General features: G+C 47.2%; 3 protein-coding genes and 1 long non-coding RNA gene across 6 annotated transcripts; all 4 read left to right on the forward strand.

Moving 5' to 3' along the window:
• Nucleotides 1-923: 923 nt before the first annotated feature.
• Nucleotides 924-6680, forward strand: LOC308237929. Of its 2 annotated transcripts, none has more exons than XR_013959499.1 (4): nucleotides 924-1040; nucleotides 2281-2347; nucleotides 2592-2726; nucleotides 3829-6680. It is a non-coding gene; the product is annotated as an uncharacterized lncRNA (long non-coding RNA). The 2 variants fall into 2 exon arrangements; XR_013959500.1 differs by having other exon boundaries at nucleotides 930-1040; nucleotides 2264-2347; nucleotides 3829-6679.
• Nucleotides 6681-6945: 265 nt separating this feature from the next.
• ZSCAN16 (zinc finger and SCAN domain containing 16) lies at nucleotides 6946-13056 on the forward strand. Of its 2 annotated transcripts, XM_080649308.1 has the most exons (4): nucleotides 6946-7895; nucleotides 8976-9099; nucleotides 9487-9531; nucleotides 12133-12794. In XM_080649308.1, exons 1-4 carry the CDS (start codon nucleotides 7485-7487, stop codon nucleotides 12651-12653), a joined length of 1101 nt encoding a protein of 366 aa, XP_080505434.1. In that variant the 5' UTR covers nucleotides 6946-7484; the 3' UTR covers nucleotides 12654-12794. The 2 variants fall into 2 exon arrangements, with proteins under 2 accessions (XP_080505434.1, XP_080505435.1); XM_080649309.1 differs by lacking the exon at nucleotides 9487-9531 and having other exon boundaries at nucleotides 7001-7895; nucleotides 12133-13056.
• A 4371-nt stretch (nucleotides 13057-17427) lies between these two features.
• ZKSCAN8 (zinc finger with KRAB and SCAN domains 8) lies at nucleotides 17428-27909 on the forward strand. The gene is made up of 6 exons (XM_080648245.1): nucleotides 17428-17565; nucleotides 20928-21437; nucleotides 22029-22170; nucleotides 23865-23953; nucleotides 24238-24361; nucleotides 25027-27909. The coding sequence occupies exons 2-6, from the start codon at nucleotides 21021-21023 to the stop codon at nucleotides 25986-25988; spliced, it is 1734 nt and encodes a 577-aa protein (XP_080504371.1). The 5' UTR covers nucleotides 17428-17565; nucleotides 20928-21020; the 3' UTR covers nucleotides 25989-27909.
• Nucleotides 27910-37981: 10072 nt separating this feature from the next.
• Nucleotides 37982-42991, forward strand: LOC308237418 (NKAP-like protein). Its single transcript, XM_080648088.1, has one exon. It carries the CDS (start codon nucleotides 38345-38347, stop codon nucleotides 39509-39511), a length of 1167 nt encoding a protein of 388 aa, XP_080504214.1. The 5' UTR covers nucleotides 37982-38344; the 3' UTR covers nucleotides 39512-42991.
• The last annotated feature ends 26838 nt before the right edge of the window (nucleotides 42992-69829 follow it).

Here is a 69829-nt window from a genome sequence, read left to right on the forward strand (position 1 = left end):
TTTCTCCGGGCCCAATATACATAAGCACTTCCGCCGGATCGGATTCTTGGGTGCACTTCCGCCGGACTCAATGTCCGTGAGCACTTCCGCCGGGCCGGATTATTTGATGCACTTCCGCCGGACAGGATTTACGTGAACACTTCCGCCGGACATCTTGGGTGCACTTCCGCCGGACAGGATTCTTGGGTGCACTTCCTCCAGGCACTTCCGCCGGACAGGATTCTTGGGTGCACTTCCTCCAGGCACTTCCGCCGGACTCTATTTACGTGAACACTTCCTCCGGACAGGATTTTTTTTTTTTTTTTTTTAATATATTTTATTGGTATTTTACAGAGAGGAAGGGAGAGGCCTCCTGCACACCTCCCACTGGGGATGTACCCGCAACCAAGGTACATGCCTTTGACCGGAATCGAACCCGGGACCCTTCAGTCCGCAGGCCGACGCCCTATCCACTGAGCCAAACCGGTTTCGGCAGGACCGGATTCTTGAATGTACTTCCGCCGGACCCAATGTACGTGTTACGTGAGCACTTCCGCCGGACTGGATTCTTGGGTGCACTTCCGCCGGACAGGATTTACATGAACACTTTCTTGGGTGCACTTCCGCCGGACAGGATTTACATGAACACTTCCGCCGGACAGCATTCTTGGATGCACTTCCGCCGGATGCACTTCCGCCGGACAGGATTCTTGGGTGCACTTCCGCCGGACAGCATTCTTTGATGTACTTCCGCCGGACTCTATTTAAATGAACACTTGCCGGACCGGATTCTTGGGTGCACTTCCGCCGGACAGCATTCTTGGATGCACTTCTGCCGGATGCACTTCCGCCGGACAGGATTCTTGGGTGCACTTCCGCCGGACTCTATTTAAATGAACACTTGCCGGACCGGATTCTTGGGTGCACTTCCACTGTGCACTTCCGCCGGACCCAATGTACGTGAGCACTTCCTCTGGACCGGATTCTTGAATGTATTTCCTTCAGACGGGGTTTATATGAGCACTTCCTCGGGGTTGGGATAATCAGTGCACTTTTTCCAGGTTAGGTTTAGGTTATGCTTTTGGGGCGGGTTTCAGGGGTTGCACTTCAGCTAGGCTGGTTGGCATTCTCACTTCCTTCTCCTTGGGTTCGCTGACGCAGTTTCTCGCGGGGCTGGCGTGGGGAGGAGCTGGTTAGGGTCCATCCGTTGCCTCAGTCGCATGGAAGAGCGGGGCGCGGTGGCCCGGACTCCAGTTCGGCGAATACGTGAGCCCCCTCCTTGTTCAGTCCGCGCTGGATGTGCCGCGCCATCTCCCGCACACTTTGTGGTCTGTCAGGTCCGTGTGGCTTACAGGACACAGACGGCCAAATCTTCCTGAATCCGGGACTACTGGTGGTTCTGTTCGATGATGTGCCAGTTCGGTTTGCATTCCGGGTAAATGGGGAAGGTGTTATAGTCTGACTGGTTAACTCACTATGTTTTATTACTTGGAAGATATAAACTAGTGGAAGGCAGCATTTGGAAGCGGCTTCATGTTCTTTATCTTGACTTATTCCTCTAGGATCACACTTGAGCTGGGGCCCGTCCTCCGCGTGGAGCACTTGGTCCCCCGCTGTCCTCTGTTGCCAAGTGGCCACGGTTGCGCGGTTTGTCCTTTGGTCTGCAGAGATAAGCTTTTAGATTAACTTTAGTTCTTATCTATCACTCTTTGTATTTGGAGCTGAGCATGAACTCACTCCATCCGACTAGAAGGGCACTATTTTCCCAATATTTTTTTAGTAGGTTAGAAATTGAGTTTATGTTCTGTGCTTTTTTGTAATAATCCATAAATCTGCTTCTCATGCTGATGGTGGTTTAGTTCTGTTAGCGACGCTCTTTGGATCCCATCTATAGGAGTCATTTGTTATTTGCTCATGGTTCTAAAAGACTAGCTCTTGCACACATGTGTATCTTTGTGTAATTTGCCTTAATCTGCACTCGGACATATGTAAGGTAGCTCAAACATAAATTGAAGTTTAAAGTGCCCTGAAGCCTTATACAACCAGTAAACATGAGGCTTTTTATCCAGTGTGGCAAGCTGGTTTGGTGAGGAAATTATTGCAGGACCTGTCCCTAAAGGAGCCCTAAGGAAAGCTCATCTCCTCTTTGTTTGGTTTTGTTAATCCCCACCCAAGGATATGTTTCCATTGATTTTTGAGAGAGTAGAAGGGGATATATATAGAGAGAAACATTGATGTGAGAGACACACCGATTGATTGCCTCCCGAATGTACCTGCAACCCAGGTATGTGCCTTTGACAGGAAGTGAACCCAGGACCCTGTGGTGAGTGGCCCAATTCTCTAACCACTGAGTACACCGACAGAGCAAGCTCATCTCCTTTTTTTTTTGTTGTTTTTTTAATATATTTTATTGACATTTTACAGAGAGGAAGGGAGAGGGACAGAGAGCCAGAAACATCGATGAGAGAGAAACACCGATCAGCTGCCTCCCGCACACCTCCCACTGGGGATGTGCCCGCAACCAAGGTACATGCCCCTGACCGGAATCGAACCCGGGACCCTTCAGTCCGCAGGCCGACGCTCTATCCACTGATCCAAACCGGTCTCGGCAGCTCATCTCCTTTTGACAACGTTTCTTCTTGGCCTGGGGTCTGTGCCCTTTATGGATAGCAGCCCAAGACCCAGGTGGCCTGTGATTGTGTCTTTCATGACACTCTCCAGTTTGAGTCCCTGGCTCCTATGCCTAGGTAAGTTCTGACTCTGCTGTGCCCTCCTCATTCTTCAGTCATCCCTCTGGTTGTCTTTTCCTTTTTCCTTTTCTTTTAATGTCTCTGCTTGACACAAAGCATACCACTTTTCCCTGTATTATTCCTACATGCTTAAAAATTCTGCCTTTTACTCTTGGTCCTAAAATGAGATTCCTTCAGGAGAAATATCCTTGAGTGGAGCAATTTCACTTTTTTCAGAAATTACTGACCATTGAGGAAGTGGCCACATGTCCTACCCTAGGTTGTTGGGACTCTGCCCAGAGGACCCTCTAGGAAACACAGGCATAGGAATTCTGGGGTCAGGACAGATGGGAGTGTCAGGTCTGGTGAAGGGCCTGCTCTGGGAAGTCGTCAGTGAACCACAGTGTAGCTTCATGCTTGACAGGTTCCCAGTGTCACCTTTGCAAGAATAGTGATGTCCGTCTGTCCCCATGAGGTAGCAGCTGTTTTATGGTTCAAGCTTGGTCCTTACACTGTCACTTCCCTCTTCCCACAGTTCTGTCCTTCATTCCTCTCCACTCAATGTCTGGCCTTCCTGATGAGCCCATTCTCAGGTCTTTATTCTGTTCGTTGCTATGCTTGTTCTTCATGTCACTCTTGTTCATGACATTTCTCCACCTTTCTCTGGAATCACACCACCCAGTCCTGTCATTTGCCATCTTCTAATTTTCTCTTCAAACATTGTCAAACCATTTTGTTGGTATATGTAAGCCATGTATTTCTAGTATATGTATTCTATATATATAAAAGGCTAATATGCAAAGTGTCCCCTCGGGAGTTCAGCTGAGAGAACCGGAATTGGATTGCTGGCTAGGATGCGCACTCACCTCCAGGGGGTGGCACAGAACATGGCAGGCGACCAGCTGCAGTTGCGGGGCGCTGAGGGAGCTAGGGAAAGGGAGCTAGGGAAGAAGGAGTCAGGGGAACCTGATGGGCCCTGATCACCGGCCAGGCCTAGGGACCCTACCTGTGCATGGGCCTCTAGTTATACTATAATATAATATAGTATAATATAACATAATAGTACAATAATGTTCCTGTATATTCCAGTTACATTTGAATGCTATGCTTTTTGTTTCAGATGATGGGCTCAGAAATAAGAAAGAATTGATTCAAAAGCAAGATCTTACTGTTGATATGGAATCCCAAGAAAAGTTATCTGGCCCAACCAATGGAGAGGGTCCTGAATGTGGAGACACCCAAGAACCAGAGCATGGACAGAAAGACATCAGAGAAACACTTCAAGTCAGAGAAGGTATAAGTGTGATGTACATGAGAAAAGATTCACTCGGAACTCAAGCCTCATTAGACAAAAGAGAATTCACACTGGAGAGAGACACTGTTCATGTAATGTCTGTGGCAAGTTTAATTCAGAAGTTCACAACGTATTGACATTCAGAGAATACATAGCCTGTTTTATAGGTTAAAACTGTATCAGTGTGAGGAGTGCAGAAAGCCTTTATCACAATTCACACCTTGTTCAGCATCCATGGACCTGCACTGGTGAAATGCCTTTCCATAATGATGAGTGTGGCAAAGCTTTTCACGACAGCTCAGCCTCATCCGACACCAGAGGACCTGGACAGCGATCAAGGCACACCAGACCATCAACTGAGGGAAATGCTTCAGCCTGAGCTCAGGCCCTATGAGTGTGAGGAGGGTGGGAAGAGCTTCCGTTACAGCTCACATCTGGGACCCAGAAGAATCCACACGGGAGAGGACCCCTGGAGACAACACGTGTGAGGAGCTACGCCTGGCACTCGTTCCCGAGGACACCAAGATGCACGCTGGAGAGGGTATTCCCCTAACAGTGCTGGGCTCTGCACTCCCTGCCACTCATTCCAGAGTCACGTGAACAGAGCTTTCAAGCAACATAGGATGCTCTGCCCACTGAGCACATCACCTGCTGAGCTGGGGTGCTGGATGGGCCCATTTTGTTGTCAAAGTCTTCTCAGAAGTAAGTTGCTCAGGAAATCTTAGTGTTTACATTCCTCTTCCCCTTCTCTCCTCCCTATTTTCTGAACTACTTTGAAAAAAAAACAAAAAAAGCCAACACCTGAATATTTGGTTAACTTGATCAAATACATTAACCTATCAGTTATGTACACTAACAACATGGTGAAACACAAAAACTATTTTGTGATCCTGGAATGGATTATGCTCTGCAGGGCCAGAACGGGTCAAGGCTAATGGATCAATTAACCTGCTGATCCACAGGGACCTTTCACGTCTTTAACCAGAGGGGGTAGACAAGGCCCACATAGCTTTTGTTTTTAGTTTTTTGTAATATAAAATTATAGCAACTATTTAAGAGTCTTCATATTTCACATAGAATCTGACTTTTCAGATTTTCTTATAAAAATACTGTGCACCGATTTTGTATGTTAATATTTGTATCCTATAAATGCCTATTTAAATTCTTTGCCGATTTTTCTATTGGCTTGTTCATATTTTTCTTACTTTTTTGTAAGAGGTTTTTGCATATTAGAAAAATTGTCCCTGTGTCGTTTAGATGTGGCATATTTTACTCTGAGTTTATATTCTAACTTTCATTCTCTTCATTCAAAAATTCTAAATTTTTCAGTTACCAGTTCTATTTATCTTTTCCTTTATGGCTTTTCAGTTATGTTTTTAGGGTTTTATGTCATGCTTAGGAAGGTCCTTCCCACTGCAAGGTAGCAGTAGCCTCCTAGCCTGTCTCCCCACTTCTGCCATCACTCACAAGTTTATTTTAACACTGCAGCCACAAAAACCTTTCAGTACCTAGGTCTGATCGTGTTCTCCTCTGCTTAGAAATTCCAAATGGCTTCTCATCTTGGAGTAAAAAACAGTTACCTTTGCACTCACCCACAGTCCTCATATCTCTCCCTCTTGTACTCCCAGCACCCGTGCTACTGCATCCTTCACGTTCCTATAATATTTCAAACACTCCACTCCAGGCCTTTGCATTTGCTGTTTTTCTCCCTGAAACATCTTCACCCCAAATGCCTCATGTCCCTCAGTCTTAGCTCACGCGTCAGTGCTAGTGAGGTCCTCAGTGTCCACCCTGTTAAAATGGCAAACTCTATATTTCCTTTATTTTCTCCTTAGCACTGACATCCACCATCTAATAAACTATATTTTTCTTCTATATTGCCTGCCTCCCCATCTGTCTATTACATATGTGCGCACACACACACACACACACACACACACACACACATAAATTCCATGAAGGCAGGGCATTGTTTTGCTTTAACCTATTGTTCCAGCTTCCAGAACAGTGCCTTGCCTAGTAGGTGAGTAATCAATATTTGTGTAAGAAAGGTGAAGAGGGAGGAAAAAACACCTAGGTATGACTTAACCCATCAGATTGGCAAAGATCAAAATATTTATAACGTGTTGACAAGTGTATAGGTAGCCTTGTAGTGTGTTCTACGATTGGTAATTTGGTACCAAAAGCGCAGATGCTGGTACTCTGCTCTATAAATCTGTTTCTAGGAATGTATGCAATGGGTCTGCCCTTGCACATGAGAAAAATGTTCACCGTAATTTACTGGAGCTGCATCTGAAAAAAAGGAAAGATTGGAACAACCTACATGAACATTAGTGGAGTAATTATCAATAACTTGTGGCAATTGAATATTATATATTAGTTTGTTTTTCTTAAGAGCAAGACCTAGGAAGTAATCTCCCAAATCAATCGGTAGGAGGTAAAAAGGTCTAATAGAAATGCTGTCTGCCCTGACCAGTGCGGCTCAGTGGATAGAGCGTCGGCCTGCGAACTGAAGGGTCCCGGGTTCGATTCTGGTCAAGGGCATGTACCTTGGTTGCGGGCACATCCCCAGTGGGGGGTGTGCAGGAGGCAGCTGATTGATGTTTTTCTCTCATCGATGTTTCTAACTCTCTATCCCTCTCCCTTCCTCTCTGTAAAAAATCAATAAAATATATTTTAAAAAGAAATGCTGTCATTTGTGTAGAAGAAAGGGTGATACAGGTTATGAAAGACATGAGTAAAAACGACATGCTGGAGGACACTAAAAATGTGAATGCATTCCTTGTTTATATTGCTTTTTAAATAATTAAGCCGGAAAAATCTTGAGGGAGAAAAAGCTTTTTTTAAAGCTGTGCTCACTGGCCCCGAGCTCCCTCCGATCCGTCAAAGGACCGCAGCCGGGTCCTCCACGGGCGGGGCTGCCACCGAGACGGGCTTTCTAGAGAGGCCGGAAGCGCCGGGCGCTGATTGGTCGTTAAAGGACGCCTTTGTTCCCGCCGCGGGAGGACGCTCTGTCGGCGCGGTTCTAGCCCGGGCGAGCTGTGCGGGAGGTGGTGAGTCCCGCTCGGGGACGAGAGGCCGGCGCAGCTGTCAGCGGCCACCCCTCCCACCTTCCCTGCGGCCTGGGGCAGGGGCCGCAGCTGCGAGCGGGCCTGGGTCCTGCACGAACCGCACCGCTGCGGAGCCTGGCGTCGGGTTCACCGCTCCTCCTGCCCCGCTCTGCGCCGACTGTGCGCTCCCGGCCGCGACCCCGCACGCGTCTCCCCCGTGAGCATCGGGAGAATAACCGACGGGACCAGATGAGGGATTCGCACTGAGTTAGACGCGGAGCCGCGTCAGCCCCTGCGAGGCCTCTGCCTCCGTTAGTGCATTTGCGTTCCCAGCAGCTCGTTATTTCTCTGTGGCCACAACTTTGCGAGACAAGACTCTAAGGTTCTCCTTGAATCAGTTCCAAAGAGGGTTAATCTGGAAATCGGCCCGGAATGGCCACAGCCCTGGCCCCCGAGGGACAGCGAGGACCTGCACTCGTGAAGGCGGAAGAGCGCAGCTGGGGCTGGCGCTGCGCGGCACGGACGCCCGCGCTGCACCGGCGGGAGCTCTGCAGGCACCTCTTCCGGAAGCTCTGCTACCAGGACGCGCCCGGGCCCCGGGAAGCCCTGACCCGGCTCCGCGAGCTCTGCCGGCTGTGGCTGCGGCCAGAGCACCACACGAAGGAGCAGATTTTAGACCTGCTGGTGCTGGAGCAGTTCCTGAGCATCCTGCCCGGGGACCTGCGAGTGTGGGTGCAGGGGCACCATCCCGAGACTGGGGAGCAGGCGGTGACTGTGCTGGAGGATCTGGAGAGGGAGCTCGATGAACCTCCAGAGCCGGTGGCAAGGGAGTGGCCGTCAGAGGTCAGAGCAGCCAAGCCAAGGGCCTTTGAAAGAACACCCGGGTTATTTAATGTGTGATTCTCGGGGAGAACAGACTTAGGGAGGGCGCAGTCAGAGACACCAGATTGAATCTGTGTGGGTGTGGACGGCTGGGGTCAGTGAGAAGCTACAGGAAGGCGAATGGGTACCAGAAGAAAACAATTTTCTAACGTCCAGAGCTACATATAGGATTGGCTATTTTGTAATGAAAAAATACCACCATCCTTTTCACTGGCGTACTCAACTTGGGGTTGGTAGATACCAGGGGCGTTACAGAACTGCGTCATCAAACAAATATAATGTGAGCCACGTTCAAATAAAAAGTGAAATTGCCCTAACCGGTTTTGCTCAGTGGATAGAGCATTGGCCTGGGGACTGAAGGGTCTCAGGTTCCATTCCGGTCAAGGGCGTGTACCTTGGTTGCGGGCACATCCCCAGTAGGGGGGCGTGCAGGAGGCAGCTGATCGATGTTTCTAACTCTCTCTCCCTCTCCATTCCTCTCTGCAAAAAGTCAATAAAATATATTTAAAAAACAAAAAGTGAAATTAAGTGGTACATTTTATTCATCACAGAATATGTAGTCAAGATAACTGAGCTGTTTTATCTTGTGTTTTTTCTTCTTTTTTTTTTTTTGTATTGTGTTCAAAATTTGTTGTTTCTTATACACTTTGCAGATTTCAGTTCTTACTAGCCCTGTTCTGTAAATACATTTTGCTCGTGGCTGTAACACTGGACAAGTGATAGGAGAAACGCCCCATTGGTTGGGAGTTGGGCTTTATGGGTTTTAAGGTGCATTCCGTGTTGTAGGACTGAAACCCTGGGCTTCAGCCTGTCGCTGTGAGAGGAGACACTGAAAGTCACTGTGCAGAGAACAGTAGAGATTCGCCCCGATAGTTCTCTTATTTTTTAGTCATTATTGCCATTTGCAGCTTAACAAGAATTTGTCCCTTTTTCTATATCCCTGGTTCTTGGCAGATGCTATTTTTGATCTTTTCTCTGAAGTTCTTCTAGTTCTTTCACAAAATTTACCTTACAAGTTCAATCATTCTACATTGTTTCTAGGTCCCAGCCAAGTCAGAAAGACAGGACACACTTCTGGACAAGTTGGCCCCCTTGGAACAGCCACATGAGCCCCTGGCTGTCCAGCTCTACCCTGAGAAGATTCAGCAGGAGCCCCAAAGGAATGGTAAGGAGCAAGTTTTCTGTGTGAGGGAGGAGGTGCCTCCTTAGAGGCGCTTTCTCACTGTCACGTCCTTTCCAGCTGTTCCTCCTGTGGGAGATTTTATCCACCTTCCTACCCTAACCCTATCCTGGGAAGAATTATATTTTAGCTTTTCATTAGACTTAAAAGCTGTTATTTGCCCTAACAGATTGAGGATGAGACTTAAATATTCAACTTAATACCTAATACTTTTATCTGTTATCTGAGGATTCTAGCTTTAAATTACCTTAAATTTCCATTTTGAGTAGGGGATTTTGCATGACACCCTGTATTAGTCTGCTAGGCCTGCCAGAATGGAATTCCGCAGACTGGGGGCTTAAGCAACAGAAATGTGTTTTCTCACGGTTCTAGAAGCTGCAAAGTCCAAGACCAAGGTGCCACCAGGGCTGCTTTCGGGTGAGGCCTGTCCTGTGTCCTCATGCTGCTGGTGTCCTCCCTCTTCTTGTACCTTTTGGGTCAGGGCCCCTTCCTTATGACCTCATTTATCCTTAAATGCCTGTTTAAAGGCCCTTTTTCTAAATACAATCCAAGTGGGGATTAGAGCTACAGCATAAGAATTGGGGCCGGACAATTTAGTCTGTAATACACGCCCATGCTAGAAGGAATGGGAAAGAGAGCAGAAGTCATCCTAGCAGGCGTTTTGTGTCTCTGCGTGTAAGGTTGACAGGACTGTGGTTGTGGTTTGCTGCCCATCCCATAATCACATCACTAATCAAAGCCAGGTGGGTAGTGTACCCTCAGGTTACACTGAAAAGCAGACAGATTTTACCTTCTTTCTCCAAACTCTACTTCGAGTGCCCTGTCCCTTCTGTGCAGGTGCTGAAGTCCATGACGCCTCCCTGAGTCCATCCTTATTACCTTAAATTTCACCAGTGTGGTTCTCTCATTGTCTAGGGTCCCTGCCAGATGGTTTGTCAAATCTAAGAAGTTATTTTAAGTAAGATATTTCTGCCTGGTATCTGGAAGGCACAGCATTCACCTAAATGTAATTTAAAGGAGCCTATTGGTGCTTTGAAGTGGAGTGTTGGTTATTGGTTGGCTTTAGAGGTGAGATTGAGACCCCTGTTCTCTTCACTCCTTGGTCATTGAACATTTGTTGAGTAGCAGCTCTATGCCAGGTACCATGAGGTAAGGAATAAAAGTTAAGACACTTGAATTCTTCCGGAAGCTCTCTACATGGCAGGTCTGCGAGGCACCAGTTTGTTTGCATGAGCTGAGATGGGGAACATTCTAGGCTGAGAAAACAATGCGGGGGAAGAAGCATAAGAGCATCACATATCCTAAGAGCAGCTGCTCTGAGTCTGACTGTGACAGGGAGAATTTTGTGGGAGGAACATCAAGGCCAGTGGTGAAGATTCCTGAACACCATACTAGAAAAACCCGAACTTCATCCCATCAGTTGGGGGGCTCTCAGAGAATTATAAGTAGAGAAGTGGGTGACACAGAAATCATTGTCCATGATTTCATTTATTAAAAATCACATAGAAAAAGATTGGAAGGATTACCTGTAAATGTAGACAAGGGTTATTTTTAGATAATGAAATCATAGGTTATGTATTTTATAAAAACTGTAAGTGAAATAACAGCTATAACAGAGAGGAAAGATGTTTACACCAGGGGGTTGGGGGAGACCACTCTCAAATATAGAGGCTGGTCAACTAGAGCAGGAATAAGGCTGGAGAGAGAAAAGGAGAAAATCAAAGAGATATTTACTGTAGAATGAACAGATCTGATTGGTTGTGTGGGGAGCGTATCAGATAATGGTGTCAATGACAGGAAAATCAGAAGGGGATGTACAGGCAGACCTTGCTTATTGCGCTTAGCTTTATTGCGTCTCACAGATGTTTTCTGTGAATGGAAGGCACAACCCTCCACCATCAAAAAGGTTACAACTTGCTTTATTGCAATCATCACTTTATGGTGGTAGTCTGGAACCTAAACTCAGTATCTCTGATGTCTGCCTGTATCTATGTGAAGCGGAGCTGGCGTGAGTTCAGTTTTTATACTTGTGAATTTTCGTTGCTTGTGAAACATCCAAGTGGCTAAAACCCAGCAGGCAGTGCAGTTTAAAATGTTCTCTGTCTGGGAGAAAGGTGTTGGAGGAGGTGGAGATGTGGGAGTCGTCCTGGGTAGATGACAGAAGACATGGGTGTAGGCAAGGTTGACCAGGAAGAACATACAAAGAGAACCCCATGCCCCGCCGGTGTGGCTCAGTGGTTGTGTGTTGACCTAGGAACCAGGAGGTAACAGTTCGATTCCCAGTCAGGGCACGTGCCAGGTTGTGGTCTCGATTCCCAGTGAGGGGTGTGCATGAGAGAGCCGATCAATGATTCTCATCATTGATGTTTCTTTCTCTGTCTTCGTCTCTGAAATCAATAAGAAAATAAACACACACACATGTAATTTTTTAATTAAAGCAAAAGAAACCCAGTTAAGTTTCAGTGGAGGAGGAGGATTCTGTAAAGGACTATAGGAGATGTAAGAGAAGCAGAAAGGGGGTGTCACTGAAACCCAGGGAAGAGTCCACCAGACGTAGTTAATTCTCCTAACAGGACACACAGTAAGGACTGATAGATTCAACCCAGCACATGAACCAGGCCACCCACTGTCCCCTCCTGCCTTTTCCTCCCCCTTTGGTGGTTTTTGCTCACCACATTCCTCTCAGATCCCTGTTGATTATCCTCAGAATGTTTATAGTCCCCATTCACATTCACCATTACCCCTCTAGCTTTGCACAGGTTTGCCAGGTAACCCCTTGATCCACATCTTTTCCTTTTCTTCTCTTTTAAATCTGTTCCCAGGCGTCATGTCTTGCTGCTGTCTTCCTCCCAGGCCTCTTACTGTCTTCCCTGTCAGCATGTTTGGATGGTGCTAAATACCTAACTTGTACATTGTGTGTGGCTTTCCATTGTTTTGTAACACATTTGTAACATTTGCATGTTGTGTCTTCCATAGGCTTTTGCTTCTCAAACCTAAAACAGGCCCTGTTTGTTCCAGGTGATGAAACCAGGACGGAGAATGAAGAGTTGTCCCAAAAGGAGGGTATGACAAAGGACATGGAATTCCTCGGGAAGGTAAATAACAGACTGAACAAAGTCCTTCCTCAACATCCTGAATCCAAAAATGCGACTGAAAGAGAGGGTAGGTTAGAGATGTGGCCGAGGGAAAGAAGACCCTATAAGTGTGATGACTGTGGGAAGAGTTTTAGTCACAGCTCAGCCCTTAGTAAGCACAGGAGAACTCACACTGGAGAAAAACCCTATAAATGTAACGAATGTGGAAAAGCCTTCAATCAACGCTCACATCTCATCGGACATCACAGAGTGCATACTGGAGTGAAACCCTATAAATGTGAAGAATGTGGGAAAAATTTTAGTGGACGCTCAGGTCTTATTCAGCATCAGAGAATCCACACAGGTGAAAAACCCTATGAATGTTATGAGTGCGGGAGGCCTTTTCGGGTAAGTTCAGCCCTTATTCGACATCAAAGAATTCATGCAGCAAAAAAGCTCTACTAATAAGGGGTCAGTAACAACAGTTCCTTAGCTGTTCAGGCCTAATTAGGGACCTTATGAGTATCCTGAATGTGGGCAAAGCTTCCATCATCATTAAAAATTTCTCTGGTACCACAGAATCTGAATAAAATTTGCTTTTATTTCTAAAGTAGTTCAGTTTCTTACCTCAGAGCCTGGCTGGTGTGGCTCCGTTGGGCGTTGACCCATGCACCAAAAGGTTGCCGGTTTAATTCCCTGTCAGGGCAAATGCCCAGGTTGCGGGTTTGATCCCTAGCAGGGAAGTATGCAGAGGCAGCTGATCAATGTTTCACTCTCACATCAATATTTCCCTCCCTTTCTTACTCTCCCTTCTCTCTCTCTCTAAAAAAAAATTAATAAAAGTGTTATTTTTTTTTAAAGTTACTTCAGAAAGCCTTGACCATTAACAGCAGTGCTTATTCCAGTCCAAGATAACTGTTTCCTGGTTGAAAGACAATGAATTCCAACTCTCAACACCTTTTTATTGACCATTCAGTGTATGACTTTAGGCAAAGGTATTCAGGTCTCTGCCTTCATTTCCGTTCTGTGAATTGCCAATGCTGGGACAGGCCCACCAGATGTGGAGTAAGTTGAAATAGATGAAAATTGCTTTTGAAATTAAGAACTAAGCCCTGGCTGTTGTGACTCGGTTGGTTGAGCGTCTTGTATTGAAAGGTCACAGATTTGATCCCTGGCCTGTGTGCATGCGAGGCAGCAATGTTTCTCTCTCCCTCTTTCTCTCTCTAAAGTCAATGAAAACTTTTTATTTTTAAATCCTCACCAGAGGATATTTTTTGTATTGATTTCTAGAGGGAGTGGAAGGGAAGCAGGAGAGGGAAAGAAAGAGAGAAACATGGACGTGAGAGACATGTCAATTGTTGCCTCCCGCACATGCCTCTACGTGGGCTGGGGAACCTGCAATCAAGGTATGAGTCTTTGACCTGGAATCCAATTGGCAACACTAGCCACTGAGAAAAACCAGTCAGGGTAATGAAAACTTTTTAAAATATATTTTAATTGATTTCAGAGAGGGAGAGAGAGAGAGAAACATCATGATGACACATAACCGTGGATTGGCTGCCTCGAGCCCACGACCCAGGCATGTGCCATGACCGGGAATCAAATTGGGTCCTTCTGGTTCATAGGCTGATGCTCAACCACCAAGCCACGCTAGCCAGGTGAAAACATTTATTTTTTCTATAAAGAAATAAGAGTACTATTTTTTCCCATCATTATAGATATAATGGCCTAAATATTTATTGCTCTTTTTTATTTTCAACTAGGGTATATATTCATTTTTTGCAATTTTTTTCTTTAGCACTGATAGAAAGGAGGCAACTGAAAAGTCAGCAGACTAAAGAAGACCAAATGGGAAGGAAAGCAGAGTTAGGAGTCGGAGCTGCCAGTACAGGGGGGTAATGAGTGTATTCGGGATCCTTAACTTCAGATAAGTCACTTCTCTTCTGAGTCCCCATTCCCTGTAAATGAGCAATTTTCAACCAGTGTGCTGCAGGAATTTTTAAAGCATGCAGTACCTGACTATGTAGTCAGGGGCACTGACTGACCTCTTCTCCCTTGATTGTCGAATAAAAAAATGACAGCAGCCAACACAATAGCCATTTAGTATGAATTAACCAATGTTATACCCCTTTTTATTGTCAGATCGGCAAAAATATAGATACATTGGTGTGCCACAGAGTTTTAGTACTTAGTTTATGTGTGCCATGCAATGAAAAAGGTTGAAAATTGCTGCTGTAAACTGAGGCAGAGGTTGGTCCGATGTAGCCAGTATCCACAAGTGGCCATATACATCTAAACAACACACGTAGGATGGGAAGTTCAGTTCCTGGTGACATGACCACATGTCAGTGTTCTTAGTCACGTGTGTCGAGCAGCTATTGTATTGGACAACACAGAAGTGGACCATTTTTATTGCTGCAAAAAGTTGTAAAGGATTGCTGTCCCAATCAAACACAGGTAAGGTACTGTCTGGCTTTGATATTGTGTGATTCTGAGTTCAGGGAAGTAGCAAAAGAGACACCTGAGGAGGCTGCAATAGCAGCAGGAAATAAAATGGATACACTCCAGAAGAAAACACTTTAGTAATAATGTTACCTTTTCAGCCTTAAAAAAATGGGTGTATTCTAATTGAAGGAAAATTATTATTAAAGTATATATAACCTAACTAGAGTCCCAGTGCACCAATTCATACACCAGTGGGGTCCCTTGGCCTGGCTTGTTGAATCGGGCTGAAACCGATTCTCCAACATCCCCTGAGGGGACCTGGATTGCGAGAGGGTGCAGGCCAGTCCAAGGGACCCCACTGGTGTATGATTGGGGCCAGGAAGGGACCATGGGAGGGCTCCAGGGTGTATCTGGCCCGCCTCGCTCAGTCCCGATGGGCCGGTGTTCAGTGCATGTCCTAGCAAGCTATTGAGCAGCCTTAGCATATCATTAGCATATTATGCTTTGATTGGTTGAACGGATGACTGGACACTTAGCATATTAGGCTTTTATTATATAGGATTATTTGAATTAAAAGCTTAGGTTACTATCGCATCTCTATAAAAAGATTGTGGCTGTCCCCAACTGGTTTGGCTTAGTGGATATAGCATCGGCCCAAGGACTGAACAGTCCTGGGTTCATTTCTGGTCAAGGGCTTGTAATCCTCATCTGAGGATATTTCTCTTTCCCTTCCTGTCTGTAAAATCAATAAAGTATATGAACTAATAAAAAGAGTGTGGCTGTTGTTGTTGGACCCTGCAACTCTAGGAAGTTTAAAATGTGTCCTCTGAGCCTTGGTGTGGCTAATTCCAGCAGTGGTTAGAAGAGTTAAATGCTTATTTTCCATAGAAGGAAGTCAATAGATAACATATATTATCTGTACATAGAAAATCCAGAAATGGCAGTGTTGGCATGTTATTTGCAAATAAACATGAAGTTGAGTTAAAGGGAAGCAGTTAAAGTGGTCATCTTGGGAGGAGTGCAGCCTGATGTTTTTCACATCATAATTCTGAAAGTACTATTTTACTTTTTTGAAATTTATTTTTATTAGCTTTGGCTAGTGTGGCTCAGTTGGTTGAGCATTATCCTGTGTACCAGAAGGTTACCAGTTTGATTCCTGGTCAGGACATATGCCCAGGTTGTGTATTCCATTCCCAGTCGGGGTGTATGCAGGAGGCAGCCAATCGAAATTTCTCTCACACATCAATGTCTTTCCCTCTCTCTCCCTCTCCCTCCAAAAAAAACAAACAATAAAAACATTTTTTTAAATGTGCACATTTTTAAAAAACTCATTTTCATTAGTAAAATGCACAAATCAGGTGTGCTATTTTACTTTTGAACTACAACTTTGTGTTGTAAAGTTATATTTTTAATGTAAAAAAACAACACTGAGAGCAGAGTTCTAGTCTGTTGCCAGTTACTTCCAGCTGTGAGTCAATAGCTATGAAATAAAGAGCAAAGATGAGTGTTTTGAAAGACTTTAGAAGCACTGAAACTTCTCCACGTGTACTATTTGTTTTGTTGTGATTATATGTTAGAACCCTTAAGAACAAATGAAAACTAGTGTTTGGACAGGATATTTCTGGGTTAGGAGTGGGCATTGAACAGAAACATTGGCTGTGCCCATCTGCAGGATCAGAAAGGGGAAATGAAGGTGAAGATTGGAGAGGCAGCTGAAAACATTTAATGGGTGGTTAGGAAAGGTGCTGATGTAATAAAAATGTGGGATCAAAACAACAAAAGCAAAAGACATTTTTTACAACCTCCACCCTGAGATCCTTTTTGGTCTGTAAAGTTAAGACCAAAACCACGGGCATGTAAAGAATGAATATAGATGTGCTTCCGGAACTCTGGAGTAATAGAACCCAGATCAGCTACTGAAGCTTACCCATAGTTAAAAAGGCGAAGCTGCAAATGCAGGTTTTATAAGCGAGTGCAATTCATGGAGATAGAAAAGGGGTGGAAGATGGGTTAAAGATTCCAAAAAAATTTATATTCAATGAATTGTGATTTTTGTTCCTTAGTCCTCACCTGAGAATATTTCCATTGATTTTTAGGGAGAGCGGAAGGAAGAGAGAGAGAGACATCCACGTGAGGAAGACACATCAATTGGTTGCCTTCCCACAGGATCTAGCCTGCAACCGGTGACATGCCCTTGACCTGAACCGAACCCAAGACCCTTGAGTCCGCAGGCCGATGTTCTTTCCATTGAGCCATTATTTTTCTTTTGTTAATTGTCACTGAAATGTCAGAGAGAAACATCCATGTGAGAAACGCATTGATGATTGCCTCCCGCAGGGGCCCTTACCAGGACCTGGGCAGGGGAGGAACCTGCAACCCCGGTACGTGCTCCTGACCGGAGTCCAACTCCGGACCCTCTAGTGCGCGTGCCGCCGCTCTACCCACTGAGCCAAACCGGCTGGGGCTGAAGTATTTTTGAAGAATGATAGCATAAAGTGTATTTTTTGGATTTCTAAAACTATGAACGATGATTAACAGGAATTCCTCAAAGACTGGATATGTATTTGAAGAGAATACCCAACTACAGGGGCATCTAAACGACACCACCCGAGACCGGCACACAGCGCCACGGGTACCTTGCCTCCAGGTGCGGCCTCCCAGCTACGCGGCCCGGAGACTGCGACGCGCAGGCGCGGGAGGAGCCCGGGGGCGCTGACCATAGAGCTTTCAGTCCTCCCGAATTCCTAGAGGTGCCGGAAGTGTCTGGGCAAGGTGAGCACTGACTGCTGGTGTCCCCCAGCTGGTGTGGAAGTTGGGGGCCGGAGGGCCTGGTCGGTACGGCTCTCGTCCCGTTTTCCACCCGTTCTTCCCCCTGGTCCGTCCGCCATCCGCAGTCTCCCTTCCCCGCCTTGGGCCGCGCCCAGTACTCACGGTAAGTACCGTTCGCCCCGGGCCCGAAGGGCGCTTTGTGGCCAGACCGCCCGCTGCTGGGACGCCTGAGGTTTCGAGCGGGGCCGGACCCAGGTGTCGCCCGGACTGCGGGGATCGTCACCGGCCGTAATCGCGCTCCCAAACTTCTTGTGGGGGAACCTTTCATGAAGGTTCCTTTCTTTATCGCTCATGGATTAGCGGTGTTCTTTGCAGTCCAGTTTATTTGTCCTAAAATAGGAAAAGGCTCCCACATTGTCTTTTTACAGCTGTTTCCACCAAGTGAATTACTTCTACACAGCAATGTTGCATTCCGTCACAATAAAATTCTCATTTTTAAAAAAGACATATTTTGCTTTGGGAAGCCCCGATTATCTATGGAAACCTATTTTTGCTATTATGTTATTCAGCTCTTCGTAGAGAATTCAGAAAATGGTGGTGGTGTCTGGATAATTGTGCAGTAAAAAACATTTCTGACACCGTCGGGCAGTGCAGAGCTCAGCCTTATTTGGAATTATCCCGTTTAGTAGAAAAACTCACGGAAGCAGGTGCCCCTTTTCAACTCGGGTATCTCCTGAGCAACTGCCGCCACCGCCTCCAAACACAGTCCAGATTTCTGTCGTTTGGTTAATTATGCATATTTGTGCAGTAATCACAGCTTTAGCAAAGCAAACATACTTTGAGTTTCTGATGTGGTTAAGTGTAAAATGTGGATGCCAAAGCATTCAGCCTCAGCAGTCTGAGTTACGACAAAGTAGCACAGTGTTTGCTTCGCCCACCTTTTCTTAGTCATATAAACCTGGAAAATATTTTTCTTGTTCTGTTTTGTTTATCAGTTCCCAAACATCCCAAATTAGACGTAATTAGTCTGAAAAAAGAAAATGTTTCTTCCTCACCTATTCAAAAATTAATGCTCTTACAAACTGAGTTGTTCCTTCAGAGGTTCTCAGGGTTATAGAGTTTGAAGTCAGAAGAAGCCTTACAGATGGACTCTTCTAACTTCTAAATCAATAAAGTGACTGGGTATTGTTAAAAGGAGATGTAAGAAGCAGTCTTTATCCACAAGTTGCTTACCAGCTTAATAAATACAGGTGTGCATACACTGAGATGTCTTAACTGTGAAGTAGATAAACAAACATCCTATATAATAAAGAGCTAATATGCAAATGGTCATCACACCCTCATGCTGTCACACTAAAACAGCTCAGACACTCGACACTGGGGAGAGAGGAATGGGGACCAGCCAGGCACAAATGAGCTTGCGAGAGAGGAATGGGGACCAGCCAGGCTGCAGCCTGGGAGAGGGACAAGCCGCCCACCCCGCAGTCCCGGGTGCCAGTGCCTGCGGCTACGGCCCGGGAGAGGGACAGCCACCTGCCCCACGGTCCTGGGTACCTACGGCTGCGGCCCAGGCAAAGCCACCCGCCCATGGTTCTCTGCGGCTGCAGCAGGCCCAGGCAAAGCCAGCCCAGGTCCTGGGTGCCTGCGGCTGGCCAGAGGGAGGGAAGCCTGGGTCCCACGTGCCTGGGACTGGCCGGAGGAGGGAATCCTGGTTCCTGAGTGCAGGGCGGGACAGAGGTGGTTAGGGGTGATCAGGCAAGTAGGGGAGCAGTTAGGGGTGATCAGGCAAGCAGGCAGAGGTGGTTAGGGGTGATCAGGCAGGCAGGCAGGTAAATGGTTAGGAGCCAGCGGTCCCAGATTGCGAGAGGCAGTTAGACATCCCCCGAGGGGTCCTGGATTGGAGAGGATGCAGGCCGGGCTGAGAGGACCCCCCCCCCCATGCACGAATTTCATGCACCAGGCCTCTAGTATATTAGAATAAATTACTGATAACATGCAACAACATCGATGATCTCGAATGTATTATGCTGAGTGAAAGATGCCAGACTCCAAAGGCTTCCTGCTGTATGACTTACTTTATAAAACATTCTGGTAGGTCAATAGCGTTGGGGACCTGACTTTGGGGTTGCAGGTGGTGATGGGGCATTCAGGTTCCTTGGAGATGCAGGACCAGTGTTTTAAAGAGACAAAGGTCGAAAGAGGGTCCACACTAGAAGTTAGTCTTGAGATCAGAGGAAAGGTGGGAGCCCAGGAAGGGTAATGAATGTCAGGAGCAGAACGATAGTCCTTGTCAGTACCTTGAGCTAAATTATTTGGAAACTAGTGACCCGGTGCACGGATTGGTGCACGTTGAAAGGAAATCAGGAGGGGAGTTTCCGTGTCCCCTTGAGCCGCCACGAAGTCACATGGGGAGTCTGTTGTCCTCCCTGCAGCTTCCTGAAAAAATATTTGCAAGTGTCCCTTCTGCAGCCAGGGTCATGCCTTGCTGGCCTGGAGGTCCCCGGTGGACTCCTTGGGCCATGCTGGACGCCTTCCACTGCTCGGAGCCAGATAAGAGATGCTCTGAGGTGAGCAATACAAAGTTGGGCGTCTTGAGGGGTGGGGTGCTCTGTTGCCCACACCCCCACCCTTCAGATTCATCTCTCTTTGACTTTTACCCTGATTGCCATTTGCTGCTTGTGGCCACTGTTATATTGCTGCCTTCCTCTGTAGCTCCGGGGCAATCGGTAAGGGATGAGACTTGATCTCGATGCCCAAGGCAGAGTTCCAGGAGCCCGGTGGTGATATCAGGCTCACCCTGGTTACTCCAAGTGTCTGCGCTTCAACTGTTCTCCGGAGATTGTAACTGCAGGCTTATGGTGTACAAGGGATATAGCAGCAGCAGGTGGCCAGTGAGGAGCCTGAGCCAGGCTGCGCGCCACACCGCTGCCCCACTCACCGCAGCCCCATTGCATCTGCTCCGTGAGCCCGGCTTCTGGCTGAGCAGCACTCCCACTGTCGGAGCACACTGACCACCAGGGGGCAGCTCCTATGTTGAGCGTCTGGCCCCTGGTGGTCAGTGTGTGTCATAGCGACTGGTCAACCAGTCATTCTGGTCATTGGGTCGTAATGGTCACGTAGGCTTTTATATAAATAGAATTAGTCTCAGCTGTTGATAGTGAGGGACAGGTTGAGAGCTGAACTGTGTAGAAACAGTACAGCTGATGTGCAAATTCTGAAAGAATTTGTCAGCTGCTCTGAGGTCCAGAATTTCTATTAGATGAAGTCTATCTGTTTTCCTGACTTTGTTTACCCATGTTCCACATCCCCAATGAGAGAAAACAGAAAGAAGGGGTTATTCCCTAGCTGGGTGGGCATGACAGAAGTCTATGGAGGTAAGGCAATCCTTCTGCAAAAGTGAAAAGGGTCACTTAAACAACTGAGCTGTGACGTCCATGGCATTGTAGAGAAAAGTTTGTTAAGATGTCTTAGTAAATCAATGTGACTTTTGACTTCCCCTAACACTAGCATTTTCTATTTGTAAAGAAGTCCTTTAAAGAAGAGGTCCGCAGAAGGTCCTTCTCTTTTGAAAATAAAGAAGGTGGTGGAAGCAAGTCTCCTCATCTTTCCCGGCCCTACATGGCTGCAAAATCAAGAAAGTCTTTAGCCCCATCTCCATCCAACCAGGCTCCTGAAGAGGACCTTGTAATTGTCAAGGTCGAGGAAGATCATGGTTGGGACCAGGAATCCAGTCCACATGAACACAGCCCTCCTGGCCAAGAGCTGTTCCGCTTGCGATTCAGGAAGCTGTGCTACCAGGAGACACAAGGACCCCGAGAAGCTCTGATCCAACTCCGGGCACTTTGCCATCAGTGGCTGAGGCCAGATTTGAACAGCAAGGAGCAGATCCTGGAGCTGCTGGTGCTGGAGCAGTTCCTGAGCATCCTGCCCACGGAGCTGCAGGCCCTGGTGAAGGAACATCAGCTGGAGAGTGGGGAGGAGGTGGTGACCCTATTGGAGGATCTGGAGAGGCAGATTGACATCCTAGGACGGCCAGTAAGTGGCAGGCAGTGTAGTGTGTGTGCTGTGTTTGGGCATCTCGGAGATTGGGTGGAGGGGGTAATGACACCACATTGCGAACATAAATGCTAGGCATGCATTCCTGCTGTTGGAGGATGAGAGCAGTCATAGAGTGACATGGCTTATATTTACAGAATTATTTTTTTAAGGTGTAAATCCATTTTTTGTCCTTATCACACTGTTATTGCTCCTATTTGCAAGGTGCACAGAGAGCTTAAATTACTTTTACAGGGGCACCCAAATATTAAAGGTAGATCCGAGGCCAGAACTCGGGTTTCTTAATTCCTCATCAGAAGTTTTTTCCCACTGAATAGCTCTGCTTTTTCCTGATGATCATTCTTCCCTGGCCTTGCGAGTGCAAAGTACAGGTTGGACACAGGGAGGGCGTCAACAGATGTTTTCCTTCGGTTTCTGTGCAAATCAGTGTGTGTTGCTCCTTGCTACTGGAGGAAATCAGTGAGGTCTGCTGCTTCCTTGCCGAGCACGTGTCCTGAAAATGTGCTTTGGGCCCCCTTCACCTCGTCTCTCAGAGGCATTCCTCATAACACAGCTGCTCGTTGTGTCCAGGTCCCGGCTCGTGCACATGGTCACAGGGTCCTCTGGAAGGAGGTGGTGCACTCGGAACCCGCACCAGAGCCTCCAGATGCTCCGCTCCAGCCTCCGGCAACTGGGCACATAGCTCCCGGGCTCCACGGGCCCCGAGACAGAGGTGAGGAGCGGGTTTCACTGACGAGGAGGGAGTAGGAAGGAACCCCATTTTGTTCCTGGGGAACCACTCTTTACACACCATTCATAGTTGTGGTGTCAGTGTTTATCTAGGCTTCACATACAGGCTGTCAATCCCAAGGCTGAAATCATGAGCAAATTAAAGAATTTGGCAACTTCTAGGTATTCATACATTTCTGTTACCCCAGTGTATTGCCAAAAAACCCCACAGGTTTGTTGCTATCATCATGCCACTGTATTTGTAAATATTTCAGTATGTATTTTCTCAATCAGATGTATCACTGATATAATACTCATCTCGTCCACAGTTCACATTCATATTTTGCCTGTGGTTCCAATAGTGTTCATCCAGAGTCCAGTCCAAGACAACACTTTAGTTACCCAGCTTTCTGTCTATCTGGCGGGAACATTTCAGAAGTGAGGTTGTGTCCTCAGGGACACAGCAGGAATTTGTCCTGTTATTGCTGATGGTAATTTTGATGACTTGGTTGAGGTTAGTTTTGCTGGGTTACTGTTTTTCTTTTTGTAATTAATAAGTAACTTGTGGGGAGATACTCTTGATTCTGTGTAAATAGCCTGGTCCTTGGTACAGTATTTTTGCTAAAATACTACTTTGAATATTAATTGATGCTTCTTGACTGAATCAGTGATTACTAAGCAAGTTACAAAATGATAACTTTCTGTTATTCCTTCTATGTTTACTTGTTTCTTGTGATGGAGAGTGTCCCCTTCTCCCTATGTTAATTTTATTTATCAGTATGAACTCAAAAACTTTTTTCCATGAATATTTTGTTACTACCATTATTTTGATGCTTAAATTGCCTCAGATTTTCCAGAGGAGGCCCCTTCAGTCTGGCTCCTATATCCTTTTGTCATTTTCTATCGTTTGAGAACTTACTTCCCTACAGAACAGCACTTCCCAGTCTCACCTCAGACCTGCCCTGCATTTTTTATGGTTTTACTTATGTGGCTTATAGAAGTTTGTTCTATAAAGTTGTGTTTTTGATATTTCTGGAGAAGAAACATAGAAGCATTTTCATTTATTAATATAATTTTTGTCTGATGTGCTGAGACCTGTTGCTGGTTTTGTGCTGCACTGTCTGGTATCTGGCAACAGATACTGGCAGTATCGCTGTAGATCAGCCGTGGGCAAACTACGGCCCGCGGGCCGGATCCGGCTGTTCTATCTGGTTCTCTTGCTCTCCCCTCCACTCCTTTACTTTGAATTTATATTAGTTTACACAAACACTCCATCCATGCTTTTGTTCCGGCCCTCCGGTCCAGTTTAAGAACCCATTGTGGCCCTCGAGTCAAAAAGTTTGCCCGCCCCTGCTGTAGATAGAGGTTGCCAAGAGACTGGGACCTAAAGGGATCCTGTGACCAGCACAAGGATAGAATGTAGCTTCGGTCAGAGGAGAAATTATGCAGCAGTTCCTGTTAGGAAGCCATGCAATTTGTATGTTTTATGTGCAACGTCAGGGTGAGAGGGACATCAAAGTGTGGATGTTTTATGGACAACCGTAGGTGTACAGCCAGAGCTAAGCTATCATCATTTCATAGTAATATCTGTGCCATGCGTTTTGGCTGAAATACAGATAATTTTAGAATGGGCTACTGCTGACTCCCGCAAGCACAACCCAAGGCTGGCCTCATTCACAGCTTCTTTCTCCTCTTCAGCTGTATCTGCTTCTCACAGTCCCACCCCTTCTCAGAAAGGAAGTCCTGGAAAGCAGATGGCTGCCTCACTTCTCACAGCAGGGTTCCAGGTGAGTCGTGCTCCTCCTCACTGAAGCCCCATCGCTGTCCTTGGTCATGATCGTGGCCTGTAGCCTGTGTGTGGACTGCCTGTGGCAGAGCTCACCCAAGAACTTGCCCAACATCCTTTTGAATAGAGGCAGATTGATATTTGACTTGTTACGTTTTCCTCTTCCCAGCTGATCAGTACATCCCCAGCTCTTGACCCTGTCTAACCCTGGTGGGTCGCTGGCACCCTGGGTTTGAGCTGTGGAATAATCCAGTTCTCAAATGGAAGTTGTTTTTTTTTTTTCAGAGTTTGGAGAAGATTGAAGACATGGCTGTATCCCTGATTCGAGAGGAGTGGCTTCTTGATCCATCACAGAAGGTTCTGAAGAGAGATGACAGGCCAGAGAGTTACAGAAGCATGTTCTCCCTGGGTGAGTGGCGCTCTGGTTATTAATCATAGTTAAGGTTTTTTGTTTGTCCATTTGTCTGTTTGCTTGTTTTTTATGTATACTTACATTGTGAGCTTTCTGAAAGACATAGTTGAGTGTAAATTCAGGATTCAACATAAAAATACAATATTGAGACTTGTTGATGTCTAAAATGGAACCAGGACTCGAATCCAGGACTGACTTAGCTTACTCTGTTAGTGCTGTTTGAGTTCACTCGTTTCTTCTGTCCCCAGTTCCCATAGGATATTTACATAGATTTCTCTCACCTAGGCCTCTTGTGCTCCTTCCTTTTTATGACTGTTTGGGGATTTTTTCTATTTCTGTCCTACTCATTAGATCTTCTAGTTGTTCCATATTCCTTCCCACTTCCTGATTTCCACTTCTCCTCAGCTGATGCCTTCCCTTCTTTAGTCCCCTTTCCAATAACTTCTCCTTTTCACGGCACTTACTCCCCAGTTAGCCAGTGGTACTTGTGTTTGACTTGCTCCTATCTCTTCATGTTTGAAGGCATCTTGGAGACAAATGTAAGCTTTGCAATTTGTGTAGCTGTTCCATATTTATTTTCCTTTTCTCCTATCGTTGATTCCTTTTTCCTAACAAAATAGGAAGGGACATTTGCTTGATGACTTACTACATTTTTGTTACAGGTAGTGAAACCAGGAATGAGAACAAGGAATTAGCTTCAAAACAGGTAATATCTACCGGAGCCCAACTACATGGAGAGACAGCTGCCAAATGCAACGGGGATGTTATCGGGGGTCTTGAGCGTGGAGAAGCCCAAGACCTTCTGGGCAGATTAGAGAGGCAGCGGGGAAATCCCACCCAGGAGAGACGACATAAATGTGATGAATGTGGAAAGAGCTTTGCTCAGAGCTCAGGCCTTGTTCGCCACTGGAGAATCCACACTGGGGAGAAACCTTATCAGTGTAATGTGTGTGGGAAAGCCTTCAGTTACAGGTCAGCCCTTCTTTCCCATCAGGATATCCACAACAAAGTAAAACGCTATCACTGTAAGGAGTGTGGCAAAGCCTTCAGTCAAAACACAGGCCTGATCCTTCACCAGAGAATCCACACTGGGGAGAAGCCATATCAGTGCAACCAGTGTGGGAAGGCATTCAGTCAGAGTGCGGGCCTCATTCTGCACCAGAGAATCCACAGTGGGGAGAGACCCTATGAATGTAATGAGTGTGGGAAAGCCTTCAGTCATAGCTCACATCTCATTGGACATCAGAGAATCCACACTGGGGAGAAGCCCTATGAGTGTGATGAGTGTGGGAAAACCTTCAGGCGGAGCTCACATCTTGTTGGCCATCAGAGAAGCCACACTGGGGAAAAACCCTACAAATGCAATGAGTGTGGGAGGGCCTTCAGTCAGAAGTCAGGCCTTATTGAGCATCAGAGAATCCACACTGGAGAAAGACCCTATAAATGCAAAGAATGTGGGAAAGCTTTCAATGGGAACACTGGCCTTATTCAGCATCTGAGAATTCATACAGGGGAGAAGCCCTATCAATGTAATGAGTGTGGGAAAGCCTTTATTCAGAGGTCAAGTCTCATTCGACATCAGAGAATCCACACTGGAGAAAAATCTGAGTCTATAGGAGTTTAGGGGAAACTTGAGTCATAGTTTGGGCATTATTCAACAGTAAAGGAACCACATGCTGGTGAGAGGTCTTTCAGTGCAGTAAAAAGGCAGAAAGTTTGTCATCGTGACCTGATGCAGGGTCAGAATCTATAGCGGGGGCAGTTAGAATAGCTCTTGAGTAGTTTGGGCCTAGTGCCTCAATGCAGGTGGGTTAGTTTGACTGTCCTGGGAGGTGTCTGATGGCCTAGCGTACCCCTTAGAAGCTTAAAGAGTGAGTTGCTTGTGGCTTGAGGCACCTAACACCAAACTGTCTTCTGTGTGAGTAGCTGTAGATTAAGTCAGGCTGCTCGTGGCTCGTCTGCTTCCTCCCACCTCTGTGGCCCCCTCCCTGGTTAGTCACCTGGAGGGGCATGTGTGTGCTCCTCCTCTACCAAGGAAGCTTGCTTTAGAGTTCAAAGCAGCCTCTGTGAGACGTAGATGTATATTTAGCTTTCTAAGATTCTAGTTCTAGGGAAAATTTTACAGACAGGTATTCAAGCTTAGGTGTGCATTTTCTTTTAATGTTCCTGGTAATCAGTGAAATTCATATTCCCACTCATACTCAGAATGCTATATTTTTAACAGCACTCCAGCATTTTTCTTCATATGTCACCTTCACTGACTCCACTGAGTCACTGAACACCACAAGTGTCCTCCACCCCAAGCCCCAGGCCCTGAGTCAGCCAAGGAAGTGCTGCATTAGTGATGGTTGTGGGACTGTGCAAAGGAAGGTGAGTGCAGACAGTAGAACTGCTCTTGAGCTTGGATGGTTGCCCCTTGTGGTGACATCTGGCTCTCCTTTCCACCTCCCCACTGCATGCTGTGGTACAGACGGGTGCTTCACACCATTCTAGTTAGGGTGTCACATGGGAGCTCATGGGCTTGAGGAAGGCATACAAATCCTTACACAGAATGTGCACTCATCCCTCTGGCCCAGCTCAGTGCTGCTGTCACAGGTTCCTGACTAGGTGGTTGGTCACCCTTGTTATCGCCCTGGACCCCCTTCCTCAGGTGGCCAGCACCTCACACGCCTCTTGCCATTAGCTGATATGTCACAGTGGTGATCTCTCAAGTACCTCGCTTCACCTTTGCTCGTTTTTCTTAATTTGGGTGCACACTGCATCTGTAATCCAGCAAAGACCACGGTAAAGTCATCGTCACCAGGACAACATTTCATCTTGGAGGCCAATTTAAAGTAACATCAGAGTTCACATGGGCTGTCTTTCACTTGTGTGGTTGTAACTGTTTTAGTAGTGTTATCACTGCAATAAGCATTTCTTCAGGTATTCCCAGTTGATAAACTACATGGGAAACTCTTTATTACTCTTGAGTCACATCTCGTTTTTTACTTTGATTACACACTTAATCACCAAATTTTGAATCAAATAACTTCTGGCTACTTTCAAAGTCATCTTTCATAATGGGAATTGATTAATCCTACTCAGAAGAATACTATATAAGTTCTGCTGAAAACTCCAAGAGAAGTTATATCACTTCACACTGACTATTCCGAACAGGGACAACACTCATTGTGATATTTTGATTGATTGATGTTTTTTAAAATCAGTCATAAAACCTTACTTCACAGAGGTCCATCTTTGAGATCATAAATTCGTTCCCTGTAATATATCCTTCCTCTATCGCCCTTTGGCCCACCTTCACCATGAACATGGTTACCTACACCTATTTCATTGAATTGTTGGTATCCACCATCATTTGTCATCCTGGTTTCCTTGGTGAATTTTTCAAGACAGTGCTTTCAGTTGTCCTTCATGTTATTATTCATATTAATTTTCTACCTCCCTCACTTTTCCCCCCTCTCTCTCCTATGGATTACCATTCATAATTCCCTTGTACTTAAAATTGCAATAAGCTAGAAATTAATAAATCTGGAAGTCTCTAGGTCCTTGCTTTCTGCTTTAATTGTGCCTTACTCTCTGGTAAGATACTAATTCTGCCTGAGGCCAGTGCCACCTGTGTGCCCATGTTGCATAAGATGGGAATGGGAGACTGCGTGTGCATGTGCACCCCCTCCCCTGTAACTTAGGGTACTATTGTCTTCTATTCCAGGAAGTGCTCTTAGCAGAGTAACAAATTGAAATGACTGCAGATGTGCCAGCTAACATCTCTTTACTCAGAGTAATGTGTACCCAGATTATTTTAAATCTCAGAATAGTAAGCATCCAGAAGAAATTCATAGAAAAGAAAATATGACCAGAAAGATCAGTGTTATACTGATGAATGTGAAAAAGAGTGACTTGAAGGAAGTATCAAGGCTGACTCAGCACCCACGGAAAATGGCAAGTAGTAAAAGACAGTGACATGCACCAAGTTCATTTTTCCTGCATGTTCTTTTTATATTCTTATAATCTGAAGTACTTTCTCTGCTTCTTCAGCCCTCGTTTTAAACGGACTTAGAGTGACAAAATGGTTCTTCCGGATTGCTGCCACCACCCTTCATAGTCCTGGGACATTTCCTCTCTTGTGCAAGGTGGCAGCGCTAGAATATGGTGCTTGATTCCCCTGTGGAGCCATGGGCTTTGCTCTTGCTTTTGAGGCTCTAGATAATAATGAGTGATGTTTATGGAGCACTTACTGTGTACCAGACCCTATGTGAAGCATTTCTCATTCTGTCATAGATAATCATATTCCCCATTCCATAGATGAGAAAACAGGCTTAGAGAGTGAAATGCCAGACAGATGGACAATTATAGTGACCAAAATCACATAGCTGGTAAGTGATAGAGCAGAGATTGGAACCTACACATTCTGGTTCTTGAGTCTGTGCTCCTGACTATTGGTCTCTACTGAGCACTGTAGCCTGGCTAGGTGATCAAGAATCGTGTGTTCTTCATACAGGAGATAGTGGGGACAGAAATGTGTAGGACAGGGCAGATCCATTACAATTCCGGGAAGATTGGTTGAAAATGCCATTTTGCTTAATTACATCATCTTTAAGTATTGATACTTTTGATGGCGTTGTAGTAGTAGAAAACTAAAATGCATAAGTAAAAATGTTTAAAAGAGTAACTGGGAGGATAAAGCACACCCAAATTCATTTCCCTGTAAACTGCCCCAGGGAAAGTAGAAATATGGAGGGAAATGAAATATCCATGCAACAAGCCAGACAGATGGACAATTATAGTGACAGTTGTAAGTTCATCTACAGCATAAAATGTGTAAAACCTTCCATTTACTGAACATTTCCAAGGACCACTCTGTTTTTCTTCTAGCATTTATGGTTTTTCAAAACTGTCATACATTGTTCAATCCATTTTCTCAATAATGTATTCTCAAAACTCCTCCTTAACTGAACTTCGTATTCAGCACTCTACTGAAATATCCTCCGAATCACCATTGGATAATATCATGCCTTTTTTTAGTTCTTATCCTTGATCTGTATTTCATACCATACTGTTGAACTTACCTTGTATCTCAGGAATTCTCTTCTCCTTTGGCTTGTGGGACACTTTTTGGTCATTTTTCTCCAATTTCTAGCTTTTCTCTATTGGTCTTTTTTCTCCTCCCTACTGAGCATATTCACTAGTTTTTTGTCCTCACTCTAGTTTATCCATTTTAACTGTGAGTAACTTAATATTTCCCACTGTTTCCCTACACAACTTGATCTTTGAAAACAGAATTCATCACTCCTTGTCTCCCAAGCACCATTTTCCTTTTTTATAGGCTTCATTGCTTAATTTCTTTATCCTGATCAGACTCACTATCTTTTATGTTTCCTTTTTTTTTTTTTTAATATATTTTATTGATTTTTACAGAGAGGAAGGGAGAGGGATAGAGTTAGAAACATCGATGAGAGAGAAACATCGATCATCTGCCTCCTGCACACCCACCACTGGGGATGTGCCCTCAACCAAAGTACATGCCCTTGACTGGAATCGAACCCAGGACCCTTCAGTCCGCAGGCCAACGCTCTATCCACTGAGCCAAACCGGTCAGGGCTCCTTTTTTTTTTTTTATATTAATCCTCACCGAAGGATATTTTTCCATCGACTTTTTTTTTTTTTTTTCCCTTAATTCAAACCTGTGCCTTACTACAACAAAAACTAATGTAAAGTAGTTTGGTTCCTCTTGAGGCAGTTTTCATAGAGCTTTACTTAACTTGTTAACTAGGAGTTCGAATTTATCAAATGCTGTTGCGGATGCTGCTTCTTTTCCCTCAACAACCTTTGTTAGTTCCTCCTTCGACAACTTATAGATTGATTGCATGCTAGTGAAGTCCGCCCGACTTAGGCATTTCTTCTTTATCGGAGGTTTCGAGACTGCATCTTCTACTTCTTTATCACTGAGATGAGATAATGACTCTTTATTAGATCTGTAATCCTTGATGGTACCATCTAGCTGCCTCTTTCTGGTATTTGCAACCTTCAGAGATTTGGGTAATTAACAGGTGCTAGAGTTTCATGACCTTCAAGCCTGAGCACCTTAACGTACGGAAACAAGTCGGTGGATGTTTCTCTTTCAGTGCAATTTCCGCATCAAGAAATCTTTGAGCTTCAAGCCCAACTTGAGGTAGCAATATTGCTTGTGATAAGCCTTCATCAATAAATGTGTTCATGGTTACATAAGGAGTCATTTCAGCATACTCAGCAAACAGCTTAAGCTGTGCAATGAATGCTCTTCCAGTTGGGCCAGGTAGATCAGCATCCTTTGCAAATAATAGGGACTTGAGGATGATTATATCAAGTCCTTGGCTACTTAGCCAAGTCGCAGACTCGCGGAAATTAAGTGCAGCACAAGATCTACAGCAGGTACTTGCACAGTCGGAAAGATTGTAGCATACAATGCATTGAACCTTGTAGTAATTTGAGACATCGGATTCTGCTGTGGTCGCCTTACAACAAAATAAGTAAGAGAAAGAGCTGCCTTCACAATCATATTCACTGCTGACGATAAGGTTATCAGGGCTCCAACTTGCTATTCTCCCATTAGGCGCCTTCTTCCCTCTATCCTTCTGGATATATTTCTTGAATGGTTTGTTTGGTAGGTCATAAAGGTCTGGAAAGGTTGCTAATAAGCATGTAACTGTGATAGAAACACCACCACCCATGGTTAATTGTTTAATACTATTCACGTTCACGAAGGCACACGCAGCTGCGGGTAACGCAAGGTCAGGAGGGGGTAGATACACATCGACATCGTCAGTTCCACTTGGTTCAGCGTGATTAGGCATCTTGTCCTCCTTTATAGAGAGTGGCAGGCAGGAGGAGACAGAGAGAGAAACATCAATGTGAAAGAGATCAATTGGTTGCCTGCCACATGAACCCCGAGGATTGGGCCTGCAACCAAGGCACGTGCCCTTGACCGGAATCAAACCTAGCAGCCCTCAATCTGGGCTGACGCTCTATCCCCTGATCCAAACCGGGTAGGGCTATGTTTCTTACCACAATCTTAGAGGTGTCTTGTTCTGGTCTCCACCCTACATGTCCAACATCTTGCTAAGTTGTTCCAATTCTAACTTTTCTCCTGAGGGTGGACGTTTACAGATGGACAGTTATGGTGACAGTAGTAAGTTTATCTACAGCATAAAATATGTAAAATCTTCCATTTCTGGCATTTTCTCATAGGAGTTTTTTCAGACCTGTATTATCTGGGGCCCAGTGTATTGCAATTCTTTCTTTCTAGTGTCCTTGCTCTTCAAGATCCGCATCTTGTGTGCATCGAAGATGCTCTTTCTCAAACTCCATTTTCATTGTCTTATTTTTACTCAAGAAAACCTAGCACATAATTCCCATCAAAGCAGTGATGTTACAAGTTCTCCATTACCTGCCTTCCATGCTCTGTCTGTAGCAGCCTCCTTCTCCAACATGTCCACTTACATCATCACAGTCCCACTTCTGTGACCTTCACTGTTGTCTTACAGGCCCTTGACCTTGCCTCTGTGCCTTTCTCATGCTGTTCCTTTTCCTTAGATTGCTCTTTGGCCCCAGCTCATGTTCATCATCCCCTTCAAAGTCTGGTTTCCTTTATGTCTTCTGAGTGAGCCCTCCTTGACTGACTTCACCCACACTAAGACTCCCTATTCTGTGCTGCCTCAACACTGATCTTTTTATTTTATGCTGTGGTCCATGCACTTAGTAATAATACATAGCTTTGTAATCATTTCCCAGCTCTCTGTATTGTAGTTTCACATTTGTATTTATTTCCCAAATTAAATTGTAAGCTCCTTGAGGGCAGAAATAGTAATGTTACATTTGTATCTCTGCACCCCTATTGCTTAATATGGTGCTGGGCACACAGTAGGCATTTAATAAATGCTTGTCCAATTATTGTGTGGGTTATTTATGGTGTTACCTACAGAAATTTTTACACTGTTCTCAAGGATGTTTATCTCTTGTTACTACTATGTGCACAGACCTATTTCCATAGTCCTTCATTAACTACGTATACCTAAGACTAAAGCCAAAAATTCCAATTTTAGGAGAGCAAATGTGAAAAGTTGAAATGTGAACTCCCCATTTGTTTGGCCAGACATTTATTAAGAAAGAAAATAGCAAACACTAAATATTACTGTGTTGCAGAAGTGCTTGATGACAGGTTTTAGGTCATGTCAGTCATTGGTTCTCAACTGGAGAAATTGGGCATTTTTGGAGCCGGTGGTGGATGGCTGGAATGCATCTGGTCTCTAGTGGGTAGACGATGGAGATGCAGCTAAACATCTTGTGTGCACAGAACACAAAAAGTCCCATTGAGCTATAGCTGGTTTGGCTCAGTGGGTAGAGCATCAGCCTGCAGACTGAAGGGTCCCAGGTTTGATTCTGGTCAAGGTCACATGCCTGGGTTGTGGGCTCGGTCAGACGTGCAGGAGGTAGCCAATCGATGAGAGGAAATCATTGATGTTTCTATCTCTCTCTTCCTGTCTGAAATCAACAAAAAAAATATTTTAAAAAAATCCCATTGAGAAACTGTGGCCTAGATCTATTCAATGTATATGAATGTACAAAATTTTAGCATTGTAAGTAGAAAAATTAGCTATGTCAAGCTTTTACACAAATCCTAAGTGTGTATGTATTTTGTAATTTGTAAGAGTATAAAAGTAAAACGCCCTAATGTTTGGCATTCATAGCAACGTACATGCCAGGATGATGAGAAATTTCAAATTGTACGTGTTCTAAGGTTGCTTTTAGCATCAGACACATTTACATCGTTACAGCAAGTGGAGTTGCAGGAGTACAAGTCTAGTTCTAGCATCTGCTCCTTGCTGTGCGTCTCGGACCACAGCCACAGCTGGCAGAGCTCCCGGAGCTGGCTCAGCGCCCGTCTGGGGCCCCAGGCTCGGTCTCCTGTTAGCAGAAGCGCTGACGGAACTGCTCGGGAGCCGGGGCCTCCTCGTCCTCCACCGTCACCGCCAGAATCCCCAAGGCCAACGTGGCACCTCCAGAGCCGCGCTCTCCCCATTTCAACCCACCCCCCCAACCCCGCTCCCGCCACTCTCTCGGGCTGCACGCGGACCTCCCTGCAGCTGGAGTTGTTTCACAGAAGATCCCTGGAAGGGGGAGGTTGCTGTCAGCCCGCCCAACAGTAAGGACACCCCTGTGCGCAGCTGCAGGTGCCTCTCCAGGCAGCCTTGTGGAATCCCAAGGATGCGCTGCTGAAGACGCTGGGAAACAGGCCTGGGTGGGAATCGCCTCGGCGGGCTCTCCAGGGAGCGCCTCTCGGTGGCTTTTTCCTTACCAACCATGTCCTCAACCTCCACTCTGGGGAGGAAGTAGGGGAAGAGAAAGAATGACAGGCTCTGTGTCATGAGAAATACTCTGTACAGATTCTGCAAGGACGTAAGTGCTCAGACATAAGGTTGACTGAAGAGCTGGACACCAGAAGCAGAAAGCAGAATGTCCTTGGAGCTCAGGGCAGGAGGACCTGAGAAACTACGCCAGGCACTGGCTTGTGGAGAATAGAGGCAGCCCCTCTTCCCTGTCCCCTCAGCTGCCTTTCTCCTTCCTCCCCTTCAGGGCAAAACTACTTGAAAAGAAGCACTCATCTCTGACCCTAGTCCTCACCCTCACCTTCCACTCATCATTAACACACTGTAGGCAGCAAAGACATTGAGATTGCTCCCGCCAAAGTAACTAGACACACACACCCGCACACACATACGACCATTTTCCATGACTTCTCACAGGCAACAGACTTACAAGGCTTTCCACTTCCAGAAACTCTACTCCCTGACCTCAAGGACCTATTCTCTTCTGCTTCCTTTCTTCTGGTTTCTTTCCAGAGCTCATTTACAGTTTAGCATTGTGGTTATTTTCAAAGACTGTCCAGCCAAGTCACCTCTGCTCATACACTTTTTTTTTTAAAATATATTTTATTGATATTTTACAGAGAGGAATGGAGAGGGATAGAGAGCTAGAAACATCGATGAGAGAGAAACATCTATCAGCTGCCTCCTGCACACCTCCCACTGGGGATGTGCCCGCAACCAAGGTACATGCCCTTGACCAGAATCGAACCCGGGACCCTTCAGTCCGCAGGCCGACGCTCTATCCACTGAGCCAAACCGGTTTCGGCTCTGCTCATACACTTTTAATACATTCTGGCTGGGTGATCTTGGTAAATTAATCTCTTTCTGTCTGACTTTCTCAATCTATAGCAAATGGGAATAGTAACCCTATATAATAAAGATCTAATATGCTAATTAGACTGAACAATAGAACAACTGTCCAGACCAGGGGTCCTCAAACTACGGCCCGTGGGCCACATGTGGCCCGCCAAGGACATGTATCCGGCCCGCCGGGTGCCGCTGCCCGTCCTGCTTAGCAGCCAACTCGTCCTGGGCCTGCAGTGCGCATAGGAATTTGTTCATAATTTTTTTTAAAACTATAGTCCGGCCCTCCAATGGTCTAAGGTACAGTGAACTGGCCCCCTGTTTAAAAAGTTTGATGACCCATCTGGGTGAATCTGGGGATGTGAGGGCTAAGCCCCTTGCACAAATTTTGTTCATTGGGCCTCTAGTTCTATATAATAAAAGCCTAATGTGCAAATCAACCTAACAGTGGAACAACCAGTTGCTATGACATGCACTGACCACCAGGGGGCAGACGCTCAATGCAGGAGCTGCCCCCTGATGGTCAGTGTGCTCCCACAGGGGAGCGCCACTCAGGCAGAAGCTGGGCGCATGGATGGCAAGTGCAGCGACGGTGGCAGCGGAAGCCTCTCCTGCCTCTGCTGCAGGTGGGCGGTAAGGAGCGAGGGGTCCTGGACTGTGATAGCCCTGGACTGCAAGAGGGTGCAGGTCTTCTGAGGGACCCCCCTCCCCACCCGCAGTGCATGAATGTCATGCACCAGGCCTCTAGTGTATATTTATAAAAGCCTAATATGCAAATTATCCTCTCAGGAGGGAGACTGGGAGTTCCATTGTTTGCTATGATGTGTGCTGACCACCAGGGGGTAGTGTGGAATGAAGGAAGGCCCCAGCTGGCAGCTGGCAGCCAGGAAAGGGAGGCCTGGGCCGTTAGCTGTCAGCTGGGGAATGGATGTCGTGGCTGGCAGCCAGAAGGCCCCAATCGGCCCTGGTCGTTGTCCTGGCCTAGGGACCCTACCTGTGCACAAATTTCATGCACCAGTCCTCTAGTGGTATATAAGGATGTTGTGAGCATTAGGTGTTTTGTTCTGTTTTTCAATCTTCACCCAAGAGAGAGAGTGGAAGGGAGGGAGGGGGAGAAAGAGAGACACATTGTTTTGTTGCCTCCTGCATGAACCCCAGTTGGGGATCAAACCTGCAACCCAGGTACCTGTTCTTTTTAAAAATTTATTTTTAGATAGATTTTATTACAATATACAAAATAAATCTATTACCATATTGTAGATAAAAATAATTAGCCATTTACATGCAATGAACATTAATATTTAAAGAAAAAAGATTTAAAATATAATAATATTACCAAAACTATACTAACATAGTATATCACAAACGTTGTAGGAAATATTAAAAATCTGCAAATAACAGGATTACTTCTATTATATTCTGAAATATTTTTTTAGTCCTCACCTGTTTGGCTCAGTGGATAGAGTATCTGCTTGTGGACTGAAGGGTCCCTGGTTCAATTCCCGTCAAGGGCACATGCCAAGGTTGCAGGCTCAATCCCTAGTTGGGGGGGGGGGAGCGTGTAGAGGGTAGACGATCAATGGTTCTCTCTCATCATTGATGTTTCTCCCTCTCCCTTTCTGACATAAATAAAAATACATTTTAAAAAATCTAGATCTCTTTTTTAAAAAATTATATATATATATACACACACACACACACACACACACACACACACACACACACACACCCCTGCTCTATTTTTGTTCATCAGTTTATGTTGTTCATTATCTTCCACAATTGAGTGAGGTCATGTGATATTTATCTTTCTCTGACTGGCTTACTTCGCTTAGCATAATGCTCTCCAGGCCCATCCATGCTGTTGCAAATTATAAGAGTTCCTTATTTTTTACAGCAGCATAGTATTCCATTGTTTAGATGTACCATAGGTTTTTAATGCACTCTTCTGCTGATGGCCACTTAGGCTGTTTTCAAATTTTAGCTATTGTAAACTGTGCTGCTATGAACATAGGAGTGCATATCTCCTTTCTGATTGGTGTTTCTGATTTCTTGAGATATATTCCTAGAAGTGAGATTACTGGGTGAAATGGAAGTTCCATTTTTAATTTTTCGAGGAAACCCCATTCTGTCTTCCACAGTGGCTGCACCAGTCTGCATTCCCACCAGCAGTGTACGAGGGTCCCCTTTTCTCCACATCCTCAGCAGCACTTGTCGTTTGTTGATTTTTTGATGATAGCCATCTGACAAGTGTGAGATGGTATTTCATTGTTGTTTTGATTTGCATGTCTCAGATGATTCGTAACTTTGAGCATGTTTTCACATGTCTCTCGGCCTTCTGTATGTCCTCCTTTGAAAAGTGTCTAATTAGGTCCTTTGCCCATTTTTTGATTGGATTGTTTATCTTCCTTTTGTTAAGTTGTATGAGTTCCCTGTAAATTCTGAAGATCAAACCATTATCGAAGATAACACTGGCAAATATGTTCTTCCATGCAGTGGGCTTTCTTGTTTTGTTGATAGTTCCTTTTGCTGTGCAGAAGCTTTTTATTTTGATGCAGTCCCATTTGCCAGGGACCTGCTTTTGATTGGGAATTGAACCCGAGACTTTTTTTTGTGCATGGTGCGCACCGAGTCACATTGGCCAGGGCATTAGGTGAGGGGTGTGTGTGTGTTTGTGTGTGTGTGTGTGTGTGTGTGTGTGTGTGTGTGTGTGTGTGTGTTTTAATTTAAAGTGCTTAGAACAGTGCCTGGCTTATAAGCTATACTTACCCTAAAATGGAAGGAAGCCCTGAGATTCCTTTGAAATCGATGGGACTGGATTGTAAGCCAGATGTGGCTGCAGTTATTTTGCTGGACTGAGGTATCAGTAAGTCTTATTACCATCCCTTGGAATGCAGGTTTGATAACGTTCAATTGGAAAAGTACCATTCCTATGTTCTGACTTAGCTTTCCCCTCACTTTCTAAGTCTGTCAAGTAACTAAGTAGATAAACGTTAACTATAGATAATCAAGAGGACAGTAATCCTTGTGTGCATTTTAAGGCCCGGGAACATGAACTTGTATGAAATGTTTTTCATTTCAGAGAGTGAACAAAATGTGTGGGGAAAGTGGTCCGAAAACAACTTTTTCTGAAAAAATTAACTAGATTATGAGACATCCACAAGACCGAGCTGAACACTTCCTTGTTTCAGGGTAGAAAATAAATTAACATTGAAAAAATATATATCATGACTCTGACCCTCACTTGGCAAGGAGGCTGAGGTCAGACTTTGATTCCAAAAGTTTTGCTTCCAGCAGGAAACACTGGCGTTGAAGTCTTTAATAAACGTACTTTCCGCGGTGAAGAGGTGGGCAAGCTCCTGTCTCTGGGGAAAGCAGAGGGGCCTGGAGGTGGGGCCCCCGGGCCAGGGGCGAGAAGGGGGTCACGTGAGAGGGAGGAGCGCGGGGAAAAGCAAACATCTGAGAGGGACGTTTGAAAGCAGAGCGTTCGTAGTGCCAGCTCCTCCCTCTCCCTTTGTCCCCGCGGCTCCGGGTGGGGACCGTGAGCCCCAGACGCAGCCCGTCCTGCTCTTTGCCGCCTGGCACGAAGCCTCGCGATGCCTGGCCCAGACCAGCGCCTCTCGGCCCACGTGCGGGCTGGGGTTTCGCCTGGCGGCGACGGAAGCGGAAGCAGCGCGGACGGAGGCTGTGCGCCTGCGCAGCCGGGGCGGTGAGCCGCCATATTTCCAGCGGTGACGGTCCTGCGCTCACCTGTCGGTTACCTGGGGTAGCGCTGCCGATGGCGTTTGTGTCCCGGTCCGGCTCGTCCGAGGGCACCCCTGGCACCCGGGAAAGGCGACGCAGCCCCTCAAGGAGCAGGCGCCCCGGCACCAGCAGCGCGGAGGCCCTCAGGCCCCCGTGGGGCCCGGCGGGCACCCCTCCCCTCCGCGGCAGCCCCGGATGCCGAGAGCTGTCCCCCGGGCTCCCCAAGTGCGCCTTCCCGTCCTCTCCCTCCACCTACTGCCATGGACACCGCCCCCATCCCCACCGCGATGCGAGCAGCCAGCGGAAGGCGATTGACTGCGAGCTGGAGAAGGAGAAGGAGAGCTCTCGGCAGAGGAGGCTGAGAGGCAGGGAGAGGATCGGGGCGTTGGGAGCCCCGGAGGTGTGGGGGCTGTCCCCCAAGTACCCCGAGCCGGATTCTGATGAGCACACCCCGTTTGAAAATGAAGAGGTAAAAACTCAGAAGACTATCGGTTCAGATTCTATCTCCGAAGAAAAGAGGGAAAAGATCAGTCGTTCAAAAAACAAGAAAAAAAGAAAGAAAAAGTCCAAAAGGAAACACAAGAGACATGGTAATGGTGACACTGATTCAGACTCTGACACGAATCCTCGCTGTGACGATGGGAAAAAGAGAGCCAGGAAAGCCAAGAACAAAGAGAAGAAAAAGAAACACAGCGGCGGGGAGAGCAGGAAAGCGAAGAAGACGGAGGAAGAACCCGCTGACTCAAGCTCTAAGGATTCAGAAGGCGCGTTGCCAGGAGATACCTGGATTGATCACTCCCATATGGCAGATACCACGGATCTAATCGGTCCAGAAGCACCTATAATCCTCACCTCCCAAGAGGAGAAGCCTTTGAACTATGGCCATGCTCTGCTCCCAGGTGAAGGTGCAGCCATGGCCGAGTATGTAAAAGCTGGAAAGCGAATCCCACGAAGAGGTGAGATTGGGTTGACCAGTGAAGAGATTGCTTCCTTTGAGTGCTCGGGTTATGTCATGAGTGGCAGCAGGCATCGCAGGATGGAGGCTGTACGACTGCGTAAAGAGAACCAGATCTATAGCGCGGATGAGAAGAGAGCCCTTGCATCCTTCAACCAAGAAGAGAGACGGAAGAGAGAGAATAACATTTTGGCCAGTTTTCGAGAGATGGTGTACAGAAAGACAAAAGGGAAAGATGACAAATAGAGAGTTCTGTTCCAATATACATGACTTTTAATAACAATTTTATATAAGCAAGTAGTATTAAAAGGCTTTATGGTGCTACTGTACCTATTATGTTAGTAAGTCCTTTAAGAAATAGCTGTTTTTTGAGATCATCTTAGCAATTTATCCTTTATTTTTAATTTAATAATATATTCACATAGTTTTTAAAATATTCAAACACTACAGGATAATCAGTAAAATGCCTTTCACTCAAGTCCCTGATCCTTCTCCCCAAAGAAATCTCTTTTTGGTGTCTTCTATATCTGCCCATGAGTTCTTTGTCAATACAGGTATATTGCTTTATTCTGGTTGCATTTAGCAGACTGTTTTTTTTTTTTTTTTTTTTAAATATTTATTGGCATATAATAGAAGTGCAGGAGGAGGATGGGTTTCCTGCATGGCTGTAATGGGCCTTCAGCTTCTTTCCTCTTTATTCTTTATATAGGTCATTATGCTCTTCAGGCTGGTTTCTCTCAAATAAGGTCTGCCAAAGCCTGGGAGTTAGGTTATGTATTTCCTCGTCCACCACTGAAGAGAGAAAGAATATTTTTGTCTTGCATTGCAAACAATCCTGAAGTTCAGTCAAATTGGATTAGCTTTGGTCATATGCCCACCCTCATTAAAAAATGTTGCTGCCCAGGGGAATTGTATGGCTTACTTCTGGATCTAAAGGTGTGGTTACTTTATGGGTTACATGGGGAAAGAAGGATACCTGAATGCAAATGAGGGTAATTTCAGGAATGGGAGATAAGTAACCAATAAATTCCCACTACAGTTTTGAATGATTTTTAAAAAACACAATCTATACTAATAAAAGAGCAATATGCTAATTAGACTGGGAGACCTTCCAGATGTCCTTCTAGACAAAGCCATGGTGGTGGGGCCAAGGCAGAGGCAGTTTAGGGGCAATCAGGTTGACGGCGGGAGGCAGTTGGGTGCAACCATGCCAGCAGGGGGGCAGTTGGGGGCAATCAGGCCAGCATGGGGGGCAGTTTGGGGCGAGCATGCTGGCAAGGGGGCAGTTGTGGGCGAGCTGGCCATTGGGGAGGGGGCAGGTGGGAGTGAGCAGGCCAGCAGGTGGGCAGTTGGAGGTGATCAGACTGACAGGGGGAGCAGTTGGGGGTGAGCTGGTCAGCAGGCAGAGTGGTTAGGGGCGATCAGGCAGGCAAGCAGGTGAGCGGTTAGGAGCCGGTGGTGCCAGATTGCGAGAGGGATGTCCAACTGCCAGTTTATGCCCAATCGCACAGGGATCTGGCATAAACTGCCAGTTTATGGCTGATCCCACAGGGATCCGGCCTAAATTGGCAGATATCCCCTGAGGGGGCCCAGATTTGAGAGGGAGGGTGCAGGCTGGGCTGAAGGACACCCTCCGTCTTGTGCATGAATTTTGTGCACCAGGCGACTAGTAGAGAGTACATGTGCTGAATGCCAAACCTTAATGAAAAGGTTGGCTTTGACTTATAAGACAGAAATATGATTGCCCAGACAAGGAGGAAAAACCACATGGATTAGAGAGTTAGAATTGAGATGCTGACTAGCACCATTGTTGAATAAGACTTTAGAATGAGTTTCATTTATAGTCTATGGCAGGGATGGGCAAACTTTTTGACTCGAGGGCCACAATGGGTTCTTAAACTGGACCGGGGGGCTGGAACAAAAGCATGGATGGAGTGTTTGTGTGAACTAATATAAATTCAAAGTAAACATCATTACATAAAAGGGTACGGTCTTTTGGCTCCACGGGCCGGATAGAACAGCCGAACGGGCCGGATCCGGCCCGCGGGCCATAGTTTGCCCACGGCTGGTGTATGATAAGGTCGTTGTTGTCATCCAGTGGCATTTGCCTAAACCTGGAGCTTTCATTTGGATAACCAACTTTGCAAAGCTCAAGACCCTTGTAAGCCTCATAGAGCTGAAGGTGTGGAGGTGGTTTAGAATCTGTCAAGGCAGAGCTATAGGGAAGGGCAGGACCTTTACCCCAGAGTGTGACTGAATTGGCACTGGAGCACACTAACTTCAGAGTTTCCCAAAGATGTTTGGGGAACACTGGTGAAAAGACACCTTGTTACATATGTATATTTCCTTTCTTAGAAGGAATCCATACTGCGCTATACACATGGGTCTACACCTGGCTTTTTTCACGTAACGCATGTTGATGTTTTATATTAATGCATATAAATCAACCTCATTCTTTGTAATGATTTTATAGTATTCTATTGTATGGAAGAACCATATTTTGTTGGGTATTTATTTTCTATATTTTGGGCTTACATATTTAGCAAAAATTTTTGTGTATGTATGAGTGTCTTATCTATAGTATATTCATCTAGAAATAGACTTATTGTGTCAAAAAGAATTCTTTCCCAGGTCACACTGCATGCAAGTGACAGGGCTGGATTGGCTCACTTACAGAAATGGATCTCCTTGTTCTCCTCAGCCTCCAGCTGTTCCATCTCTCCTCTCTTCCATACAATAGGAGCTTTCCAGGGTTCCAGCCACAGCTGACTACTGCACTAGCCTGAATTTGCCAGGCTTTCCCCAACAGCTCTGTGCTCCACCTTTGCTCTGTCTGAAAAACCCTGGTTTCACCCATTCTCTCTCCCCCACCACTTATCTGCTCTGAGATCTGTGGAGACACCAGCCTTGCCCTACCTACCAGAGATGCCAAAAATGGGGACACAACTTCTGGACAGATGACCTGGCCATGCCCCCAGGCCTCTGACCCCTCCTCCTGCAGACGGTTTTATTACCTCATATGCAGCTTATTTTAAACTTGCTTGGTGGGAAAAAAAAAAAAAAAAAAAAGAAGGGAAGGAGGGAGGGAGGGAAGAACTTTATAAAGGAGTCAGTAGACAGCAGAGTTAAAGAAGGAAAGAGGATGTATGAGTGAAGTGTAGGAGCTATAATGAAAATCAAGTATAGTTGTGTACTGGGGACAGATTTTAAAAGTAGGAGTCAGAAAAGAAAAAAGATAAATGATAGTGAATAATTAGGCTGGTAGATAGATTAAAACAGTGGAAGTAAGTAGAGAATAATGTGTGGGAAAGATAGGATGAAAGAGAAAGAGGGAGGGAAGAAAAGTTTTAAAGGGGAACCGGTAGAGCTTAAAAGGAGAATGGGAAGAAGGAAGAAATGGGGGAGGGAGCAAAGCAGGTCCCAGGGAGGAAGTGAAGAAAAAAATTAAGGTGTGAAGGAAGGGAAAGGGGAGGGAGGGCAGGGGTAAAGATAAAGGAAATAAGGAATGTGGGGAGGGAGGGAGGGTAGGAGGAACATGGGAAGAAGGATGATGGAACAAAAGTCGGAAATAAGGAGTAAAGAAAAGTTTATAAATGATGAGTCATTAGAAAAAAGTGGTACTTAAAGGAGAGAGCAAAATTGTGTGAGAGAGAGAAGCCAATAAGGAAGTGAAATACAATTGTGTGTGAAGGGGCTAAAATTAAAAAAGAAAGTTAATAGTGGCGACGAGGACAGCAGGGAAGGGCAGCTAGGGGGATCAGGCCATCAGGGGAGGGCAGCTAGGGGGATCAGGCCATCAGGGGAGGGCAGCTAGGGGGATCAGGCCATCAGGGGAGGGCAGCTAGGGGGATCAGGCCATCAGGGGAGGGCAGCTAGGGGGATCAGGCCATCAGGGGAGGGCAGCTAGGGGGATCAGGCCATCAGGGGAGGGCAGCTAGGGGGATCAGGCAGGCAGCAGAGTGGTTAGGGCAGGCAGGTTGGTGAGCGGTTAGGAGCCAGAAGTCCCGGATTGCGAGAGGGCTGTCCAATGCCCGTTTAGGCTCTCCTGTGGCTTCTTCTTTGCTTAGCCCTGTTGTGTTTCACATTCCCAGCTTAAAGGAACATTCTCCAAGAAATGATGATGTGTTCACAGGAGCTGTATTGTTGCTGTGATCCCAGGTCCCGGTGTTTCTGTGTTTTGTCTATCTCCTTCCCATCCTCTTTAAAGTCAGTGAAGATTCCTGGGTAAAAAAAGATGTATGTAGATATTTTAATCTTGGAAGTTTTCCAAGAGTACTACTGATTTATGTTCTCGATGTGAATTTTTTGTTTACTGTTCCAAAGGTGGGAATAAAGAGGACACAAGTTTGCATTGTGCATGTTGATGTTAAACTGGTAGTTAAGAAAGAACCTGTAGCCCTAGCTGGTTTGGACCAACGGAGAGTGCGTCGGCTTGTGGACTGAAGGGTCACAGGTCAAGGGCACATGCCTGGATTGCGTGCTCCATCCCTAGTAGGGAGCATGCAGGAGGTAGCCAATCAATAGTTTTCTCTCAACATTGATGTTTCTCTCTCTCTCTCTCTCTCTCTCTCTCTCTCTCCTCTCTCTCTCTCTTTCCCCTTCTCTAAAATCAATAAAGCATTAAAAAAAAAAAAAAGAAAAAGAACCTCTAGTTCCCCCCCTCCCATTTCTTCCCAAGAGGTTTCCATGGCAATACCTGGTGTCATGAGGGAACATTAGCCTAATGGCCTCAGCTTTAGGCCTTAAGGCACCACCACCCACCCACCCATACATGTCCAATTGCTTTTGGTCTTATTTTTAGAAATTATTATCTGCCAAGAGTGATGCACTTTTCCTAACTATAGCCCTTCTCTATCATTTCCCAAAACGTTTATATTCCAACTATTAACACAATTTTTTGCCTTATTAATTTGCATGTAAATTAATGGAACAGCATAGGAAGTTCTAGTAAATGACCTAAAACCATCTATACATTTTTGTATGATGATGAAGATGTGTCCTTTGATCAGTTGCATCGACATGCCTGGTAAAATAAATTGTTTTGGGACATGTGGCAAACAGCAGGTCATAGAAAAAGGACAACCAGCATGAATTTTTCCTGATTTGAGAGGCGGGGTGGACATTATTGATCCTTTCCTGTGGGACCACTTTTCACGAGCAGGTCCTGCTGGCCGAACAGCAGCATTCTGGAGCGCCGCTTCCCTGTCCGTCTACTGAGGTGCGTGGTCCCATCTTACAGTTTCTCTGGAGGCAGAGCCCAGGCGCTGCAGCTCTGTCTGTCAGCAATGAGTGTTCTAAGGCACGAAACAGGAATTTGACCTGGCCGGTGTGCTCATTGGTTAGAGCGTCGGCCTGCATCCAGAAGGGTCCCATGTTTGATTTCCAGAGAAGGGCACGTATGTGGGTTGCAGGTTTGATCCCCTGCGAGTACAGGAGGCAACCAATCATGGATGTCTCTCCCTCACATGGATGTTTCTATTTCTCTCTTTCCCGCCGCATCCCTCCCACTCTCTCTGAAAGATCAATTAAAAAAATATCGTTGTGTGAGGATTAGAAAAAAAAAGGGGGGGGGGTGGTCCATCTGTGAATTTTACAATTTAGAGAATGAAGACCCTGAGAGTTCTTTGTTGTTCAAAAGAAAAAAGCGTTTGCCTTAACCGGTTTGGCTCAGTGGATAGAGTGTCTGCCTGCAGACTTAAGGGTCCCAGGTTCGATTCTGGTCAAGGGCATGTAACTTGGTTGCAGGCATATCTCCAGTAGGTGTGCAGGAGGCAGCTGATCGATGTTTCTCTCTCATCGATGTGTCTAATTCTCTATCCTTTCCTTCTTCTCTGTTAAAAAAAAACAATAAAAGAGAAGCAAAACCAAAAACAACATAAGAAAATAGCTTTTAGCCGAAACCGGATAGAGCGTCGGCCTGCGGACTGAAGGGTCCCGGGTTCGATTCCGGTCAAGGGCATGTACCTTGGTTGCGGGCACATCCCCAGTGGGAGGTGTGCAGGAGGCAGCTGATCGATGTTTCTCTCTCATCGATGTTTCTAGCTCTCTATCCCTCTCCCTTCCTCTCTGTAAAATATCAATAAAATATATTTAAAAAAATAAAAAAAAGAAAATAGCTTTTAAATGTTAGAGCCAGGATCAGGTTAATTAATTCCAGGGACTCTCCCAAAGTTTAGGAGTCCCTTCTCTCAGAATTCATGGGATTGCACATGAGGAGGCACAGATTAAGAAAGGAGCCCTTTTGGGCTAAACAATTTCAAAGAGTTTTTATTCTCTTTCAACTGACAAGAGACCAGGCTTGGATGAACAATCCTCAAAGGACCTTGTCTGTCAGGTAATTGCTGTGCAAAAACGATCCTCTGCTGCCATCTTGTGACCATTCAAGGACTCTCACGTTGTGCTTCTGTCCTTGGTGCTGAAATTTCAGCTGCCAAAAATTCTAGCTAGCAATAAATAAATAAATAAATAAATAAATAAATAAATCCAGAAAAATCACGGAGGCCGTCCATGACGGCAATCATTCCGTCCCTGGATGGACTGAAGTCACGGGTCTGGGCTTGTCACCTCTTTCCGCCAAGGGAAGCTTTAGAGACTGCTGCACTGGCATCCTGACCCAGTACTAACCTGGAGGGGGCCATTATTGAGGCACTGATTACTCATGAGTCCGTCATTATGAAGCAGCCAGTCCGTACAGCGAGGTCCTGAGTACCGAGACGCAGCATCATCGCGAGAGGCCGCCTTTATTTTCTTATGCTACAGGCCGTACAACGGAGGCCCCCGCTAACGAGGCAGCCAGTACCGGGCAGGTGGCCTTTACCCTGGCAGGCAGGTAGCTGGGGGCCGCCTGTACTGAGGCAGCCAGTACGTTGGAGGCCGCAATCCTCCAGGCAGCCAGTTACACGGAGCCGGCTAGAATTGCGGCAGTGGGTACGGTGCAGCCCGCCATCATCGAGGCAGCCAGTTTGTACAGCGAGGTGCTGAGTAACGCGAGATGCAGCGTCCTTGCGAGAGGCCACCTTAATTGAGGCAGGCCGTAAGCTGATGGCCGCCATTACTGAGACGTTCCGTACAACGGAGGCCCCCCGCTAACGAGGCAGCCAGTACAGGGCAGGTGGCCTTTACCCTGGCAGGCAGGCAGCTGGAGGCCGCCTCTACTGAAGCCGCCAGGACACTGGAGGCCACCGTCCTCGAGGCAGCCAGTTACAGGGAGCCCGCAAGGATTACGGCATTGAGTAATAGGCATGCCGCCATCATTGAGGCAGCCAGTCCGTACAGCGAGGTGCTGAGTACCGCGAGATGGAGCATCCTCGCGAGGGGCCGCCGTTACTGAGGCAAGCCGTGCGCAGCATGCCGCCATTACCGAGGCTATCCGTACGGCGGAGGCCTCCGCTAACGAGGCATTCAGTACCGGGCAGGTGTCTTTACCCTGGCAGGCATGCAGCTGCAGGCATCCTCTACGGAGGCAGGCAGGACATTGGATGCTGCCGTTCTCGAGCAGCCAGTTATAGGGAGCCACAAAAATTGAGGCAGTGGGTACGGTGCAGGCCGCCATCATTGAGGCAGCCAGTCCGTACAGCGAGGTGCTGAGTACCGCGAGACGTAGCGTCTTCGCGTGAGGCTGGCATTATTGATGCGTGCCTTAAGCTGCAGGCCACCATTACTGAGTCCTTCCTTCCCACGGAGGCCCCTCCGCCCCGCTAACGAGGCAGCCAGCACCGGGCAGGTGGCCTTTACCCTGGCAGGCAGGCAGCTGCAGCCCGCCTCTACTGAGGCAGCCAGGACATTGGAGGCCGCCACCCTCGAGGCAGCCAGTTACCCGGAGCTCGGTAGTATTGCGGCAGTGGGAACCGTGCAGGCCGCCATTATTGATGTAGCCAAGTCCGTACAGCGAGGTGCTGAGTACCGCGAGGCGCAGCGTCCTCACAAGAGGCCGCCGTTAATTGAGGCAAGCCATACGCAGCATGCCGCCATTACTGAGGCCGTCCGTACGGCGGAGGCCACCGCTAACGATGCAGCCAGTATCTGGCAGGCGGGCTTTACCCTGGCAAGCAGGCAGGCAGCTGCAGGCCGCCTTTACTGAGTCAGACTGTATTTTGGAGGCCGATGTCCTCGAGGCGGGGAGTTACACGCAGCTCGCTAGTATTGCGCCAATGGGTACCGTGCAGGGTGTCATTATTAAGGCATCCCATTCCCTGCATGTCGACATTATTAAGGCAGTTAGTCCGTACAGCCAGGCGCTGCAATATTGCGAGAAGCAGTGTCCTCGCGAGAGGTCGCCATTATCCACTAATGATGTAGGCAGGACGCAGGTCTCCTTTGCTAAGGTTTCTAGTTATTAGTTTACAAGTTAATATGATACTGGTTGCTCATTACCAGGGTACATGTTACTGGTTACTAGAGACCTGGTAACTAGGTAACTGGTTACTAGGTAACTGTCAGGTTACAAGTTGCCAGGTTAGCAGTCACTAGGTTACTAGTTACCAGATCACTAGTTATCGGTTTACTGATATCCAGGTGAGCAGTTACCAGGTGACCGGTTACCATGTTACTGGTTACTAGTAGCCAGGTTAATAGTTACTAGGTTACTAGTTACCAGATCACTAGTTATTGGTTTGCTTGTTACCGGGTGACTAGTTACCAGGTTATTGGTTACCAGGTTATTGTTGTGGCCATTCAAAGAATAACACCATGTGCTTCTGTCCATGGTGCTGAAATTCCAGTTACCACAATTAATTCTACCCAAATACAAACGAATGAACAAAAACCCCAAACAAAGAAAAACACTCAAAATCATCGAGTCTGTCCAGCGCGGGAATCATTCCTTGCCTGGATGGACTGAAGTCACTGGTCTGGATTTTGCACCCCTTCCCGCCCCAGCCCTGCAAAGGGAGGCCTCGGCTGCTGCACTGACATTGTGAACGTGTGCTTGCACTATGTCAGTCCATACCCTAGAGGCTGCCATTATTGAAGCCGTCAGAACCGGGGAGGCCGCCGTTAAGAAGGCAGCCAGTAATGGACAGGACTCCTTTACTGATGCAGCCAGTGCCCTGTAGGCTGCCTTTATTGATGACACCTCCAGATGCAGGGTTATCATGGGAACATGTTAGTACCATGAGAAAAAGATTCAACCTAAATTTTTGTGTGGAAACACAGTTGGTTTTTTAGAGATATATATTTTTACTATTTCAGAAAGGAAGAGAGAGGGAGAGAGAAACATCAGTGATGAGTGCGAATCCTAGATTGGTTGGCTTTTGCCAGAAGAAAGAGGGACATTTGCTCTTCTCTTCTAAGCGGAAGGAATATGGCCTTGGCCGGTGTTGCTCGCTGGTTAGAACTTTGGATGCCCACGGAAGGGTCAATGGTGGGATTCTTGGTCCAGAGTACATATCTGGGATGAAGGTTTTATGGCCAGTCACGGTCTGAGCTCTTGTGAGAGCCAAAAATCCATGCGTCTCTGGCACATTCATGTGTGCTTGTTTGTTTCCTGTCTGTCCTCTCCCTCTCTCCCTCCCTTCCACTGTCCCTAAAAAAATCAATGGGAAAAACATATCCTCTGTTAAGAATTAACCAAAAGATACAGAAGAAAAAATTACAAAGAAGGAAAAGGTCTGGAGGGTATGAAAAAGCAGCATCCCCCTCAAGGAAGGCACCATCATCATCAGAGCCTTCAGCTACACTGATGTTTTTGAACGCGATGTTTGTAGAACATAAAACTAAAATGTTTGAGTGTCCCTCAGCTGCCAACGTCTTGACACAACAGAAGGAGGCCACTCTAGGGAGGTCCCTGCAGGGTGTCCCAAGCCACCACATGAGGGCGAGCGTTTGGGGGCGAGGCCGGGAGAAGCAGGGGAAAGCCAGGTGTGAGGGAGGTGGGGAATGGACAGAGGAGGGGCCCGCTCGTGCTCCCCTCTAGTGGCCTGCAGCGCTGCTCCCAGAGCCACCCACTGAGAAGATGCGAGCAGACTCACCCGGTGTTGTTGAACGAGGTACATACAGACCACGGGACATATAGACAGAGGGACCGATAGACAATCGAGGCCGCAGTGGCCTGTAGAGATGACTTGTGGTAACGTGTGGCCACCACGCTGGTTCCCCGTATCCTCCCGTAGGTACCTTGTCGTTGGGTCGAGGACCCCAGAACCCTGGATTCCATTTGCACACACACCACCTACTTAATGGCGACTCCGTGCAAGACACAAGAGCTCTTTGGACATCCATTTCCACAACAGTTGGTCGGAAAGTGATCTCAAACTTGTTATATATAGTTATTATTTGAATAATAAATCATAGCAAAGCAGTTATCTGTTTGATGTATGAAATATTTGTATTATACAAATTTTTTATTTTAGTTAATGACATTTCTCATACAAAGTTTCCTTCCTAAGTCTAATTAAATGAGGATGTTAAAAACTTCCTAAGTGTGAATGTTTTACTTGGGAAATGTTTGGAAACTTGGTTCGTATCAGTGTGTATCCCGCCAATGAACTGTTGGGGCTGATGTGTTGTGACCCAAGCAGAATGTCTGGTAAATTACTGGCCCCCTTGTAGAGACATAGCCTCCATGGTTTTACCTTCACTCTGTGTAATGAACCAATCTGTAGAAGGCAGAACTAGACTTGTACTCATACCACACCTCCCATGTGCTGTCGTGATGGAAACAGGCCCGATGTGGAAAGCAATCTTAGAACACCAGCAATGTAAAGCTTTCCTTGACCAATCCTGGCATGTAATGTACTCAGTCAGGGCTGCATTCTCTAATAAGCAGGTAATGGAAATAGGAACACACAGTCAACTCAGCGAGCGAGGCTCAATGATTGAGTATTTACCTATGAACCAAGAAGTCCCATTTTGATTCCTGGTAAGGGTACGCACATCACCTGATTAATGTTTTCTGTCTCACATAAATGATTCTGTTTCTCTCCCTATCCTTCTTTGTATTTTGATCAATAAGAACAAATGTAAACTAAAACTGTCAACTGTGGAATCTCCTCTTATTCTCCCCCCAAAAGGTGTCCTATTTTACTGCAACCATCCAGAACTTTTCTTCCTAGTCGTAGTGAGATTTTAGGCTTATGAACGTTCACACTACTGCACTTTAAAACTTGTGTGCACACATACACGCAAACAGCTGAGTATCTCACCGTGTATAATTTTCCAGTTCCTTGCAAAGGAAGTGAGATTCTTCATGAGATTCCTCGTGGTTATACTGAGGCACACTGTTTGGGCCCAATAGAGAAACAAACGGAACAGAATAACAGATGCCCGAAGAGAATCAACTCCAAAGATAAAATTTTTTATGGTAAATCTGTGTCCTGAGCCCATTATTAAAAATGTGGTTTCTGTAAAAACTGTTGTTGGTACACGAGTGAAACAGCAGGTCACTGGTAAAAGTGTAGCTGCAGCCCTAGCCTGTTAGCTCAGCGGTTATAGCGCCGGCCGGGTGTGAGGCCGAGAGCAGGTGAGCTGGGTTGTGCAGGATGCGAGGAGAGCCCCCCAGGTGTGATGCGGGAGGCGACACAGTGTACCGGAGGAGCAGCCAGGGCCACAGGTGAGGCCGCCGAGGGTCGGCTGCCCTTTGTTGCTGTGACTTTTATTTGTGAGGAGCCACAGCCACCGCTCAGGCTCTCCTGTGTGTTCTTGCGTGCTGAGCCGTTGTGTGTGTCCCATTCCCCAGTGTAAATGCACGTTCTTCCAAAAATAATGTGTTGTACCTGTGACAGCATGGCCACGTGACTCGTCATGTGGCTGTAATCCCAGGTCCGGGTGTTTCCTGGGTTTCGGTATCCCTTCCCCATCCTCTGTAAAGTGAGTGAAGATGAAAGGCGGGGGGAGGGGGGGAATTTGTTGATATTTTAAGCTCGTAAGTTTGCCAAGAGTACCGATTTAGCTTGTGGATTTAAAACTGTTATGTAGCGTTGCAAAGGTGTGAAGAAAGAGGACCCCAGGTTTGCACTGTGCATGTTGATATGAAAGTGTTGTTTAAGTGAAGAAAGAGCATATAGTTGTCCCGCATTTCTTCCTCAGAGATTTCCATGTCGGTCCCTGGTGTTAGGAAGGGAACGTCAGCCTAAAGGCCTCAGCTTTAGGTGTTGAAGCGGCCACAGGAGGCTGTTGAGCATCCCCAGCTGTCCATGTGCTATTGGTTGTGGTTTTATTTTTAGAAAATCTGTAAGCTTCCAAGTGTGTTGACCTTTTCCCAAATCTCAGCCCGCTTCACCATGTCCCCAAACGTTTGCCTTCAAAATACCTAACTGCTTTTTGCATTCATTGTCATGTAAATTAAGGGAACAGCATTGGAGTTTTAATCCAAATGATCCAAAACCATCCCTCAATTTTGTACGCTGAGGAGGATATCTCCTTAGATCCTTTGAGTCTACATGCCTAGTAAAATAACTGATTTTTGGACCCGCACCCACATTAGGTCACAGCTAAAGGGCAAGCAGTATGAATTATTCCCAGTTTGAGAGGCGGGGTGGGGATTATTGAGCCTTTCCTGTGTGACCGACCACTTTTTCGGAGCGCGTGTTGCATCTGAACAGCAGCATGTGGAGCACCACTTCCCTGTGTGCGTACTGAGCTGCGCGGTCTCAGTCTCTCTGGAGGCAGAGTGCAGGCTTTGCGGCAGGTTGTGGCAGCCATGAATGTTGTAAAGTTAGGAACCAGGAATGTGGCCTGTTCGTTGTGGTCATTGGTTGGAATGTGTGGCTGCTTCCGGAAGGTTCCCTCGCGTGATTCTCAGGGAAGAACATGTTTGTGGGTTTTGGGTTTGATTCCCTGCGAGTACGGGAGGCAAGCAATCACGGATGTCTGTCCCTGACATGGGTTTTTCTGTCTGTGTCTTGCGTGCCTCATCCCTCCCTTCCGCTGTCTGTGAAAGATCAAAGAAGCCAATATCCTTGTGTGAGGATTAACCACCCCAAAAAAGAGGTGTGTTGTGTGAGTTTTTCAATTTCTGGTAGTAAGACTTCAAGAGGTGTTGTCGAAAAGCAAATAGGCTGTCAATGTAATAGTGAGGGCCAGGTAAATTCCAGGGAGGGACTTAAAGCTTAGGAGTCCTGTGCTAAGTCCCGTGATTGCGCAGGAGGAGGCGCAGATGCTGAAAGTTGCCATTTTGCGGCAACGGATTTGCAAGAGTTTTTCTTGCGTTTGGACCGACAAGAGAGCACGGTTGGATGAGCAAACGTGGAAGGACGCTGTCAGTCAATCCATTTCTGCGCCAAAGCGACCCTCTGCTGCCCTCTTGTGGCCTTGCAGGAACAACACATTGTGCTTCTGTCCTTGGTGCTGAAATTTCAGGTTCCCCCAAAATGTCGCCAGAAAAAAAGCCAAAAAAGAAACCGAGCAAATCATGGAGACTGTTCAGGGCGGCCATGATTCCGTCGCCGAATGGACTGAAGTCACGGGTGTGGATGGATTTGTCCCGTCTTTCCGCCCCAGCCCTGTCAAGGGAGGCCTCGGGGACTGCCGCACCGTCACGGTGACCCGGTGCGTTCAGGACGTGAGCTGTTCACCTGCCGGCGGGCATTCTTGAGGCAGTCAGTTCCCAGGAGTCCATCATTCTGGAGCAGCCGGTCCTTCCATGGAGTCGCAGGGCTATTGCGAGATGTTCTTCCCGCGATCCTCAGTAGAGGCGGCCATTCTTGAGGCATCCAGTCACTTGATGTGTCATTTCCCGTCTCTTAAATGTGAAATCGTCATCGTTGAAGATTTTTGTGAATCCTGTGAAACTGAAACGCTAAATTGACTAACTGTGTGAAATAAAGTGAGGAAAGAGAAGCGATGTTTTTTGAAACCTAAAGGTTTGCACGGTAGTTTATTTTCTTGCACTCCGTGTGTGAATCTTATGGTACCCAAATGAGATTTGTGTTTTTTAAAAGAAAACATCCATTCGGCTTGAAAATATGTCGGCTGGAATGGAACGATCGAGGAGAGCAGAGCACCTCACCGTTGCCAACTTCCTCCCAGGAACCTCTGTGCGAGCCACTGTGTCTCAGTCCCCGGTGCCGAGAGGACTCCATTTGTAAAGCCGTTTCCCGTGTTCCCCAGCAGGTGGCGCCAAGTCCTCGCCGAGGAGAAATGCTTGCGTATGAGTTTTTGATGGCGAGATTTCCGTGTGATCCATGATGTCAGAATAGTGACGGGGCAGTGAGGGCAGATGTGGCCCTTTGTAGCTGGTGTGTGAAAGGGGGGATCCTGTGAGCGCCCCCCAGGTGAGGTGCCGCTAAGGCCGAAGGCGTGTTTGTATTTGGGACGTCCCCTGAGGCACATGGTGACCTTGTGCATTTTTGCAGGTTATGGTTGCCCACACCAAGTGTGTTGGAACCGAGCCGAGCATCCCGAAATGTTGTCACGAGGTTCCCGTGTGGAGGGTTCGTTTTGGTATTGGAAATGAAATTGGATGATGTGTTTTGCGGAAGAGGCGCAGTGATAGTGTGGTATTCATTGAGAACATGATTGCATTCCCATGTGAAGCATGTGAAGCTGTTTCCCTGGAATGAGTGTTGGCATTGAGAGATGATGTCCCTCAGCCACGTCAGGAGGCTAGTTTCCCTGGCCCCACCCAGTGTGGCCCCATGTCTCTCCCCGCCCCCAGGCTTCACGTTGGAAACCCACGCGTGCCCAGGGGTTTCAGCATCTGTGGTGAGTACCTCTCATGGGGTGTGTGGTGTATGTAAGGTTATTACAATGAAGTGCTGGCTCCTATTGGAAATGCTGGCATCTCCCATCGCCACCCACCTCCCCCCAGGATGCGTTTTGAATGCGAGGATCGAGCGCTGCGTTGGACTCAGTCCGTGATGCCATGGAAGCGCGTTGACCATTTTTTATTCTGAGAAAGCAGATGGGGTGTTTGTAGTCTGGTGAGTCGTGTATGTGTTTACTGTATCGTTCCCAGGCAGGTGATTCTGAGTAAGTGAGGGAAGTGCCACTTGTCAACCTCCCCAACTGAAGAGAGCTAAAGTAAGCGCCAAGAATGGCTTTCAAGGCAAAGCTTGCAACGGCAAGGACTTGCTAGCGGGTAGCCATGTCCTCGGGCAATCTCTTCCCTGAGGATGAGCCATTTGCATCGTTAGCGGGTCCATTGTCCTTTTTCCTATGAGAGGACCTCGTTGTGAAGTGTCCTTGTCAGTTTGAAGTTCTGTTTGTGCGGCCCCCTGAGGGCGCATCCCAGGCCCCCTGGTGCGTATCAGAAGTGGCTGTATTGTTATTGTGATCCCGTCAATGGCTGACTCTTAAGTCTCCTGCACGCACCTACAGTTTTTTTTTCTTTGTAGCCCACCCCAGAGGTTTCTGTGCTTCGTTTTGTCCCACCTCCCCAATGTCCATGTCATGCTTTGATTTAAAATGTATAAAATAACGTGGTCAACCGCCATTTGTGAGAGCACTCTCTCCATTCCCGGCTGTTCTTCTGTGCGTCTTTTTTGTTGTTTAATTATAACAGTCGTGGAAAAGGTACGTGTTATTGTGGAGGTCTCAGGAGAGATGTTCATTGAAGCAGTTTTGCTGCCGTGTGAGGGGATTGCAAGATTTTTATCCTGAATAAATGATCCAATGAGATTGTCCTATGTATATGTTGCTATTTTTTTTTATGTTTTGTATCTGTTTTGTAGCTCGCAGGTGTTTGTGGTGGGCCTCCCAGACCCAGTCCCAGTCCCTGTGTAGTCCCAGTCTGTCCGTAATCCTTCAGAATGGGTAAGTTTGATCGTGTGTCTTGTCATGTCCTGGGTATTGCTTTTGGCGAAACCATTCCCTTGTTTTTGTGTGTCCCTGTTTAAATCGTGAGTCATTAGGAAAAGAGTTCTTGCAATGGCAGACTATGGTGAAAAGACGGTGAGGTAATGAAAGGCTATGAAGAATGTTAATGAGGATACCGATTCACAGGGTGTGTGTGTTAGCTTTTTTGTATAGTTTTTCAGTTTGACTTCACGCATGTGTCAGAAATTGTTTTCAGGTTTCGGTTTAATTTTTTTTTTCTGTGAACATAAGCATTGGTCATGCAGCAGGAAGCATGAGGCAGTTTTCATTGTATTGGTAGATATTATGGGCAGCATATCACATTCCAAAGTAGTTGTGAGTTCTTGCCAGAATTTTGAAGGAGGAAGTGCCGTGGCTTATTTGAAAAGGCAGGGAGGGGCGTAGCTTTCTTGTGAGCAAGATAAACTTTGTGCTCCAGAAGGCATGTGTTTGTGGCGCGACCGTGGCTTTGACGCATTCCTTGCCGTAGTTCACATCCCCCAGAGGTAACTTTCCCTAGAACCCCCTTTTCCCTGACTGTCCATGTTCCTTGTCGAGGTGCTTGAGATGTTTACGTGGTTTTGTTGTGGTGTTGTGTTTTCTCGAGCCCTTTTGTGTATTTGGAGCACGATTGTCTTGTGAGGTAGTTGTTTCATGTGCGTTTCTTGGTTGATCAAGTTTTGCTTGTCTTGGCTTACTGAAACCTAAAGCAAGGCGTAAGAGGTGTGGCGGTTTTCATTTTTTTTTGCATGCAGAGGCGATGTGGGGGCGGAGGTGAGAGGCGGTTAAGGGACAAAGGAGTCGGGTAGTGTCCTCCCAAGGGCAAGAGGAGGCGGCAGCCGAGACGAGAAGGTGGTCGCGTTTGCCAATTTTTTTATTTTAAACAGTTGCCCGGGAAGTTTACATTGGAAGCAGTTAGGTGATAGCCAGGATGGCGTGTGCGCCGGCCAGTGGAAGCATTTTGAATATTTGATGACAATGTCCTCGAGACACCTGGGCTTATTTTAAGATGTAATCTTTTTGACTGCGTTTTCTACCATCAATGTGTTTCATTGTTGGGTAAGGCAATGAGTCTTTTGTGTTGCATGTGCTCGTGTCGTGCAGCCGTCGTCGTTTGCAGGTGACCATCAGGCAGTCGATTCCAAAGGAGAAGCAGAAAGGGAACATTTTGGCAAAGGGCAGTTGGCTAGATTTTTCCAAGGAAGTGTCCGCCTGGAAGGTGTTATTGATATGCAAGCGCTGTGGTTCCCTAGGGCAACAGGGAAGGGGAGCGGCGGTTGGGCAATCGTCAGGAAAGCAGGGCGGAGGTTTGCAAAGGCCCGAAGGCAGGTATGCAAACGGGGCCGGGGATGTTGAAAAGGCAGGCGGTTAACGGTGGTGTCTGTGTGTCAGTTGTGGATGTTTGCACGATAATAGGCAGTTTGAACCGGGGAGGAAGGGCGAGGCTCTGTGTGTGCATCTAGAGGTGTGTGGCATCTCGGTCCTCGTTTCTGTCCCTGGAGGTGTCTGGGCACAGTCTCCGGGCATCACTCGGTCGTGTTGTCGGGGCCGGACGGAGCCTGCACGGTGCCGTGAGGCGTGTGGGCGGTAGGACACCCGTGCGGGTGTCCCGTGTTCCCCTGAGCGAGGAGTCCAGGGACCCGCAGGAGGAGACGAACAAGGTAGGAGTGTTGTGTGTTGACTTTTTTCAGGAAGCCGAAGGTCGAGTCCTGTGGTGCGAGGACAGGGCTGCGTTTTGTGGTTCCCAGGCGTCGTGAACGGCATCCTCCTGGCCACGCGGGGGTGAGGTGAGCTCCTCGGCCTCCGTCGGTCTTGGAGCACAGACGGAGAAGGGCAAGTGTAGTTGTCCAGGTGATATGAGAGTAATTTCGCAGGTGATACCGGGTAGGTATGAGTGAGGAGGAGTGCGGGCAAGAGAGTGAAGCTGGCCGCCAGCTGCAGGGGATGTGTGGCATTTCTTTAGAGGTTCAGAGGTCCCGTCCGTTGAGAGTGCAGGTTGGTTTTAGGGATCCCATGTGATAACTCCCCAGATGAGGCAACGGAGGCCCCGACAGGGGCAGGTAGTTTTGGAGTCGTTTTGTTATTTTCCTGTGTCCTTGCAGTGTGAGCGGGTGTATGTATTCCTTGCCAGATGCTGATTTTTGCGTGCGCGGGGTGGTGGGGTTTTCGAGTGTAGTGTGATTGTCTCCTTGGGGAGAGGGCTGGTTGCACTTGTGTGTGTCAGGTCGGTGTGGAGCACGGAGCCGAGCCGACCCTTCCTCGCTCGCGGAAAAGTGTTCTTCAACCCTACACGACAGTCTTCCGTATCTGGGACTCTCCGGATTTCTCCTTTGTGTGTGGTAAAGATTCCTTAATGCAGTGTAATTTTAAGGGGGTTTGATGATCATCTCGTAAAAGCTTTTGCAGCCTTATGTTGTATTTCTTTTTCTCTTTTTTGCCCTTCCCTCCCTCCTTCCTTGCTTCCCTCCTTCCGTCCTTTCCTACTCATTCTGCATTCCAGCCATGAATCTCTTTCGGTTTTATTTCTGCAGGACTTGTGGGAACCTTTCATGTGGCAATAGAGAAGAGCAAGGAGCATGTGCATGACTTGTGGAATTTGGACCTCATTTTTTGAACGTGCTCTGACGACTTCCCTCACGGTGAAGTGAGGGAGACAGTGTGCTAAGTGAAGGTACCCTGGAGAGTGCAGTTGGGGAAAGCATGGGTTTTCAGGTTGGGTGGGTTTTGAGTTTTGAGTTGTGTATTGATTTCCTATGAGAGGTTGGGCATCCCCGCACCTGTTTTGAGTTTGTTTCCTTTCAAGTAGGGGCATTTTTTCATGATGTTTACAGCTCTAATGAGGGAGCTATTTCCCCCCTCCTTTTGAGGGTTGTAGTGTCCTTGTCCTTGTGTCACAGAACTGCATTCCCCCCTCCCTCCCCAGTTATTTTTAAAAAGTCCTCATGCAAGCACTGTGGGCATTTTTTCCCCTTGATTTGTAGAGAGGGCAGAAGGCAGTGGAGTGAGGAGGGTGGGAGGGAGGGGGGAGAGGGAGGCATGGAGATAGGTGAGCAGAGAAAGAAACTTTGGTGTTCGAGATAGTTCACTGTTCATTTGGAGCTGCATGGATGTGTGTTGAGTCTTGTATTTCTGTGTTTTTAATTCTTGTAGGTGTGAGGCCCAAAGCCGATGACCCAGCTCTCGTGTGTGTGAGTCCATCCGTGGTGCTAACGAAATGGTGGGTGTGGTGCAGAAAGCCGGTGTTGAGGGTATCCTTTGTTCACGTGGTCTTTCGGCAATTCATAGTGTGCCATTTTTCGGAGGGCGCTCCCCTCCTCTTATTTTTCCCACTCGAACGGTTCCAACTGTTTGAAGGAGCTGTAGCGGCATCGTGGAGGTGGCTGTGGGCACGGACAGCTCCATGTCGGGTCCCGTGCAGGTATGTTAGGCTCAACGTGGACACTATATCGTAAAGTTTGGGTTTTTGCTGTCTGTGGTGAAGTATTGCGTCTTAATTGTTGTTGTTCCTTTTTTCAGGCAAAGTCAGTGAATCTGGAATTCCCTGTTTGGCCATGTATGTCAGGCACGTATTCCTTGTGTCTGCCCCATGCGGTTACTCCGTGCGGGTGTCGGTGGATGTCTTCATCTAGTGTGCAGGTACGGTGAAGAACGATGATTGTTTTTTAAAGTGCTAAGAGGTTTAGAGAGCAGGAGTATTTTCTAAGACGGCAGTGTAGTATCGTAGAAGTGTATAGTGTTATGATATGTAGTTAAGGATTCTCCAGAATGAGGAAGAGATAGAGTGCGATCTGAGCTCATGATCATGTCGTGTCCCTCAAGTTGTTGAGTTGAGTATAGTGTGCTGAGTAGAATATGCTGTAGTTCTGTGCTGATTTCCATGTTTCCAACTTAGACGCGGTCAAGCATTGCCCTTCCTTTGCTAGGTGAAAAGGAAGAAGTTGTTGGCTGGCCCAGAGCAGGGGCTTTTGATAGTCCTTTTTTTTAGAGTCTGTCCAGCTCGTTGCCCTTCTGTGCTCCACTGAATTGCATCTTGTTTATGGTCTGTACTAGGGGACGGAGAGGCCGGTGTATCCAGGACAAGTTTTTCAGCTAAGTTTTGGAATGTGCAGTGAAACCCCAGAGCGGAGAAAGGTGTTTCAGTGTTTTTTGAAGCGGAAATCTGGGAGGAGTCCTCTAAGTCTTTGATGTTTCCTCAGTCACCCCTCGTGTCGTATGAGGTGTGTAGGTATTTTTCTTTTTCAAAGGATTATTTGTTATGTTATCTTTTGATCCCTTATTCCCTTGTTTGTTTAGCTGCTGCCCAAGGGAGGAAGATCGTGTGCCGTTTGATATTTTATGAATGTTTTTACAACCGAATTTTACAACCGAAAAGTATATCAGTGAGGTACTGTTTGTGAATGTAGCGTCTAAGAAGTGTTCCCCAGTGTTGCGTCAGTGTTACAATGTGATAGCCATCGTTCGTATTTGCCACCCTTCCTTGCCCTGGGGCGTGACCGGTGCATAAAGTTCTCGATGCATTGAATCGATTTGCCAAAAATAATTGTCTTGTCGTGAAATGCAGCAGAAATTACCTGAAGCATTGTGTTGTAACTGTAGAACCAGTGTTTTCCCGGTGCCTGTTATTTCTCGATGCACTGTATCGACTGCAGGGGTGAACATGTCTATGAGGGTGTGTTTCATTTCTTTTGGTAGTCCTTGAGAGCAGCAGGCCATCCTCAGAAATGTGGTCCCTAGGTCACCGTAAGCAGTTGCTCATGTAGTAGAATCCCAGAGTCAGAGCAGTGAAATGGCATTTTGCATCTGTATTCTAGGACCAGGGTTTCTCAAAGGTTTTCATCCCGTGCCATGGCTCTGGCAACGCAGGTAAGTCGATCTAGGGAGTTTCCGACGGCAGGCACGGCTAGGGATCTTGCAAGGAAGGGCTTGTGTTTTCCCTCCCTGCATCCTAGGTGTTTTTTTTTTGAGGCTTGCTTGTTCTCAGAGTGAAGGGTAAACATGTGGGCATGAGAAGAGCTGTCGCAAAGTGGTTTCTGTGTGTTGCCCGAGTGTTTTTCATGCCTTTACATCCATGAGGTACGTCTTCAAATTTTTGTCGCTGTTGGTTGAAATTAATTTTTAACAATAATGGAATATATATTTTAAAATTTGATGTGGTTTATGCATTTTCTTTGGTCGCTGAAAACCATGGACGTTCACGATGGGGGTGTCCAGATGTTTGTGTCGTACGTCGAGTGTTTTTTTTTAAGCGTATTTTTATTGCAATGTAGATCCAACGCCCGTGTAATTTTTGTTAGGAAGTAAATTGCGGGTTTATCGAGAGCATTCTTTATTTTATGTGATGTCTTCCTACAGTGATTCTTGCATGCAGTCCTTTTCTTTTGTTTTATCTGTCAGCTATGAAGTATTTTGTTGCTTTGAGAGCCTTTGTGTTTGTCAAGGTCACATCTTCCCAGGAGGAGTTTTTTTGTACAGCGGGTGCCGTGTCCAGGTACCCGTGTATCTGTGTAGCTTGTCTGTGAGTTATAGAATCAGGATACACGTTGCCGACATGTTGTGAGACTTGTTTTAATTTTATAATTGTCCTTTTTTTTGCGTTTAGCACTGGCAATTCCTTATAGAAATGCACATCCTGCACGAGAAGGGATTGTCAGACATGGCTGCTGTTACGGACATTTTGAATAACGGCTGTATCGTAAGACTTACAATCCTTGAAAGCGAATCAAATTTTAATTGGCTGCAGTATTTAGAAGAGAGCAAAGTATCTGTGTTGATGTTTTTGGTTATGAGCGTTGTAGGAACAGAACTGTGTATTTTAGAGAAATACATAAAATGAATAGAGGAATGAGGGTGCCAGATGGTATTAAGGTACTGTGCTATGGGTCCTAGCCTAAAGATGTCGGTCCCTGGGCAGTTTTCCTCGATTGTCAGCGTGTTGTGTTTTAAATGCTATCAAGGTCACGTCCCCACGGTGTAGGTTTGATCCGTGGCTCAGTTCCTGTCACATGTCGGAGACACTCCAAAAGACGTGTTTTGTTTGCATGCACGTGTGTGGTCTCTATCCTTTCTCCTCCTTCCATTTTACGGTACGCATCTAAAAGTTCACGGTGAAAAATATCCTTGATTTGTGTAAAGAAAGTTACTTGTTTGTATTCCATGTGTATGTTTGCATTCTTTTTGTAATTTTGTTTTGTAAAATGACAGAACTGTTTTTTAAAGGTCAGATTGGTGAATGAATGGAAGAGAATGAGGAGGAGGAGGAGGAGGAGGAGGAGGAGAAGAAGTGCTTGTTGAGTCTGAGGAGTTCCTATTTTCTAGGCACTGAAGCAGTGCCTTCCACACATGCTGTTTGTCAGCTACCTCTTATTCCCAGCATCCTCCATTCAATTTTTCATGACTGCCTGCCATTCCCATGTTCCCCACGGTCTCCATCTTCATCAGGGTGAGTCATGGTCCTTTTTTCCTTGCTGTAGCACAGCATGTGTTCCTTATATGTCACCTGTCAGAATAGAGGAGTTAAACTCTTGGTCCTATTCCTGGGTGTGAAAGTCACCTGTGCAAAGGGTGTCATTGGAGTCATGAAGTGCACGCACCACCACACACAGGTTCAGTCCACGTCTTTGTGGCTTGTTATAGGCATCCCCATGAAGGCACGGTATTTGTTCTTACAACCTTACCATGAGGTAAGGGTATAGTGTAGAGGCGTGCCCCGTGTTAATGTATAAAATACGGACCTATGATACTCTGCGTCTGTGATGTCTGGGTGCATGACGCCCTGCTGTGCGGTGGAGTGTAGGTTTTTTTTCTTTCTTTTATTTTAAATATTTTTAAATATATTTATTGATTTTTTATAGAGAAGAAGGGAGAGGGATAAAGAGTTAGAAATATCGATGAGAGAGAGACATCTATCAGTTGCCTACGGCACACCTCCCACGGGATGTGCCAGCAACCAAGGCACATGTCCTTGATCGGAATCGAACCCGGGACCCCTCAGTCCGCAGGCTGACGCTCTATCTACTGAGCCAAACAGGTTTCAGCTGGAGTGTAGGTTTTTGACCCATAGCTCTAGTTACAGGTTAAGTGAAATGAGGTACTTAAAACATACGTGAAAGTTTAATAGCACGCAAGTTCTGGGAAAGAAACCTAACGGTCGACGACCTTAGATTTAAAGACACGCCAACCCCAGTCGTCCACCACAGCCACGCACGGCTCCTTCCAGAGGTCCCGCAGGCACGCAAGCGACCGGATGATGCCATGTGTATCTTTTTTCTCTGGGGGAAATCTTGCCTTGTGCAGGGTGTGTGGGAGGATGGCTGTCTTTGGAACATTCTTTGGGTCTTAAGCGGTCACGGGTGGCCCTAATGTCTGCTTTTGAACGCATCCCGATACCATTCTTTTTGACTTGGAACGTATGAATGTTTGTTAAGGTTTTCCTTTAATATTTGGAGCTTCCACCCAATCGGTCCATGATCCCATAGCCCCCGCCCTCCCCAACCCCCCCAGTTGTGTTGTTAGGGAACGTTGTAAATGTTTTCCATTCAGTATGAGGTTCTATAATTGTACTTAATTGCAGACTGTCCACAGATGCCTTCCCTGCCCGGGCTGCTGCCCTTTGTCCTGTGTTCAACTCATCCTGTGGCTCATCTCCCTCTTGAAGGTCAAGGAGTGTCTTGTCTGTGGCTGCTGAGTGCAAAGTCTTGATTGAATCCAGGATTTAGGAATGAATTGGTATTGCTTATTAGGAAATCCTCTCCTGCCTGGCTGGGTGAGTAGCCGGGTGGGTGGCAGGGTGTGCGGAAGGGTGTCGCTCAGCTTCCTATCAGGTACAGGTCCCTTCAAGTTAGATGGGGCAGGAGCCAGGTCTGCCAGGTGTGTGATGCTGTTTTAGGGACCATGTTAGAAATGTCCCCTTGTACATTGTTCAGCAAGGTAAAGCTTTCACAATGTGGGATCGTGTTTGAGTTTGTCTGCTCCTCAAGAGCCCCCAGGTTCCATACCTTAGGTGACATTTCTCTTATATGTTTCTTGGGACACAGGGCATATGGTTTCCTTTGTGACAGGGGAAGAAGTCTTGTGTGGGCATAGCATCTCCCAGAGGATCCACGAAGCAAGAGAAGTCTATCGGGATGGATATGCTAGAGCGTGAAGGAGACAGAGCACGTCAGAGCACAACCTTCATTATCAGATGGACAGTGTGGATGGTGGCAGGTGCTACTGACACGGAAACCTCTCATTAGGCAGTGACACACGCCTGCTCCCCACCGTTGCTGCGTATGTAGGAGCAAGGCCATCTGTTGTTCATGTTGTCTTGTTTGTGTCCTTTCTAAGTAGCATAGATTCAACTTGGGTCTATAGTTGAGACTAGCCGCAAAGCCCCTTTTGTAGGCCTGAGAAGCCAAGCTGGTATCAGGAGCCCGGCTCAGCCCCAAAGTGTTTTAAGCATTCTTATCAGCTGAAGCCATTCCAAGGGGATGACCCTTTTGCGTCATATCTGAGTTTATCACCAAGGAGCGAAAAGTAGACCATTTTCAAGGTAATTTTAGCGTTCTTTTTTTGTAAAATTATAGGGGCATAGGTTAGGGTAGAGTCTTATGTGCAATATTTATATGTCTTTTGAGTCTCCTGTACCCCATTTGTCACCTGGATGACTCATTCATGGTCTTCCTGTGCCTCAACTCACGGATGCCAGTAACACCATTTCCTCTTTTTTAGGTGTCTGCTCTTCCCGGCGTGTACGTCGTCAACACTGATGTTGCTTTTGGCACGGAGGGACCCTTGCCTTGCAATTTCCCCCCTGTGCTGACCTATGTAGTATCGAATCAAGTTTGGAATGTGTGTGTGATGTCACAGCCTCATGACATGGTGATGCTTCCTTGAAAAAGCCTGTGTTTGTGGAAGCTGTGTATCTGTGTGCCAATCCCCACGAAGCCCTGGCGCTTGTGTATGTTTCTGACTGAACTGCCTCCCTCAGTATCTGAGCATAGTCTGGTTTTGGAGTGAATTTTTTTAATCTTCACATGATTTCACACCGTTTTGTGTGGCCTGTAAGCACACTGGCCGGCTGGTGTTTTCTAAGAAGAGAAGATTGAAATGCATCGTGTGAGGGTGCCATTGTGCATCCACGGGCTTGTCTGCTTCCAGAGTTTCCCTCCCACTGTCCTGTTTTGTCTCCCTGGATGAGGTATTGCTGTCTGTTGTTTGTGTACAGTCTGCAGACCCTATAACTTGTCCTCGTCCTACACTGTTGTCCCGTGCACTGAGTCCATTTTATTGCTTCACAGTGTAGAAATGTCACACATGTGCACCAAAGGTCACAGTCAGGATCTTACCTGTGAAGTGTCAGTCTTGTTTCACAGAGCGAGGTGCCACTCAATGGGCTGTAGCTGCTGTCATTGTGGCACTGCAAGGTCCTGTTTGTGATTTCCATTGTCATTCTACCACACGTGCCTGGTTCAAAGTGCCTCTGAGGTTGCCCATTGCTGTGATGGTCACCCCTACCTACGTTTCCCTGCAGTTAGCCCAATGTGTACTCAAACACACTGGAGCAATCAGTTTTGTGTCCCATTATGTATTGTGGCCCAAGAAATCCATTGTACAATCTGATGGTTGCTGTGACAGCCTTGGAGGACATTTTAAACCATGTAACTTCACTGAGTATGTGAAGGTGGTATGTGTTGCAGGCAAGTGCTCCCCATCCCCCCAAAAATGGTGTTTATTCTTGAATAGTGTTCTGTAACCTTTCCCCTGGATCGAGTGTCCCGTGACTCAGTCTATCCCTGCTAGCAGTTATGCTTCTCAGTTATCCGTCATGCACATTGTCTCACCTTCATTCTACCCTTGTCTACTCCAGCCCCTGTCGCTCAGTTTCACTAGAGCGCCCATGTGTCACTGATTCCTAAAGATGATGTGAGTGAATGTTGTTCAGGTGGTTAATATTCTTGCAAGTGGTTCTCTTTGCAGGTGACTCATGTCCACCATGTTCATTTGAATTGTATAAAATGTAGGGAAGTGCCATGAAATCACCTGGTGGTTATCCCAAGGTCTGATGGCTAGTTGGGAGGACATCATTGTGCAGATGTACAGTGATAACCTTGAGTCACGCCACCAGTGTCCAGTGTAGTTTATGACACTTAAATCTCAGTCACTCCCCCAGCCCCTGCTGCTCTAAGTGGTGTGCAAATGAGCATCAATTATTATGGCCCGATTTCCTTTCAGGGGTGGCCCATCACTCACAGTGGGTATCACAGATCCCCCCCTTTCTGCCTAGTTGTGCCCACGTAGTTTCAATTGATACACCCCCCCCCAAACCCCACCATCCTGTTCTTGGTGTCCAAATGAGCGGCAAGTATCCCTTACGGCTTCTCAGCACCCACAGGGGTCACATACTCATGGGCTTCAGTTTGCTGTGCAGCTGCTGTAAAGTGTGCAGAATAATTGTAGGTCATGTAGCATGGTGATGGCCAAAAGCATGGTGCCTTTTGCCCAGTTTCCCCATGTGCTGCTGCTGCCATCACCCTCGCCCCTGTGTTCCAAATTCTGGAAGTCTGTTCTTCCTGCTGCTCTGAAACACCCAGGTCCCCCCCCCCCCCCCCCCCCCGCCACGGTCCACACTTGCTCACATGTGCGGCTGTACGTACTGGATAATGGAAAGAGAATCAGCCCACACTGGAGCAAGAATGTTCCCTGACTCTCCCCCATCACCTGCCCTCAGAGTTTGCCAGCAGTATTGTCTTTGGCTGCACCCATGGGCTCTGCTATATGATTGACATGTCCCTCAAATGGCAGGTGAAGAACACATGCAGCACGTGACATTGGCTTTAAAAACCCTGCCATCCCTCCGCTTTTCCATCGTCCCTCAATCAGGGACCAACTTCTGTTTGTGTCCTCATGTCTCCCCTATCAGTGGCTGGAGTGTCCCACTTTATGAGAGCAGCCTAAAAGCAGTGAAAGTTCCACTTGCACAGTCCATATTTCCACCATAACTCTGCATCCTGTGTTGACTAATGCTGCAAATCATCTTGTTGCTCAGCCATGTCCCACCTGAGTTAGTCCTCACTTAGTCTTTCCCCTTCCATATTCTCCCACGTGCTGGTGTGTTCCTGACCTCCCTTCACCCCCGGCTCAGTCTTCCCTTTATTCCCAATTGAGCATACTGTAACATGGAGAGTGGCAGCAATTCATTTTTTTTCCAGCCCCTGGTGGTAGCATATGCTTGCTACCGTCCTGTAGTTCCCTGCTGACACTGCAAGCTCAGGGCTGTTCTGCCCCTTTCCCTGCAGCTGAGATGACTGGCAAGTTTGCCTGGCTGCCGACTGCTGCCCCAGCACCCACAGGGGTCGCATCTTCATGGGCCGCCTGTTGCTGTGCAGTTGCAGGGAAAGCCTGTGACACTAAGTGCAGCTTGTCCCTTCAGAGCTGGGCCAAAGAGCGCCTTCCCCCCTCCTCCCTTTCCCCAGTGTTGAGCTACCACTGCTGCCCCTGTCCTGCAAGCCTGGTCTTTGGACTGCTCATCCCTCAGGCCCCACCACCGTCTGCACGCACTGCCTTGGCGAGCTGCTGGTGTTGGACTAAGCTGGGTGGAGTCAGCCTAGAATCTGGAGTTACATGTGCAGCGCCACATTTCAGCATTACTGGCAGCATCTGTGGTGGCCTCAGGTACACGCATATTCCCTCCAGTGTGAACAAGCTTAGTTCCCCAAAGAGCTGTTGCATAACATGCTAAGTTCCTGTGCATGTGTGTCCATCTTTTGAGCTACCTTTACCTGTATTGGCCTGGGAAATGCTTGTGCTATGCTCCCATTCTTCCCTGTTCCACAATCCCATGAACACAGGAACCCATGCTTGAACCACTCATGGTTGCATTTGCAATATTTGGTACATGTCAAGCTGTCATTGAGTGTTTTAAGCTCTTGTGCTATTGCAGCTAAATAAGTGTATGCCTTCTTGGGAGTCTATGCTGCTGAGCACTGGAATATGAACTACAATACTTGCGCAAATCATGTGGCTACCCTGCTCCTCCCCCTTTGTGGGTTTTTTTTTTTTTTTTTGTCTCAGCCCTCATTGACTCCATCCAACCCATGCCTGCTCACTCCATGCTGTTGTTCATGATACACTAAAAGGCTATTTTTGTATGTGAATCTTGAAGCAATAAGCGGTGAGCACTATCTCAAGGTGACGCGTGTGCTTGCAAGTGGTGGACTTCCCTGGATTCCTGTATCCATTCCACGCTTGCCCATTGTGTTTGCGTGGCCACCTCAGGGCTTGTGTGCCAGCATTAGCACCAGCATCCCCTCCAGCCTATCCTACTTTTCTTCCACGCACTTCTTTGTCCTCACCTCCTGTTTCCTCCCCAAGTGCTCACAGGAGTGTGTACTGGCCCCCCTCCTCGCTGTCCTCTCAAGGTTTGCGAGCACCATTGTGGTTAGCACAGCCTTGTTGCGGCTGAGCTGCTGTGCCCTCATGGGCTCCTCATAGCTGGGCAGCTGCAGGAAGTCCGCGGGCACCAAGTGCGTTTTGTCCTCTGCTGGGCAATAGGGGAACTGGCCCCGCCACCTCCCCAACCTTGATGGCCGCTGTCGCTGCCGCTGTTCAGCAGCTGAGTCCTCACTGTGCCCATTCTTTTTCCTCAGCCCACCGCTGTGCCATCGTCTGTGTGGACCAGAGACCTTGTGTTCGGAGCGCCCCACGTTGACCTTGTGTTCGGAGCGCCCCACGTTGTCCACCAAGGTGTGCCATGGCAGCGCTCGTGCTCGCTGCACGTCATGTCTGTGAAGCCCGACCTCCTCCAGCCCGGCAGTTCTCCAGCAGCAGCGCCCCCCTTAGCGGTGCAGTCCTCACCCACCCACAGGCCCTCCTGCGTGACCGACCCATCCCACATCCCTGCATTGCTGGCATGTGGCTTCTCAGTTTCAGCACTGGTATTTGTGTGAAGGGTCCCTGTCAGTTCCCCTATCCCGTCTCCTGCCCCGCGAACTGTGACGGTGTGTGTCCCGCATCTCTGCTGCCTGCTGCAGGACAGTCCTCACTGACTGTGCTACGCTCTTCCGGTGAAAGGAGGAGCCCAATGGAAGAGCATTGAGGGCTGGAGTCACACGCTGAGGGGCATTTGAATCCGTCAGTTTCACATCCAGTGCCCAGCGCCTTTCCATCTTTCCCCGTGTTGTTGCACAGAACTGAGGGGCTACTCCGTTCAGTTCATGGCAGTCAGCCCTGGAATGATTCCTGCCACTTCCCACCAGGTCTCTCCCCCAATGCATCCCCACCGAGTCCACTTCCTCCCTCCTCCCACCCATCTAGACCCTGGACTCTCATGTGCCCACGCTCTTTTGGTTTTGTTTCCAGTTTGTCCTGAAATAAATGTGACATGATAACTGTGTGTGACCTGCTCGAGTCAAGGTTTGTGTGTGCCCTCAGCTGTTTCTAGTTCCGCTGTGCCGTCAGCCGTTGGGAAGCTAAGAGGCCCCTTTTCTTCAGGATGCACTCTTCCTGGGTTCTCTGCCAGCGTCAGCGGTGCGGAGGCAGGCAACCGTGGGAGGTGGCAAGCTGTTTGGTTGCGACAGGGGACCCTCCACAACAGTGTCATTGCTCTTCCTGCCATCCTTCGTGTTCCCCTCCCCCTTTCCTGTTTCCCTTGGTGTGCACAGCATGGTTCCTGCCGTGCTCTCAACCCATCGACCTGTGTTCGGTCACAGGAGTGTTGGTGACCGACTGCCCCTGGGGTGCCTCTTGGTTGGTGTGCGCTTTCCCCCTCAGTGTTCCCTTTGGCCCCCAGAGCGTCCCCAGTGCTTTCGGAGGGAGCAGGCGCTGTCCTGCGGGTGTCTTGCCCGAGAGTCAGGGCTTTTGTCTCTGTCATCTCTGCCCAAATCACCATGTGTGCCTGCCCCGCCCCCCCCCCTTCCCTCATTTTTTTTTTTGTGGTCGTTCCCTCTTCCCAGTGTCCACCCTCACACACACCCCGTGTCTCCGCCCACGCCATGATTGACGGAGTCGCTTATACACGCACACAGCTCTGAAACTCACCAGGGTGGTGGGGCCGGGGACAGGGGCACACAAGATCACCTGCTGGGCAAGGTGGTGTCAGGGGTCATGGGAGGTCCATGCAGGGTAAGGACTTGGTGCCAGGTCAGTCTTTGAGCGGCCGGGGAGGGTGGCTGGGTGTTTTCACATCCATGGCTCATTTTCTGAGCTGCTGTGGAATGGGGAGTGCAGATGATCTGCTTGGTTTCGGGACCTGAAATTGGAGGGTGATGCGGGAGAGTGCCCCTTCCATGTCCATGGCATTGTGCGAGGGTGGGCAGCCGTGATGGGTGTGGCGTCCGACCAAGTCGTCCCTCCACAGCACACTTTCTAGGCGTCAGGCTCCAGCAGCAGCATCGTGCTCTCTTGCACTTCTCTTCCCTGTGTGGTGGGTGAGTGGTGTCTGGCTCTGTCCTGTGGATTTCTGTGTGCCTGGGAGCAGCAAGAAAATTTTTGTGTTTTGGACCTGCCTTCTACACGTTCCCTGTTGTGCTCCCACTCACACTAGTCATTCCCTGAGAAGCCTCTTTTGCAGGCCAAGGTTGTGTGAGAGCTATCCCCAAAGTTACACTTCTGGCTTCCCGTGTCTCCCTTGCCAGGCAATCGGGCCCTCTCGCTCTCGTGTCTCAGCTCCTAACAATCACCTCCTTCCTCGCCCTCTTTCGCACCCCCGATGTGGATGTGTTGTCTGGGAAGTCGTAATGCTGCACCTGGCAGGGAGGTTTCCCTCTCTCCCCTCCCCCCGGCATCCTCTTCACGTCAGTAAACATCGCAAGTCTGCATCTCCTCCCCCTAATGCCTCTCAAGTTTCCTGTGACC

Source organism: Plecotus auritus (assembly GCF_963455305.1).
Source record: "Plecotus auritus genome assembly, chromosome: 12".
Lineage (NCBI taxonomy): Eukaryota > Metazoa > Chordata > Mammalia > Chiroptera > Vespertilionidae > Plecotus > Plecotus auritus.

What these genes read in the sequence shown, in the direction of transcription:
- ZSCAN16 (XM_080649308.1), top strand. Translation starts at nt 7,485, where the DNA reads ATGGCCACAGCCCTGGCCCCCGAGGGACAGCGAGGACCTGCACTCGTG. An exon ending in CAAGGGAGTGGCCGTCAGAG is followed by an intron (nt 7,896 to 8,975) that starts GTCAGAGCAGCC and finishes CATTGTTTCTAG; the next exon opens with GTCCCAGCCAAGTCAGAAAG. An exon ending in GCCACCAGGGCTGCTTTCGG is followed by an intron (nt 9,532 to 12,132) that starts GTGAGGCCTGTC and finishes TGTTTGTTCCAG; the next exon opens with GTGATGAAACCAGGACGGAG.
- ZKSCAN8 (XM_080648245.1), top strand. Translation starts at nt 21,021, where the DNA reads ATGGCTGCAAAATCAAGAAAGTCTTTAGCCCCATCTCCATCCAACCAG. An exon ending in TTGACATCCTAGGACGGCCA is followed by an intron (nt 21,438 to 22,028) that starts GTAAGTGGCAGG and finishes CGTTGTGTCCAG; the next exon opens with GTCCCGGCTCGTGCACATGG. An exon ending in CAGAAGCATGTTCTCCCTGG is followed by an intron (nt 24,362 to 25,026) that starts GTGAGTGGCGCT and finishes TTTTTGTTACAG; the next exon opens with GTAGTGAAACCAGGAATGAG.
- LOC308237418 (XM_080648088.1), top strand. Translation starts at nt 38,345, where the DNA reads ATGGCGTTTGTGTCCCGGTCCGGCTCGTCCGAGGGCACCCCTGGCACC.